The 72,089-nt window shown below is 40.4% G+C and overlaps 2 protein-coding genes across 2 annotated transcripts; one reads left to right on the top strand and one right to left on the bottom strand.

Moving 5' to 3' along the window:
• Window positions 1–14,721: 14,721 nt before the first annotated feature.
• On the bottom strand, window positions 14,722–15,951 carry LOC127961379 (uncharacterized). The gene is made up of 2 exons (XM_052560467.1): window positions 15,215–15,951; window positions 14,722–15,136 (listed from the first exon to the last, which is right to left on the bottom strand). Exons 1-2 carry the CDS (start codon window positions 15,635–15,637, stop codon window positions 14,750–14,752), a joined length of 810 nt encoding a protein of 269 aa, XP_052416427.1. The 5' UTR covers window positions 15,638–15,951; the 3' UTR covers window positions 14,722–14,749.
• Window positions 15,952–42,178: 26,227 nt separating this feature from the next.
• On the top strand, window positions 42,179–45,307 carry sox17 (SRY-box transcription factor 17). The gene is made up of 2 exons (XM_052560459.1): window positions 42,179–42,631; window positions 43,613–45,307. The coding sequence occupies exons 1-2, from the start codon at window positions 42,340–42,342 to the stop codon at window positions 44,617–44,619; spliced, it is 1,299 nt and encodes a 432-aa protein (XP_052416419.1). The 5' UTR covers window positions 42,179–42,339; the 3' UTR covers window positions 44,620–45,307.
• Window positions 45,308–72,089: the final 26,782 nt, after the last annotated feature.

Raw genomic sequence — 72,089 nt, 5'->3', positions numbered from 1 at the left:
GATACTGTCATTGGAGAAATGTCAGCATGGTTCAGTGAATGTAACAGCCAATTGGTTGAAGCCCTGTGTGCTCTCGACCCTGGAAGCAATGACTTTCTGGACAGTTCAACCGTTAAACCACTCTTGGACCTAACCAAAACAGAAATTGTGGATGCTGAATTCACTGTTGCTCGACAGTTTATATGGACTGAAACTTTCTAACAGGGAGAAATGGACCACCCTAGATGTACTGCAAAGGTTTTCTGGGGCTCTAGCTGCAATGCAAATCGCTTACATTGCGCTCAGACATGGAATCTACTGCCACCTGTGAACTCTTTTTCGACCCTCACTAATGTGTTCACTCAGCACAGACGGAGCATGTCACATCAGAGGAAAGCGCAACTTATCCAATTGCCATTTGAACGTGATCTAACTGCAAAATTCAAAGAGAAAGAATGGGATGAAAGGTTTACAAAGGAGATTCAGTGCCAAATCAAGGAGACTGCAGCTCTTCTAAAAAGGTATAGAACATGATCTATCATCATTACACTGTTTAAAATTTGCTAGTCTCTGGTTACCTGCAGTTGCATATGGTGTGTTTTAGGGAGCGCTGTATTTAAAAATCTGTCATTGCAAAGCGAGATCTCAGTGTGTATTAATCATTGATGGTGTAAGAAAGTTAAGCCCCCTTAACAATTTCACATGCCCCCTGTAACAGATATGCAGGTCAGCGATTCATGGGTTAAATTCTGTTTTATAAATTCAGACTGTTGGTACTAAATGCCAGCCTGGCTGGACTTAAATTACTTTACGATACCCATGCGAGCCTCAAAGGATACCTGAAACCCCCCCCAAATTCCTCCAACACACTGGAGACAAAGGAAACCTTTTTGTATAAGTTCCTTACTTTCATTTTATTATTAATATGTATTTTAATTATGTTTTTGGATTGCATAAAATGGTTAATCCTTGTTATGTGAAGAGTATAAGTTGCAAGCTCATACTTTAGGAAATGTCTCTCCTCACTTTAACTTTCTCAAAAGGAAATGTTCTGCAACCCCCACACTCCTTGGTAGCTCGTAAAATTTTACGACCACACAGGACAGGAGAGAAGCCAAGTCACTGGCTTCTTTTGAACAATGCATTCTATGGAATGTATTCATTAACTTTCTGTTTTCATGTTTTATAAATGTATTACGTATTCCCTTTTGGTACATTTAGATGTTTCCCAACATCTGCAGTGTTATCATGTGTTAAACAAATCTTTAAATGTGTAATTCGATCTAAAAATTAGATCTTTGGTCATATATATATTATGTCTAGTCTTGTTCTAATCGTCATGCTTTGACAGACCCATTTATCTAGAGCAAAGTAATGAAAAATGTATTTAATCTGGAATAATGAACTTGCTTTAATATTCCTGATGAAATCGGACAGGCCCTAAATCATCAGGGGGTTGTCTCAACCGAGACAAAGGAACTTTCCCTCCGCTTCAGATCGCGGACATTCATTGGATGCTCCCTCGAAAATGGGCGTGAACTATTTCAAGCTATAAGAATTGACCAAACAAGGTCCACCCTCTCTCTTCTCTCTTCTGCTCTTCTTCCCGTTCTCCGTTCTCGGACACGTCGGGCCGCGCTCAGTTCTCCTCCCCCCTCAGCACACGGACTGAGGAGAGGAAAGCCATTTTCATGGCTCATTTGGAAACTTTCATTTTCGTTGTTTTGTTTTCTGTTCTTTACTAAGTTTATTCAACTATTCGCCTCTCCACGCAAGGAAGACGAATTCTGGAACAATGTTTGTTGAACCTTTCAAATACCGCGCGAAGATGAACGAACACCTCTTTGCAACAAAGGAACACGTGACTCCACGCTCACGCCAAGATCCAGCGCAGCTTGCACGCGCGTCACACGGCCTCCGGCCCACGCGCGCAGTTTTCAAAGGACCACGTGACATCACACGTGCGTCGCCGGTACCACGCTCACCCACTGGGCCATGCAAGTATCGTTTTCTATGGAGATTTAAATGCTGCTTTAAAGTGTTGCTATTATTTGATTCGTTGTTGGTTCCACTAAGGTTTACTGACTGATTTTCATACCTGAGCTCATTCTGTGATCTATCTCGCTTTCTCCACTTCTCTCTCTCTCTCTCTCTCTCTCTCTCTCTCTCTCTCTCTCTCTCTCTCTCTTTATTTGGATTCCGTTATGTCTTGTAAATGTTTATTGTCTGTATTTTCGTACGCATATTTACTCTGTGTGATTTGTAGTTTGATGTATTAATAGTTGAATTATTAAAAACCCATATATAAAATGATTGGCCTGGACTCCACCCCACTCACATTACGAGTCACTGAAATGTTCTGATCTTTAGCTACAAGCTCTAAATTTAGAAACTAAATTTATCATAAGGATAGGATAATATTTTCATGGCCAGAGAATACTTTTCCTTGAATTATAAGGCGTGATAACTTTATTGAAAATTGATAGGTCTACAGTGGTGTGCTGGACATACCACGGTTTGATCTGCAGTAATTTACAGTAAGTCATATCACAATAATTGATATGAAGAATGTAATATTGACATATTAATGAGTAAATTACAGTGCCCTGTGATTAGTATTGGTATTGGCAATTGAGCTATTTTTCATAATCAATAAAATTAAATGTAACTGTCATCTGAGATATATATTAATCAAATTCTTGATTAATTATTCAAATTCCCTATATATCATTTGAGTTAATTACTATGTAAAACTCATTGTTGTTACACCCCTCAGTCATTTCATCCAGCAGCTGGGCCTGCAATCAAGTCAATGATATCGCTGTAGATGAAGTGACCCAAACTAAGCAAGCCAGAGGCGACGGCGGCAAGGACCCAAACTCCATCGGCGACTGAGAAACAGACTAATATTAGCGTAGATGGCATACTTCTAATGATGTAGCAAGTACATCGGGTGTTATGGGAAGTGTTCCCGGTTCCGGTTTACCTAATCAATGCAGCCTTAAAATCCTTTAACAGATTTGGATAATAAAAGCATATTAGTATGTTATGTGTAAGCCAGGTTAAAGAGATGGGTCTTTAATCTAGATTTAACCTGCGAGAGTGTGTCTGCCTCTCGAACAATATTAGGTAGGTTATTCCAGAGTTTAGGCGCCAAATAGGAAAAGGATCTGCCGCCCGCAGTTGATTTTGATATTCTAGGTATTATAAAATTGCCTGAGTTTTGAGAACGTAGCGGACGTATAGGATTATAATGTAAAAGGAGCTCATTCAAATACAGAGGTGCTAAACCATTCAGGGCTTTATAAGTAATAAGCAATATTTTATAATCTATACGATGTTTGATAGGGAGCCATTGCAGTGTTGACAGGACCGGGCTAATATGGTCATACTTCCTGGTTCTAGTAAGAAGTCTTGCTGCTGCATTTTGGACTAGCTGTAGTTTGTTTGCTAAGCATGCAGAACAACCACCCAATAAAGCATTACAATAATCTAACATTGAGGTCATAAATCATTGAATTAACATTTATGCATTAATCAAATACAACATGATATTGTCTGCGTATGGTGAAATTACATGCAGAGATTGAATGGCTGTAAAACCACTAATGATGTCATGCGAGCGAATTGCAATAGCTAAAGGCTCTATTGCTAGAGCGAATAAAAGGGAGACAGTGGGCAACACTGTCTCGTGCCCCCGCTCCAAGGAAAACAGAGTCAAGATTTTCACTATTGGTCTGAATGACTGCTGTTGGGTGGTTATAAAGCATCTTAACCATATTAATATATTTAGGACCAAAATTCATCTTTTGGAGGACTGAAAGCAGATATAACCACTCAACTTGGTCAAAGGCCTTTTTGGCATCTAAAGAAACTCAAATAACCGGATATTCCACCTGAGAGGCAGAAAAAAATTGCATTTAGAAGCCTGCAAACATTGTCAAAAAGGCATCAATTTTGAATAAGTCCTGTCTGATCCATATATACTAACTTGGATTGGACTACTTATTCCAATCTTAAGGCAATAATTTTGGCAAACACCTTGTAATCTTAGTTGAGTAATGAAATTGGTCTATATGAGCCACACAGACAGGGGTCTTTACCAGGCTGAAGCAGAAGAGTTATCATAGCCTGTTCGAGAGAATCTGGTAGATGTTGAGACTCTATAGCCTGCATATACATATCCTTCAGTGGCTTATTTAATTTGGGTATAAATGCTTTAATGATTTTTTGCCAGCAGCCAGGCATATGGCCTCTTGTATTTCGACCTCAGTGATGTCCCCCTCCAAACAGTCCCTGGAAACTTTAGTAAGAGATGGTATGTCCAATTTATCCAGGAAAGTATGTGTTTTCACCATATTGCATTAATAGACCTCACTGCATCTTCTTTTCATATTTGCCAGGCCAACAATTTGCCAATTTTATCCCCATGCTCATAATATCGTTGTTTGGATCTAAGGAGGACACATTATGCTTCTTTAGTGGACAGTATATCATTCTCAATCCGCAGTGAGCTTAGTTTCTGAAACATATTTTTATCTCCACAAACAGAACAGACCTGTTCCAATTTTTTGATGTCTTTAGAAAGTAAATTCAGTTGACTCTTTTTACCAGATGAGTATGCTATAATTATTCCCCTTAGATAGGCCTTTAGTGACTCCCAAACCACCCCTGGAGAAGCAGAGCCCACATTAAAGTAAAAAAAAAAACCTTTCTATATTATCATTTAAAAGAGCTATAAAAACAAGGTCATTGAGGAGATAGTTACTAAATCACCATCTTCTAAGATGTGTTCTGGTAGGGGGAGCATTAACCGTAAGGATTAATGGGGAGTGATCAGATAAGGTCTGTGGAAGATATTAACATTAGTCAACTTAGTATTCCCGTGCTTTGTGCAAAAGAAAAAAGTCAATTCTGGAAAAACTTTTATGTGTCCGGGAATAAAAAGAGAAATCTTGTTGGGTCTTATGTAAAGTCTTCCAAATATCTAGCTCTAATACAGCCATCATTTGTTTAACTGCTCTTGGTGATGGTGTCAAGGCAGAACATTTAACAGGTGATCTTTCTGTTGGATCTACTGTCTGTTGGATTTAGGACCAAGTTAAAGTCACATCCAATGATTGTACAAGGCAAAACAAGTTTGAAATGTAAATTATGGAAAAATTGTGGTTCATCTTGATTGGGGGCATAAATGTTTGCTATTGTGATACTTTCAGATGCAATCTATCCTTTAAGAACACTATATCTTCCATAGTTGTCTTTGACCACATGTTCCAAAACAAAAGGCACTCTGCAGTTTATCAGAATAGCAACTGCTCGTGAGTGAGAACTATATGAAGCAAAACAAAAAAACCTGTCCAGGCCACTGACGTGATAGCTTACAATGATCCTCCTCAGTCATATGGGTCTCTTGTAAGAGAGCAATGTCTATCTTATTTTTCTTTAAAAACATCATTTTTTTTCTTTCTATTTAAATTGTTATTAATCCCATTAACATTCCAGGACAAAAGTTATACTTATCTCTTTCAGCTATAAGTCAAAATAAAATAAACACAACACAAACAAATCGAGAAAAAAAGAAAGCAAGAAGGTGGCATGTTGCTTACTAAACATGCACAACTTCAAGCTTAAACTTCCCACATATATCAACAGAGTAATTAACGCTGACTAACTGCTGGGCAGGGAAATTTAGTAAGTACAAACTGGCCAGAATTATTACAGAGAACAACTTATAGATGGCATGGTAAGGTAGAAAATTAGACAAATTCATTATTGTCCATTCTTGCAGCTATTCGGAGCTCACATGTCCACAGTTTAAGTAACTATTTAAAATGTACCTACAGTCTCACTCCGAACTCGCTGACTATAGAAGTGTTGGATGATAAGTTTTCAAATAATTTAGGGAGCCATTCCTCCACAAACGACACTGCGTCTCTCCCTTCCACCCCTTTAGGAAAGCCAACGAGGTGTAAATTGTTATGTTGAGCGATTTTCAAGATCATCGATCTTATCTTTCAAAGTAAGGATTTCATACTCCACATGCTTTTTACCATCCTCTGTGTCTTCACGCAGATTCACAATGCCTTCTTCAAATCCGTCTTGGCGTGATTCGAGTTCACACAGTTTTTGTCTCATTTCCTGAAGGTCACCGTTTATTTTGTCTATTGAGTCCCATATTTCGCACTGCATGACACAGCATGACACTGTGACACAGCACAGTATTTCGTCTAGCATGACTTGAATTTTCATGAAACCTTTCTCCAGTTCTGACTGGAACCATTCAGGAGACGATGCCAAGTTAGCCGTTAAAAAGCTAGAGGTCTGTCTTCGGTAGTGTTAGTTGTTTCCTTCTTGTTCTCGATGGGTTTTTTAGGGGACATCCTCAGAAGTTTCCAAAATTGAATAAAATACAAGTTCAGCCGCGTTTTACTCAAGTTAATGAAATATAAACAGGATTTTCTGAGGGAGCGATGCTTTCCGCATCTTACTCTATGGCTCCACAACCGGAAGCCGATGCAAATTCTACTTCTTGTTAGAACCATCACTTCTACCACAAGAGATTGCTTTGTAAGTAATCTTCCCGATGTATCCAAATTCCTTAGCATATCCAAAACTTCAGAACAACTTGATGATGTAACAGAAACTATGGACTCTCTCTTTTCTAGCATTTTAAATACAGTTGCTCATTTATGCTTAAGGAAGGTTAAGAAAAACAGTCTGGCACCATGGTATAATGAGCACACTCACAAAACAAAAACAAAACTAAAGGTATTTCGTATTGCTTGGCGGGGAAGTAACCTATCCTACAGAAAGGATAGGTTACTGTCAGTAACTGCCGATAGGTTACTGATTGTGTTGGTGGGTCTCATTAGCAACAAAGATGAGACAAACTACAGGAGTGAGGTGAGCCGCCTGGCTGGGTGGTGCAGTGACAACAATCTCTCTCTGAATGTGGAGAAGACGAAGGAGATTGTTGTAGACTTCAGGAGAGCACACACTCAGCACATTCCTCTGACCATCAACGGTGCGACTGTGGAGAGAGTGAGCAGCACCAAGTTCCTGGGTGTGCACATCACAGAGGACCTCTCCTGGACTGAAAACACCGCAGCACTGGCCAAGAAATCACAACAGCGTCTCTACTTCCTCCGCAAACTGAGGAGAGCCAGAGCCCCACCCCCCATCATGTACACATTCTACAGAGGGACCATCGAGAGCATCCTGTCGAGCTGCATCACTGTGTGGTATGGCGCCTGCAACGCGTCCTGCCGAAAGACTCTACAACGCATAGTGAGAGCAGCTGAGAAGATCATTGGAGTCTCTCTACCCTCCCTCCAGGACATTTATGGAACATGTCTCACTCGCAAAGCCCTCTGCATCTCAGGTGATCCCACCCACCCATCACACAGCTTCTTCAGCCTGCTACCATCAGGGAGGAGACTGCGGAGTCTCCAGGCCAGGACCAGCAGACTAAAGGACAGCTTCATCCACCAGGCTGTCAGGAAGCTGAACTCCCTCCCAAACCTGCCCCCCCTCCCCTCTTCTTCCCCAAGCACCACTGAACTATGACACCCCATACCCCCCCCCCCCCCCACACACACACACTAATTATATAATGACATGCACGAGTCACTTGTGCAGCATTGGTCTGCTCACTTACCGCTCACTACCTCATTCGGCATGGAACTACCTCATCAGTCAGTTAAACAACTGCTCTTGGTCACTTGTCACTTGTCACTTTAATCAGACTTAAGATATTTTTAATAAGTGATTTTTTTTTCACTAAAAAATCTTTTAACTGCACTGTTGTTCACTTCATTGATTTGCACTATATCTGTCATTTACCTTGCGCTGCTTTATTTAACTTTATTTTTAACTTTTATTTTTATTATATGTCTTTTTTTATATAATTCCCTTATTGTATAATTGTATCTACATTTTATATTTGATCTAGTTATTTTTTTTGGCTTTAATGTTAATGTTATCTGTATGCACCGGGGTCTGAGAGTAACGCAATTTCGATTCTCTGTATGTATGTACTGTACATGTGGAAATTGACAATAAAGCAGACTTGAACTTGAACTTGAAAAGCATTAAAAACTGCTAGATCCGATTACTTTTCTTCTCTTTTAGAAGAAAACAAACATAACCCCAGGTATTTATTCAATACAGTGGCTAAATTAATGAAACATAAAGCATCAAGAAGTGTTGACATTTCCCAACATCACAGCAGTAATGACTTTATGAACTAATTTACTTCTAAAATTGATACTATTAGAGATAAAACTGTAACCATGCACCCATCAGCTACAGTATCGCATCAGACAGTGCACTATAGATCCCCTGAGGAACAGTTTGAAACGACATGAGGGTGAGTTATTAATTACATAATTTTGATTATTGGGTGAACTAACTCTTTGAAGAAGAGGTCAATGATGGTAAGGATGGTGGTATGGCCACTGGAACTAGGCAGATCAATAACAAAATCTATGCTATGTGACCAGTGAAGTTGTGGGATGAGTGAAGGAGTCCTGCTGGTAGTAAATGGGATGGTTTCTGAGTATTGCAAATCCTGCATTCATGAATCAGGCTCATAGTATACTTTCTTAGGGATGGCCACCAGAACCAGTTCTGAAGTAGTTGGATGGTAGCATTAATACCTGGATGCCTTGAGCTGTGTGTGGCATGAATGTGTGTGATCGTTCTCTTTCGAGGAGTTACAGGAACAAACAACATATATTGTAAGCATTCAGTTGGGACATTTTATTTGGTATTGGCCTGCTTAATCTCAGTTATAATGTCGCACTGGATAGGTAACACAATGAGAGCTTGGGAAATTACATTTTCTGTCTGACTCTCTCTCTCGCAGTGACATGGCATCTGGATGTGTGTTCTTAGAACCTGGTTGATAAGTGGGTGTGAAATCAAATCTGGAGAAAAAACTGAGACCATCTAGCCTGTCGTTGATTTGTCTCTTGGCCATTCTCAAGTACTCAAGGTTACGATGGTCAGTTAGAACAGTGAATGAATATATTGTTCCCTCCAGCCAATGTCGCCATTCCTCAAGTGCAACTCCCTGTCACCAACATTAAAATTTCTCTACACTGGGCTGAGTTTGCGTGAATAATAATAAGCACATGTAAACATCTTAGTGGGTGAGCACGATGTTATGATAGAACTGCCCCATTCCGATGTTGGAAGCATTAACCTCTACTATGAATGGTGAACTGGGATCAGGGTGGTGCAACCGGGGAGCGGTGGTGAATCATTGCTTCAGTTACCGAAAAGCATCTCGGGCAATGGATGACCAGTGAAGACGATTAGAACCTTTCCTCGTCATATTAGTGAGAGAAGTATCTATGGAGCTGAAATCTCTGATGAAGCGACAATATAAATTGGAGAATACTAGGAAATGTTGCAGCTCCTTTATAGTAGATAGTGGTAGCCATTTCAGGACTGCGTTGTTTTTGGTCTCATCCTTGGCTACACCCTCCTGACTAATCACATAGCTCAGGAAAGAGAGGGTGGTCAGATGAAACTCACACTTCTCTGCTTTGGCGTGAACTTGGTGCTGAATTAGCTGATTTAGAACAGCCCTGATATGATGGATATGCTCCTCAAGGGAATCGGAATAGACCAGAATATCGTCAATTTATACAATGATATTCCTGTTGAACATGTCCCTGAATATGTCACTAATTAATGACTTAAAGATAGAGGGACTGTTAACTAGGCTGAAAGGCATAACCCCATATTCCTAATTCCTGGTGGTTGTGGGGAAAGTTTTCCATTCATCACCTGCCTCAATCTGAATTAGATTATAAGCACTGTATAGGTCCATCTTGGTGAAGAATTTTGCAGTTCTCAATTGTTCCAGTGCAGAGGGTACAAAGGATGTCCACTGACATAATATTCCCAGCCACACCAGAGTCTAACATAACGCGCACGGACATAGCTCCTGTAGGAAGTGTGAGGGTGACAGGAACAGTGATGCAATTATCAGCACTGAGAGCTAGAACGGGTCACTCACCCGAGTTGCGGGATCTCAGCGAGAACGAGAGGGGCATGACACTCATGTGGCCTGGCTTGCCACAATATAGACATAAACGTAGGTTAATGCGATGATCTCTATCCTCAGGTGAGAGGAGATATGTGTCAACTTGAATAAGTTTGTGATTGTCGGAAACAGGCATTGTAGTTGTCCTTATCAAGGGGCGTCAAGATCTAGGAAGATTGTCAATCTGAATAGTGTGCTCAATAAACTTAAAGTTCTCCCCTTGTATTGTCATGTTAACTCTGTCTGTTTTTGACATCTTTCTGTTCGAACACATGCAGTATAGAGCAATTGTGCAATTGCATTATTTTTAGAAACACAGATGATTGAATGCCAAATAAAACACTCACAATTCCCATGATGTTTATATGTATTCTTCAACCTGATTTGTTATTTTCATTTGTTACTACTTATAAATGAAATTAATTTTGATGAAATGCAACATATTCACACCATTACATTCACCCCTCCAAATTTCAATAAAATTTATGGAAAAATACAAATATGAAAAGGGTTAAATTTTTCATTATTTGACATTAAAACTATGTCGTGGAGTCATCTTTGAAGACCACATTGTAATCTTCTAGGTAGATAAACGCTCATATTCATAGATCCAGAAGTTAGTAATTTGATTTCCCCAAAACTGTTTTACTTAACTACATGTTCTTTTGATGTTCTTTTGTAAGATCATTTTAAATTTCAACAAATGAGGACAGCATCTGCATCAATGCAGTAAGAGTCTCTTTATTTCCAGGTTCTGTCATACTTCAGTCATGACCTGGGCCTGTTTTTTAGAAGAGAAGTATATGGGGAACTTATGGAGATGAAGTTGGAGATGAACCGTTGATAAAGTTGGCAAATCCCAAGAAACGTTGTAGATCAACAAACTCTGCTTGTTGCTGCTGCGTGTTTTGAGTTTGCAAAGGTTAACAACACCAAGCTGCAGCAGACAGAGACACTGAAGAGGGACTTCAGAAACCTGATCGAGAAGGTACATACCACTGATGGTGTAAAGAACAGAAACTGCTCTTTGTCACTGATAATTGGAATCTTTTCTGGGTGCATCCTAGGCACCCAGAAAAGTCAGAGTCAGAGCGGAACTCCCATCAGACAACATCTCCAGGATGCTACTCTCCATATGATTAGTAAGCCAATACTCAATTCAATTCAATTCAATTCAAGTTTATTTGTATAGCGCTTTTTACAAAATAAATCGTTACAAAGCAACTTTACAGAAAATTATGTTTCTACAATATTTAGTAGTAGCTAGTAGTTTGTGCACATTTGACAGGATTTTAGAAAAAATAATAATAATAATACAAGACGTAGTCAGCTAGACGATGAACTATCAATATTATTAAGTTATTATATGATTCAGTCACACATTTAGCAATAATTGTTAGTTCTGTTTGTTGATTCAAGGTTAGCATCATCTGGGGTCCTCTGAGGGTCAGCATCATCTCTTCTCAGGTGTTCTGGATCCAGACTGGAGCTTGTTTAAATCCTAGTTACCACGGGATGTAAATCCCGTGGCGAAACATAGAAACAAAATACAGACATCATTAGCATAGCTGCTGATCCAACAAAGTAAAATTAGTTTAACCCAAGCTAATGAATAAAAATGCAACTTTGAACAGATGCAACTACACTCACAATTAAAAAGATACATTATTCGAATGCTTGGAGAAAGAGATGTGTTTTTAATCTAGATTTAAACAGAGAGAGTGTGTCTGAACCCCGAACATTATCAGGAAGGCTATTCCAGAGTTTGGGAGCCAAATGTGAGAAAGCTCTACCTCCTTTAGTGGACTTTGCTATCCTAGGAACGACCAAAAGTCCAGCGTTTTGTGACCTTAGGGTGCGTGATGGATTGTAACGTGGTAGAAGGCTAGTTAGGTACGCTGGAGCTAAACCATTTAGGGCCTTATAGGTAAGTAATGATAATTTGTAACTGATACGGAACTTAATAGGTAGCCAGTGCAGAGACTGTAAAATTGGGGTAATATGATCATATTTTCTTGACCTGGTAAGGACTCTAGCTGCTGCATTTTGGACGACCTGTAGCTTGTTTATTGAAGAAGCAGGACAACCACCTAGAAGTGCATTACAATAGTCCAGTCTAGAGGTCATGAATGCATGAACTAGCTTTTCTGCATCAGAAACAGATAACATGTTTCGTAGCTTGGCAATGTTTCTAAGATGGAAGAATGCAGTTTTTGTAACATTGGAAATATGATTTTCAAAAGACAAATTGCTGTCTAATATAACACCCAGATTTCTGACTGTAGAGGAAGTAACAGTACATCCGTCTAGTTGCAGATTGTAATCTACAAGATTCTGTGTAGTGTTTTTTGGTCCAATAATTAATATCTCTGTCTTATCCGAATTTAATTGGAGAAAATTGTGTGTCATCCAATCTTTTACATTTTTAACACACTCTGTTAGCTTAGATAATTGGGAAGTTTCATCTGGTCTCGTTGAGATATATAGCTGAGTATCATCAGCATAACAGTGGAAGCTAATTCCGTATTTTCTAATAATATTACCAAGGGGCAACATATATATTGAAAATAGAAGGGGACCTAGGACGGATCCTTGTGGCACTCCATATTTTACTGATGATAAATGAGATGACTCCCCATTTAAGTAAACAAAATGGTAGCGATCGGACAGGTAGGATCTAAACCATCTTAGAGCCTGCCCTTGAATACCTGTATAGTTTTGTAATCGATCTATGAGTATGTCATGATCTATGGTGTCGAACGCAGCACTAAGATCAAGTAAGACTAGAAATGAGATGCAGCCTTGGTCTGACGCAAGGAGCAGGTCATTTGTAATTTTAACAAGTGCAGTTTCTGTGCTATGGTGGGGCCTAAAACCTGACTGAAATTCTTCATACATATCATTTTTATGCAGGAAGGTGCTCAATTGAGCAGACACAACTTTCTCTAAAATTTTAGACATAAATGGAAGATTTGAAATAGGCCTATAATTTGCCAGTACACTAGGATCTAGTTTTGGTTTCTTAATAAGAGGCTTGATAACCGCCAGCTTGAATGGTTTTGGGACGTGTCCTAAAGTTAACGACGAGTTTATGATATTGAGAAGTGTTTCTTCTGCTACAGGTAACAGCTCTTTCAGTAATTTAGTGGGTACAGGATCTAATAAACATGTTGTTGGTTTAGATACAGTGATAAGTTTATTTAGCTCTTCCTGTCCTATGGTTGTAAAGCGCTGCAGTTTATCTTTGGGTGCGATGGATGAAACTGAAGTGTTAGACGCTGTAGAATCTACATTCGCTATTGTATTTCTAATGTTATCTATTTTATCAGTGAAGAAATTCATAAAGTCATTACTATTTAACGTTGGTGGAATATTTGAATCAGGTGGCATCTGGTAATTTGTTAACTTAGCCACTGTGCTAAATAAAAACCTAGGATTGTTTTGGTTATTTTCAATGAGTTTGTGTATATGCTCTGCCCTAGCAGTTTTTAGAGCCTGTCTATAGCTGGACATACTGTTTTTCCATGCAATTCTAAAAACTTCTAAGTTAGTTTTTCTCCATTTGCGTTCAAGACTACGAGTTAATTTCTTGAGAGAGTGAGTATTACTGTTATACCATGGTACAGTACGTTTTTCTCTAACTTTTTTCAATTTGATTGGGGCAACAGCTTCTAATGTATTAGAGAAAATAGTGCCCATGTTGTCAGTAATTTCGTCTAATTCGTGTGTATTTTTGGGTACAATTAGCAGTTGAGATAGATCAGGCAGGTTATTTGCGAATCTTTCTTTGGTGGCTGGAACAATAGTTCTGCCCAGACGGTAACGCTGAGACATATAGTTAATATCAGTTATACGCAGCATGCACGATACAAGGAAATGGTCTGTAATATCATCACTTTGAGGTACAATATCTATAGCAGTAAGATCGATTCCATGCGATATAATTAAATCTAGTGTATGATTAAAACGATGAGTGGGCCCGGTGACATTTTGCTTGACTCCAAAGGAGTTTATTAGGTCAGTAAACGCAAGTCCTAATGTATCATTTGCATTATCAATGTGAATATTAAAATCTCCCATGATTAGCGCCTTATCAACTGTAACTAAAAGGTCTGAGAGGAAATCTGCAAATTCTTTCAGGAATTCTGTATACGGCCCTGGTGGTCTATACACAGTAGCCAGAGCAAGAGATACATTAGATTTCTTTTGCATGTCTGACAGAGTAACATTTAGCAGAAGTATTTCAAAAGAGTTAAACCTGTATCCTGTTTTCTGGGTAACATTGAGAATATCACTATATATTGTTGCAACACCCCCGCCACGACCAGTCTGACGGGGCTCATGCTTATAACAGTAGTTTGGTGGAGTAGACTCATTTAGACCAAAATAATCATTTGGTTTTAGCCAGGTTTCAGTCAAGCAGAGTAAATCAAAACTATTATCTGTGATCATTTCATTTACAATAACTGCTTTTGGTGCGAGTGATCTAATATTTATGAGCCCAAATTTTAAAAATTGTTTTTGTTCATTTACTTTACATTTTTCTGGTTTAATTACGATAAGATTTTTTCTAGATCCTACATTATATTTATATTTTGACCTCACTATCCGGGGAACAGACACAGTCTTAATAGGTTTTACAGCGCAAGTACCTTTAGCATTTAAGCGGTTAGAACAAAACTCATCATAATGGTTATTTGAGAATTGTCTTATTAGTCACATGGAGCGAAGTGTCCTGGAGATGTTGTCAGAGAGCAGCTCCGCTCCGACTCTGCTGGGGTGTAATCCATCAGCGCGAAACAGTCTAGGACGCTCCCAGAAAAGATTCCAGTTATTAACAAATAGCAGTTTCTGTTCTTTACACCATGACAACAACCATTCATTTAAAGCAAAAAGTCTACTGAACCTTTCGTGTCCTCGTCGATACGTGGGCAGTGGTCCTGACACGACGATCGTCGCCGCGGGCGTCGTGCTGCGAACCGTCTCGATCAGGCTCCTGAAGTCCCTCTTCAGCGTCTCCGTCTGCCGCAGCGTGGTGTCGTTAACCCCGGCGTGAAGCACGACCGCTCTGGGGCTCTCGCCGTCCTTCAGGATCGCGGGTATCTGCGCAGAAACATCGAGAACACGAGCACCAGGCAAACAATGAGTGTGCACTTTACCTTCGGCTAACGTAGCACTTACGTGTCGGACGATGGAGTCTCCGATGATCACAGCGTCGCGTCCTGTCTCGCGGAGGGGAGCGAAGCGGTTCTGGATGGAGAGCTCGAAGGCAGGAGGGGGAGAAGTAGTCGCCCGGGACCCGGCTCGCGTCCTCCGCTGTGGATGCACCCAGGGTCCGTGGTGTCCCGGCGTCGCAGTGAAGGACATCTGGGAAGATCGCGTCCTGGGTGCACCGGGCCTGCGCAGAGAAACACACGGAGTAGACGTGGTGGGACTGTTAACAGCACGCTGTATACTTACCCCGGACTTGTGAGCGTCGGCCCGGGATGATTCCAGCGTGGCTCTCCGCTCTCTCAGCTTGGCCTGCCTCTGTTCCAGGTCGCGAATCTGCTTCCCCACGGCCTCGAGCTCGAGCTGCACAGAGTGGAGACATTCATCCGCCATTAAAGCAAGTAACAGTGAGTACAGCAGTGGTAATGTGTGAGAATAGAGTATTAGCAATGTAAGCGCAGTTAGCAGCAAACACGCTTGCTGATGCTAACTGGCTAAAAGCTAATAGCGGACCCGGGAGATCAAAATAAAACTAGTGATAGCGAGGCGCTCTGATTGTTTTTGTTGTAGAATACAATAGAGGATATATTCACGCGTTATATAAACGGAAACAATGATGTATAAAATTGATTTTTAAGTTAAAAATAGTCAATGAAAAGAATATAGTGACGGAGCTCAAACGCAGCACAGCCGTCAACAGCAAACTGCAAACAGGAAGTACTCAAATAACTGCTATGATGACATTCTACCCGCTTAGATAATATAAGTATTTGCACTGTCCAGTCTACAAAGACTGTGTCTGTTCCCGAATGGTGAGGTCAAAATTTAAATTTAATACAGGATCTAGGAAAATCTGATCAAGATTAATACTTTTTAATGTTTGGGCTCCTAAACATTAGATCACTTGCACCCAAAGCAATTATTGTAAATGAAATGATCACGGATAATAGATTTTATCTGCTTGACTGAAACCTGGCCTAAACCAAATTATTTTATTGGTATAAATGAGTCTACTCCACCAATCTACTGTTATAAGCATGGGTGTTGCAACACTATATAGTGATATGCTCAGTATTACTCAGAAAACAGGATTAAGGGTTTAACTCATTCAGAATACTTGGCAAGGGGGCATTGTTTAGTGGTGTTTGCAGCGCGAGGGAGCGGTCAGAGACGAGTGTAAGTAGGTCAAGTGCAAAATGACATTCACCTGCTTCTAATTACAGTGATTGGCGTGGGGAGACCATAAAAAATCCACTCAGAGGCAGAAGTTGCAGAGAGAACTTGTGGCTGTCTGATTCCTGGCATGTTGCTGGTGGAACCAAGTTAGAAACCAGCATACTCGGATCTTATTTGATGCATGTGACCACTCTTATGTTGTTTATTTTTGTTGTGCTGAATAAATTGCCAAGAGCCTCAGTCACGCAGACTTCGATTTCTTCCTTCTCCATTTACACGAATGTATCACATTCTCCTTAACCAGTTTAAGCCCACTGGTCACAATAGTGACCGTAAAAAAAGTTTTCATTTATAAAGCTCTAAAAACTTTACTGAATCATGTTTTACTGTACTTCCTACAAATATGGAAAAAATAAAGGGATACAATTAAATATGTGCACTTTCACATAATGAGTGCAAATTGTCAAATGACCAGAGCAGCTTATTTCCTCTTTGCACCTTGAGAAGATGATAGCTGCATCAAAGCTCCAAAACTAAAAGCTAGTAAAGTGTCTTAACATAAATGTATGACAAAGATTTTTGGTACACAAGATCTTTAGAGTACCTAGTATTATACAGTACAGACCAAAAGTTTGGACACACCTTCTCATTCAAAGAGTTTTCTTTATGTGCATGACTATGAAGATTTTAGAGTCACACTGAAGGCATCAAGGGCTATTTGACCAAGAAGGAGAGTGATGGGGTGCTGCGCCAGATGACCTGGCCTCCACAGTCACCGGACCTGAACCCAATCGAGATGGTTTAGGGGTGAGCTGGACTGCAGACTGAAGGCAAAAGGGCCAACAATTGCTAAGCATCTCTCGGGGGACTCCTTCAAGACTGTTGGAAGACCCTTTCAGGTGACTACCTCTTGAAGCTCATCAAGAGAATGCCAAGAGTGTGCAAAGCAGTAATCAAAGCAAAAGGTGGCTACTTTGAAGAACTTAGAATATGACATATTTTCAGTTGTTTCACACTTTTTTGTTATGTATATAATTCCATACATAATTCCACATGTGTTAATTCATAGTTTTGATGCCTTCAGTGTGAATCAAAATTTTCATAGTCATGAAAATAAAGAAAACTCTTTGAATTAGAAGGTGTGTCCAAACTTTTTGTCTGTACTGTATGTATTGTAGCCGCACTGGGTTGTACATAAAGATTAACTCAAATGATATATAGGGAATTTGATTAATTAATCAGGAATATGATTAATACATATCTCATATGACAGTTACACTAAATTTTATTGAAGATGAAAAATAGCTCAATTGCATATATCAATAACTCATTACAGGGCACTGTAATTTACTCATTAATATGTCAATATTCCATTCTTCATATCAATTATGGTGATATCTCTTACTGTAAATTACCGCAAATCAAACAGTGGTTTGTTCAGCAAACAGCCGTAAGATTAACTTATCAATTTTCAATAAAGTTATCACTTATTATAATTCAAGGAAAAATATTCTCTGGCCATGAAAACATTATCCTATCATTATGATGAATTTAGTTGCTCAAAGTAAACAGCGTGTAGCAAAAGATCAGACACTTCATTGACTCATAATGTGAGCGGTTCAGAGGCAATCATGAATATATATTGGTTTTTAATAATTGAACTAATAATACATCAAACTACAAATCACACAGAGTAAATACGCGTACGACAATACAGACAGTAAACTTTGTACAAGACATAACGGAATCCAAATGAGGGAGAGAGAGAGAGAGAGAGAGAGAATGAATGAGAGAGGAAGGACGAGAGAGAGGTGAGATCGTGATCAAAGACTAAGTTCAGTTATTCAAACTCACAGACAGTAACCCTTTGAAAGACAACAACGAATCAAATCATAGACAACTCTAAGCAGCATTTAAATCTCCATAAAAAATTATACTTGCAGGGTCCAGCGTGTGTGGCGTGTGTGGTCTTTTGAGACCAGCGTGCGTGTGTCTTCCGGGGGTTGCTGCGGAATCGCACAGTATTTGAAAGGTCCAACAAACAATGTTTCAGAATTCGTCTTCCTTGAAACAAAGAAACAAAACAACGGAAACGAAAGCTTCCGAAGGAGCCATGGGAACGGCTGTCCTCTCAGCCGATAGGATAGGATAGGAGAGCGGCCCATGGGTGCGCAGAACGCTGAGCCAGGTCCGAGGCGTGGAAGCAAAGAAGAACTAAGAGTAAGAGAGGGCAGGAACTTCCTGGGTCAGCTCTTATGGCTTGAAATGGTTCACGCCTCTGTTCGCATGAACAACCAATCAACGTCCGCGATCTGAAGCGGGAAAAAGTTCCTTTGTCTCTGTGGAAACACCCACCCTAATAAATTAGGGCTTGTCAGATTTCAGCAGTGATATACCAGCAAGTTATATACATTTAGACTACATTTGAGTACATTTTACCATTCTTTTTGTAAGAGTTAGCTTTCCTGTCCTGTTTGTTAGGTTAAAAAGTTTTACGACCTGGTCAGGAGTGGGGTTACAGAATCATGACTCTATTTGAGAACATTAAAATTAGGAGAAACATTTCCAATTTACAAGTCAGTAAAATTATAATCCTTGCATAACAAGGATTAACCATTGTACGAACAAACATATTCAAAATACATATTATTAATAAAATGACAAAAGTAAAGAACTTTAAGAAAGGTTTGTTTTGTGTGTGTGCTTATGTGTGTGTGTGTGTTGTGGAATGTGGGGGTTTTCGTGTCTCCTTTGAGGCTCGCCCACGTGACTCTGGAATTTCTTGTCGTAAATAATTTAAATCCAGTCAGGCTGGCGCCAGGCCAGGCATTTAGTGTAAAATGGTTTCATTTTATATGCCTGAATTCAACCCATGAATCGATGACCTGCATATGCGTTACAGTATTCAGACGTATTTAGTTTTGTTGAGTGTGGTCATAGTGGCGCAATTTCTAGTTCCCTACTTTTTTTTTTGCTCTTTGCCAGATTATTTCGTTTTGCTATTGATGCAAGAAGCTACACTTTCATCCTACTCCTGTCGTTTCGTGTTCATCTCTGATCTCAGATAAAACTGTGCTCTGGATTTACCTGTTGCTCTGCTCTCTGTCCAAACCCGCTGGTGCTGACAAGTCTTCTGAACAGTCTCCACTCCAGCCTTCTGACGTAGACACATCATAGACTGCAAAAAGAATAAAGTAAGTCCTTACACAAAGATTTTTGCAGAACTTTAAAGCAGATGTTATGAGTGAGCATACAGTGTCCAGGACATTAAATACACAGGGCACAAACTAAATGAACAGAACAGTAGTAATTTTTACCTCCAAGTCCAAACATTGACAACTTTTGGAAGGAAATCCAGAGACAAAGTCATCTATAGATAGGAAGTAAATAAAAACATCAGACTATAGAAGGCCTTGCGAAGTGCAAGCTCCAGGATAGAATACTTTAATGCTCACCACACAAAAAGAGCGCCAGCTAGTTATTTAATAGAGCAGACTAATGCCACATAGCTAAGCTAGAACTAATCACCTTAAATATGTCCTGAGAATAGTATAATAACAGTAAGAATAACAGATTAGACAAAAGTATGATGAACCACTTTGTTAGTCAATATATTGTGTACTGGGAAAACTTTAGTGTTTGAGCATAGCAAGAAAATGTGTCCGTTCATGCTCTTACTCAGAGAACGCTCATGCAAAAATAGACAGTGAAGACCTCTTTGCACAGAAAGGGTCTATGCAACCGGAGAGACTTAAGTCGTAATACTTACCCCATTCCAGTATGAAGCATTCAAGAATTGTTGTAGATAGACGAAAATGGACACTGGCTGGACACACACAGAGCACCTGGTCATTGGGAGGTGTGGGAAGTTTTGTGCAGATGGGTCATTCTGCATTTCAAACCATTAATAAATATGGTTGAGTGCATCTGGGAGGGATCATCACAGACCTGTGGCAGGGGCTTGTAGTCAGTGATGGTCTGAATAGCGTGCCACAGGCTCTGTGTGTCTCTGCTGTCTGTGTCTCTTTAAACATGTTCCAGTCTGTGAAAACAAACACACAACAATCCCTTGCCTTGTGCTGTGTAGATCGACTTTAATTAAATCCTATTTATTTATTTTTAAGAGAGACGAACATTTGACAGCATGAGTAATGGAATCGCTGGTCTAGTGGGGTTATTCCTTAGCCTAGTTTGTATACCTCCATGCTTGCCATGTTTGTCCCCTCTCACACTGCCCGCGTTGCTGCAGGTAGAATCAGTAGGCTAGACCACGTTCTCAGGGTTGGGCTTCAGCAGCTGACAAAGGCCTTGTAGTTTCTCAGTAGTCACAGGCGGATGCTAGTGTTTGTACAAAATACCGATTTCCAGAAGGCTCTGGCAATCATAGACGTGTTTCTGAGTGTTTATCTGATGTTTTGCAATAAAGTGATATTGTTTGAAGACAAGAAGACGAGATGAACAAATATAAAAACACCATCTTTAGGACTCGGAGTAGCCGTTGCCTCTGACCTGGCTGCCATCTTGGTTTCTAGGAGTCCCCTGTCATTTGCAAGTGAGAAACAGCGCTTGAGGCTCGTAGCAGCAGATTCACGTTGTTGTCATTATTTACTTCTGAAAAAGCATAAAATAAATAATAATAATAATTATAATAATAATAGTAATAATAATAATAATAATAATAATAATAATAATACTTTTTTTGCACATGCACTGAAGGATTCGAGAAGGTGTACTGTTGTGTTTGTAAAAACAATTATTTGAGAGAAAAAAAAAAGTTTTTTTTTTGTCTGTGACTTCAAATTTACTGACACACTTGTGCCTATTCTCTACAACTACAAATTCCTCTGTCACAGTTTCTCAGTGGTTTTGCCCAAAAATAAATTTAAAAAATAACTTTTAACCCATAACTGTCACCGTCCCACCTGTGGGACGCTAGGCACTCTTTTATGTTATTGTCTTTTTCTCTATAAAATCTTTTAGTAATCATCACAAATCATCATATATCATTTGAAAGCTTAGAAGCCCAAGATTCATACTGTGAAAACCATTTTGAAATCGGACATTGCTTTACCATGGAAATGGTACTTTAAAATCTAATGGCGCCCTTAGTGGGCAGGGCCAAGTGTCATAAAATATAATGCATTAGGGTCTTCTAGAACCAAAACTTTTTATAATCTTGGCAACAAACATATCATTGGAAAGTTCTGAGTCTCAGGATTTCATATTTGGTGGTATTTTGAGATAGAAGTAAAATTCACAGAGAAATCTAGAGAGAAATTCATTATGCAAAATTCAAAATAGTTTTGATGACTCCCAGTGGCTGTGTGTGGTATGACGCCCAAAATAAAATCTCACAGGAACCTCAATTTTTTTCATATCAACTTCAAATTTATAACATAGCTTATTTAGACACAAGGCTTTAATTTTGTACCAATTTTAGAATTAAAACTGTTATGTAAAATATGTATAATAAATAAAATAAAATAAAATTAATATAGTGCATATTATTTACAGTACATTTAAACTTCTATAACTTTTTGATACTTCAATTCCACTTTTGCCAAAATCTACTAATTTTCTTCTTTAAAAAGAGACCAACCTTATGTTTATATTCCAAAGTGTTCATAAATTACAGCAATTGTAGTTTGGATAGTGCACTTTAATGCCTATTTAAAAAATAGGGGGGTGACAGTTAAGGAGTTAATGCAACATAGCAGGGCAATTTAAGGCATCTGTACATGTACATGAGCTGTGTTGCATTAAAAGTTGTCATTATTAATGTTTAATGTCAAGTAAATTCACCTTTATTTATTTAGCGCTTTTAACAATACAGATTGTGTCAAAGCAGCTTTACAGTTGTACTTGGCCAGAAAAGGCCAACAGTTTAATTCCAGGCTGCAGCAAAGTCGCTGAAGATCTGTCTCTGGAGCTCATCTAGTTGCCCTGGTCTTGTCCTGGAACATTTTCAATGTTCAAGAAAGTCAAGATCTTGATCTGGGGCCTGTACCATGAAGCTGGATTAGCTGGCTGGCCAGGTAAATTTCAGGTTAGTTTGCAACAATCCTGGGATTTAGGTACCATGTTAGTGGCTTGACTTTTAGTGGCATTCATTGCCATAGTAACTTACACTACATGGGTAACCTGCTCCGGGGCAGGTTATGTTCTGGGTTAGAGATCTCAAACTGAAGTTGGATCTCAAGCCTGAGTTGACATAGAAAGTTGATGAAAACTAATCCTGTAACTCTGAATTTGTTCAGCTGCCATCATGGTACAGGCCCCAGGTTTCAGAAAGACCAAGATCTGATCATCTTCCTTGCCTAATAATTAAAAAATAATAATAATTATTTTTAGATTTTATTATTATTATTATTATTATTATTTTATCTTATCCGTTATTAAAAATAACAGGAAATAAAAAATAAAAAAAAACTTTTGCACTGCAAAAGCAATAGTCTGGAATACCAGATTGTAATGTAAGTTATGAAACAGTATAGGAAAATACATGATAGTTTCAAAAAGAACAGACTTCAATAAGGAAAGCAAGAAATAGTCAACCCCATAAGCATTTATTATCTAGTGGCTCACTCTAATGGAAAACATTATTATTGCATCCCTTATCCTTCGTTGAAATTGTGAAAACACTGAAACTGATTGGCTACTGACTAGCCATTTTTTGTTGAGATGTCTTACTTCATTTCTGAAAAAAAAAAAAAAAAAAAAAAAAAAACCTTGTCAACAGCATGTGTCACAAAGATGATGCATTCCAATTAAACTTCATGGATCATATGATTGCAGATATTAATTTAGTTTACAGTTTTGGCGGCCCCTATGGGCAGAACTGGACAATTTGGTGTGTGTCATCAATGTCCTGTTGTCTGTGTGTCACAAGTTTGGTCACTGCATTTAGCAGATATAGATCCATAAGTGCAAAGGATGTTGGCAGATCAATAATTAATAAACTCTCTCTCTCTCTCTCTCTCTCTCTCTCTCTCTCTCTCTCACACACACACACAAATAGAAATTGTAGAAATATTTAGACATTGATGGCCCTCTGTAGCTGAATTACTTGATACAGTGGGGTGATACATCTTTGACCTTATGTAATTCTACTCAAATACATGAAATAAAAGCTTTTAAATATGGTTACATTTAAAGTGTTGTTGTTCCAGTCTATTTGTTGTTGTTGGAATTAGGCTGGACTGAGGTTGGACGCATAACTGGGTCACTGTATGTATTGTTGTTATAGGGCAGGGATGCCAGATAAAGCCTGTGCTCGACTGATAGCGCCAGTGTTATTGTAAGGCCACAAGGCCATCTGATAAATGTTTTCTGTGGGGATATGGCCAATTTGGGATGGTGCTGTGCCACAATTTTTAATCCTTCCTATTAAGTCTAGGCAACAAGACATACTCACACATATATACATTTAAAGAGCACACATATGTGTGAGACATATATCTTACATACATCCTTTGACAGAGGGACTTCAGTCATTCAGTCATATGGAAACAGATAGACTTGGACACATGACACTCTTTGTGCAGGGCTGTATCTACCACAGACATTGAGGGGGACAAGTCCCCCCAATATTTAAAGGGGGGTTGAAATGCTCGTTTTCAATCAATATCCTGTTAATCTTGAGTACCTATAGAGTAGTACTGCATCCTTCATAACTCCAAAAAGTCTTTAGTTTTATTATATCTATAAGAGAAAGATAGTCTGTACCGGCTGGAGGCGTGATGTGTGGGCGGAGCTAAAGAATCACGAGCGCGAGTAGGCTTTTGCGTTGAGACCGTTTGGAAGCTGTGACATTACCCTGAGGAAAAAAAACATCCAAAACAAACCATGGCTAACAGTCAGATTCAGCGTATATTTATGATCCAGAATCAGATCCAGAGGCTGAAATTTAACAAGAGCAGCATCAGCAACGACGTCTCTATGTGATATGTACTGAAACTGTATATATTTGCTTAGCGGTTTTGGAAAATAACTAAGTTCCACTTTATGTTTTTTTTTTTTTTTTTTAAGCTGTACATGTGGAAAGTGCAGTTTGATGACAACATCGCATGTTGTTTACTTGATGTGCTTACGCGCTGATAGCTAAGTTAACAACACAGAGATATTTGAAGCAGTTTTACTCACCGCATGTGGTTCCAACACACAATCGTGACCCTTTTTCGTTGGGACTGCATTATCCTTAAAAAATAAACGATGTGCAAATCCGGCGTCAAACTGGGCCTTGTTTGTAAAACAAGCATCTTCGAAATGCAGGGAAAAAACAAAAACACTTGCACAACTGCGTTGATGCTCTGTAAAAATAAACTCCATCCACTGGTCCCTTAATGCTGTTCTTGCCCTGGCAAACAAAAAACACACTTCTTTTGAGACGCTCTCGCTCTGATCAGTGAATGTCTGACTGTGCTCTCAGTGCTCTGCTATACGGGAGCGCGCGCTCTTCCGGCAGAAGTGCCCTTAGGACCCATATAAGGAAATTCCGCTTCATCTAACGTCACACAGAGCCATACTCGAAAAAACTTTCCGAAACTTGTGACAAACCGCTTCAAACGTACAACTTAATTTTTGAGACTTTGTCCATGTTTAGCATGGCACTCTTTAACAGTGTAAAAAACTCAGTATGCATGAAATAGCATTCACCCCCCCCCCCCCTTAAAGTGATCTGCTGCACTCCACTGCTGCACTCTTATTAGGATGAAAAAAAATAAATAATAATAATTAAATTTATTTTCAGACTGGTCGGCCTCTGTGCTCGTCAATGTCAATATAACTGAGATGGCCAATCAAATCAAAATAGGCAAGGATTGCCATTCACAGAAACAAAGAACTTGAACTGTCACCTTATCGTGGTGGAGAGGGTTTGTTGTCTGGGGCTATATGCTCCTGGTAGGGTCTCCCAAGGCAAACAGGTCCTTGGTGACGGGCCAGACTAAGAACAGTTCATATAACCCCTTATGGCAAAATTAAAATCAAGGACCGTGACGTCGCCCGGCATGGCGCAGCCGGGGCCCCACCCTGGAGCCAGGCCCGGGGTTGGGGCTTGTATGCGAGTGCCTGGTGGCCGGGCCTTCCCCCATGGGGTCCGGCCGGGCTTAGCCCGAAGGAGTGACGTGGGGCCGCCCTCCTGTGGGCTCACCACCTGCAGGAGGGAGCGTAAGGGGCCGGTGCATAGAGGATCGGGCGACAGTCGAAGGCGACCCGATCTCTGGACACGGAATCTGGCTTTAGGGACGTGGAATGTCACCTCGTTGGCGGGGAAGGAGCCTGAGCTTGTGCGGGAGGTCGAGAGGTACCGACTAGAGATAGTCGGGCTCACCTCAACGCACAGCTTGGGCTCTGGAACCACACTTCTTGAGAGAGGCTGGACTCTCTACCACTCTGGAGTTGCCCATGGTGAGAGGCGGAGGGCTGGAGTGGGTTTGCTAATAGCCCCCCAGCTCAGCCGCCATGTGTTGGAGTTTACCCCGGTGAACGAGAGGGTCGCTTCCCTGCGCCTTCGAGTCGGGGATAGGTCTCTCACTGTCGTTTGTGCCTACGGGCCGAACGGCAGTGCGGACTACCCGGCCTTCTTGGAGTCTCTGGGAGGGGTGCTGGAAAGTGCTCCGACTGGAGACTCCGTCGTTCTACTGGGGGACTTCAACGCTCACGTGGGCAGTGACAGTGACACCTGGAGGGGCGTGATTGGAACCCGAGCGGTGTTCTGTTATTGGATTTCTGTGCTAACCACGGTTTGTCCATAACGAACACCATGTTCAAGCATAAGGGTGTCCACCAGTGCACGTGGCACCAGGACACCTTTGGCCGTAGGTCGATGATCGACTTTGTGGTCGTGTCATCAAACCTTCGGCCATATGTCTTGGACACTCGGGTGAAGAGAGGGGCGGAGCTGTCAACTGATCACCACCTGGTGGTGAGTTGGATCCGATGGCGGGGGAGGAAGCTGGACAGACTCGGCAGACGCAAACGTACTGTGAGGGTCTGTTGGGAACGTTTGGCCGAGCCCCCTGTCAGAGAGATCTTCAACTCCCACCTCCGGCAGAGCTTCGACCGGATCCCGAGAGAGTCTGGAGATATTGAGTCCGAGTGGACCATGTTCTCCACCTCCATTGTCGCTGCGGCTGCTCGGAGCTATGGCCGTAAGGTCTGCCTGTCGAGGCGGCAATCCCCGAACCCGGTGGTGGACACCGGAAGTATGGGATGCTGTCAAGCTGAAGAAGGAGTCCTATCGGGCCTGGATGGCTTGTGGGACTCCGGAGGCAGCTGACAGGTACCGGCAGGCCAAGCAGACTGCAGCCCGGGTAGTCGTGGAGGCAAAAACTCGGGCCTGGGAGGAGTTCGGTGAGGCCATGGAGAAGGACTATCGGTTGGCCTCGAAGAGATTCTGGCAAACTGTTCGACGCCTCAGGAGGGGGAAGCAGTGCCCTACCAACACTGTTTACAGTAGAGATGGGCACCTGTTGACCTCAACTGAGGATATCGTCGGGCGGTGGAAGGAATACTTCGAGGATCTTCTCAATCCCACCGACTTGTGTTCCGTTGAGGAAGCAGTGGCTGGGGACTCGGAGGGGCACTCGTCCATCACCCGGGCTGAAGTCATCGAGGTAGTTAAAAAGCTCCTCGGTGGCAAGGCACCGGGGGTGGACGAGATCCGCCCCGAGTACCTCAAGTCTCTGGATGTTGTGGGGCTGTCTTGGCTGGCACGCCTCTGCAACATCGCATGGCGGTTGGGGACAGTACCTCTGGACTGGCAGACAGGGGTGGTGGTCCCTCTTTTCAAGAAGGGGGACCGGAGAGTGTGTTCCAACTATAGGGGGATCACACTTCTCAGCCTCCCTGGGAAAGTCTATGCCAGGGTACTGGAGAGGAGAATTCGGCCGATAGTGGAACCTCGGATCCAGGAGGAACAGTGTGGTTTTCGTCCCGGTCGTGGAACACTGGACCAGCTCTATACCCTTTCCAGGGTGCTGGAGGGTTCATGGGAGTTTGCCCAACCAGTCCACATGTGTTTTGTGGACTTGGAGAAGGCATTCGACCGTGTTCCTCGTGACATCCTGTGGAGGGTGCTCCGGGAGTATGGGGTCGGCGGCTCCCTACTTAGGGCTGTTCGGTCCCTGTACGACCGGAGCAAGAGCTTGGTTCGCATTGCCGGCAGTAAGTCAGACCTGTTCCCGGTGCATGTTGGACTCGGGCAGGGCTGCCCTTTGTCACCGGTTCTGTTCATAATTTTTATGGACAGAATTTCTAGGCACAGCCAAGGGCCGGAGAGTGTCCGGTTTGGGGACCATACGATTTCGTCGCTGCTTTTTGCGGATGATGTTGTCGTGTTGGCATCCTCAGACCTGGACCTTCAGTGTGCATTGGGATGGTTTGCAGCCGAGTGTGAATCGGCTGGGATGAGAATCAGCACCTCCAAGTCCGAGGCCATGGTTCTCAGTCGGAAAAGGGTGGATTGCCCACTTAAGGTTGGTGGAGAGTTCCTGCCTCAAGTGGAGGAGTTCAGGTATCTTGGAGTCTTGTTCACGAGTGAGGGAAGGATGGAACGTGAGATTGACAGACGGATCGGTGCAGCTTCTGCAGTAATGCGGTCGCTGTACCGGTCTGTCGTGGTGAAGAAGGAGCTGAGCTGTAAGGCAAAGCTCTCGATTTACCGGTCAATCTACGTTCCTACTCTCACCTATGGTCATGAGCTGTGGGTCATGACCGAAAGGACAAGATCCCGGATGCAGGCGGCCGAAATGAGCTTTATCCGTCGGGTGGCTGGGCGCTCCCTTAGAGATAGGGTGAGAAGCTCGGTCACTCGGGAGGAGCTCAGAGTAGAGCCGTTGCTCCTCCACATCGAGAGGAGCCAGCTGAGGTGGCTCGGGCATCTATTTCGGATGCCTCCTGGACGCCTTCCCAGGGAGGTGTTCCAGGCACGTCTCACTGGGAGGAGGCCCCGGGGAAGACCTAGGACACGCTGGAGGGACTATGTCTCCCGGCTGGCCTGGGAACGCCTCGGGGTCCCCCCGGAAGAGCTGGAGGAAGTGGCTAGGGAGAGGGAAGTCTGGGCGTCTCTGCTTAGACTGTTGCCCCCGCGACCCGGCCCCGGATAAGCGGAAGATGATGGATGATGATGGAGAAACAAAGCAATGAACACATTAGTTTAAGCATAGGTTTCAGGTTGAAACTGGAGAGCTAGGTAAGATATGACATTTGCAAATAATTTAGTATTAGTCAACTTTTCTTTCTTTTTTTATGGTAGAAATATGTCAATTTTGAGAGAGAGAGATTGTTGAAAGCTGTGTTTGTGAATTACATGCAACTATGCATCTCTTTCTCTACAAAGATGTGAGTTTAGTTACTTCAAAACACCGATTTTACCTCCTCATTACTGGGTAATATAAGTGATCCAGTAGCCATTTTATAAATGAGAGCAGCGTGGCAGGGTGCAAGTTTCTGTGCTCTGATTTGTGTGCGGGTGATGTGCATGCATCAAGTGGCACATTAATATAGCTTTTTATATATACTGTCATTAAAAAGTTTGGGTATTAATTAGATTTTTTTTTTTTTACTAGAGTCTCTTATGCTCATCAAGGCCATATTTATATGATCAAATGTAAAAAAAAAACTATTTATTGTGAAATATTTAATATTGGTTTCCTATTTTAATATTCTTTAAAATACTCAGTCTTATGTGTCACATGATCCTTCAGAAATCATTTTATTATGATGATTTATTATTCAATTTTAAACTGTTGTGCTAACATCCTAATCATTTATTAAAAAAAAAAAAAAGAAGAAGAAATTTACTGACCCCATACTTTTGAATGTCTATATTGGAACACAATATTTATATTCTGTGCGTGTTGTGTGCATGTTTGTTGTTGTGTGTATACAGGTTTGACTATACTTGTGAGGTCCAAAATGTCCTCACTGTTGAAAAATTTTCTTAATAATATAGTGAACCCTGTTGAACACAGACTAGTGAGTCAGACCTCAAAGCTCACAAATCATGTTGACTGTAATGTTGCGTGTGTTTTCTTTTGCTTCAGAGACTCCATGGTTAACAATCATGTTTTCATGATTTCAGATTAATTTTACCTGTGTCTTGTTTAGTTTTTTAGTTTTTTATTGCTTACATTGTCCTCATTTGTAAGTCGCTTTGGCTAAATGTAAATTTAATGTTTATCCGATTGTATTCCCTTTTCTTAATTTGTTTAATTTGTTGATGTCTTGGTCTATGTTAAACTGTCATGTTGGATTGTGGTTGCCTCCCATATTTTTTAGATATTGTTTCATCATGCTCATGTAATAAAATCAGCAATTAGATGGACTTTCATATGGTTTACATTTAAATCTGGTGATTTGATCAGGTTTCTTTAAGGATTATGTTTAAGGGTATAGGTAAGGTAAGTTGATATAAAATCAGTCGATGTCATTGTTTGAACTTATGTGCTGTATGTTTGCATGTACAGTATATGTGTGTGCCTACTTAACATTTTTTTAGTTTTCTGTTAAAGTATTATTTATAACTATTACTTTATAACTATACATTTATGGAAAATCCCCATTTAGATAGCTAGGTACATGTGTATTTTGAGTGACAGATTCTCTATCTATGCAGAGATCAGAATAGGGAAGCTGCTCAGCTGACAAGCACATGGGAAGTCAATAGAGAGGCTAAAGTGTGAAATTACTTCTCGTTATCTCTCTCTCTCTCTCTCTCTCTCTCTCTCTGTGTGTGTGTGTGTGTGTGTGTGTGTATTTTATGGTACAAAAAAAAAGTCTAATTTCTTGGCTTACTTGGTTCAACTCAATGAGCGAAATCAGTTCGGCTTAATGACTGAAATCAATTTAGATGTTAAAAGGCATATTTTCAGACAATATGAAAAGACCCATTGTAAGAGAAGAATTATAAGTGGATAGATAATGAGAGAGAGAAACAGAGAGAGAGAGAGAGAGAGAGAGAGAGAGAGAGAGAGAGAGATATGTGAGTATGGAAACAATGAAGTTACATGATGGTAATGACGGCCGGCTATGCACATGAGTGGGAAATACATCTGAAATAATGAGGATTTCAAAGATAGTATCAACACATTTTGTTTCATTTATGGTAAATAGTTTCTTTAAAAACAGAATTAAGGTAAAGGTATAGGAATAGTTCACAGAAAATTTAATTTGTGTTATTATACCCTTATGTTGTTCCAAACTTGTATGACTTTTCACATTCACATAGACATTCATCTTTTGAATACAAAAGTTTTTAAAAAATCTACACCAGTGGATCTCAATTCCGGTTGTGGCGTCTCTCTTATGCTCGGTACACACCAAATTGTTTTTTTTACATCTTATAAGATTTTCAAAATGTGATAGACCACAAACATGAGGATAAAACATCCTAGATTTAATAATTTTGCTCCTATAGTGTGTCGTGTGCCATGATGTGACAAAGACAGCACACCACACACGAACAGATTATCAACCAGAGTCTCGACTGTGAACACAGGAAATCTTGCAAAATCTCGCGAGACTTCAGAATAAGCATGGCGGATGATATGCAGGAAGAAATTGCAGTGATAGAATTTGGAGTGATTTTATACACACCATGTTGTATAAACATTCGTGCTATTGCCACAAATCATCATGCTGATCCTCCATCTCTGCTGTCCACATCAATTTCACTTTGTGCTGCACCATGACACCATGCTTCCATCTTACATCATCTCGCTTTTTGATTGGATATTGTTTCGTTTTACGTGATAATCTCCAGAGCGTGTGCGCATTTGTCCTTGGGGTTCCCACCACACATCAGGATTTCTGATCATAAATATTAAACGTTGAATATTTACGATTCGTGATTGGGGCTGCTCCGACATTCTTCTGATCAGGTTCGGACACTCTTAACACACCTCACACCAAAGGAAAATCTGATAAAATAATCTGTAGAACCATCAAGATAATCGGGACATAGCTAGGGTAGTCGGAAGGGGGGAAATCGGACCAAAATCAGCCCGATTATCTTTTGGTGTGTACGCAGCATTATCTGACACACTTAGTTCAGTTTATAGAGCCCTCACCTAATAAGCTGCGGATCTGAGTCAGGTGTTTTATATAAGAGAGACTTACAAAGTGTGCAGATTTGGTCTCCAAGACCAGAAATGAGAACCACTTATCCACTCACAACTCTTCCTCTTAAACGAGGAAGACTTCCAGTTTATAGACTGCCAAACTCTTTGTGAAAAGTAGGCCATAATTGTGTGTGTGTATTTTTATCAGTACCCCAGCTGGTCATATATGACACATAGATTTGTGAGAGATTGATTCTACATGCACTAATGCACACCGATAGATGATTATTAACTTTTATTCAAACGTGTCTATCTTTGAATCAAAGCAGTTTACTCAAAGTCAGAATCAATATTCTGTGTTTGATATGTCTGTGTTTGAGCCTGTGTGCGCATGATGACCTAAAATATCTGATTCTGATATTTTCTCACCAAAGCTAAGCTCAGGTCATAGTTTCCAGGTCATCATACATCTATTTGGGAGAACAATGGGGCAGTTAAAACACAATATATCACTCTCACTCTATCATTATCTTTCTGGCTCCAACTTTCTTTTTTGATGCTCATTAAATGATAAATTATTACAGTAATCAGTGTCACCCAGCATAGAATGTGTTTTTTTATTTATTTATTTTTTTAATGTGCAATATATATGTGTGGTTGGCAATGCTTTGATATAGGGTCAAAATTGACGTCATTGATTTTCATGAGGAAATATTTAACTTTAAAATTTGAACAGGAACATATGCCAAAACGTGTCAATGGATTAGAAACAAAATATTAAACAAGTGACATTTGTTTTAATTAAAGATAGCATAAAACATAAGAACAACTTGGTCAATTTTCAACCTGCTTTGTATTGTTGTAATGTTATTCCAAGGTCACCGTAGCTACCACATCCATTCTGTATCAAGATCAGATGGTCACTGCAGTCACCTGGATCCAGTACGTATCAAGCCCAGATGGTGGATCAGTACCTAGAAAGAACCTCTACAGCCCTGAAAGACAGCAAAGACCGGGACGACTAGAGCCCTACAGATCCCCTGTAAAGACCTTGTCTCAGATGACCAAAGTGACAAGACCACAGGAAACAGATGATTCTTCTGTAAAACCTGACTTTGCTGCAGCCTGGAATTGAACTGCTGGTTTCGTCTGGTCAGAGGAGAAATGGCCCCCTGACTGAGCCTGGTTTCTTCCAAGGTTTTTTCTCCATTCTGTCACAGATGGAGTTTTGGTTCTTTGCCCCTGTCGCCTCTGGCTTGATTAGATGGGGACACTTCATTTTCAGCAATATCGTTGATTGCAAATGATTGCACAGATATATTTAAACTGAACTGAGCTGCATGATGACATCACTGAATTCAATGATGAACTGCCTTTAATAATCATTTTGCATTATTACACACTGTTTTCCTAATTAATGTTGTTCAGTTGCTTTTACACAATCTGTTATGTTTAAAGCGCTATATAAATAAAGGTGACTTGACTTGATTATTAAAAAATAAAAAATAAAAAGTGAGAAGATGCCCCCTTATGAAATATGTGCATTTTATTTTAAATTGTAACATATTTAAATAGAAGTTTAACATGAGCCGGATGATAGTGCATCTGCTAAAGTGTTATTAAAGCAAATATGTAGACAAATAAAAATACTTAAAGTAAATACCAACATTTTAAAATCAATAATTTAAAACTGTATTCTGACAATTTAGAGGTTGTTTGCACACAACAATTTTTAAAAAACAGATTTGTCATAGACTCTGGGTAAACTAGAAAAACATGAATTTGTGAAAACATTGATGTCATGCACATGTGTATTATGTCTAAAACTAAATAAATTAACTAACAAACAAATAAATAAATATTTATATAGGCAGGACATACATGTAGCACATAGAATTCTGGTAAGAACAGACAAAGAAATCAAGGGACAGACTACTAAGTACTAACATAAATGAGGATAATTAGCAAGACCCAACTGAACCAAATGACAATCAAACATGAGGGAAACCTCATGGGGAGAAAACACAACAAAGCAAATCTATGCGTCCAACATCACCTCCCCCTCCTGGAAGGTGCTTCCTTGCACCAATTAACATCCAGATGGGTCAAGGGTGTTCGCCTGGATGGGCAGCCTCCAGGGTGGTACCGGTTCCAGGAACCATAGGCAGTTCAGGGTGCCGTGGCGCAACAGGCGGAACAGGCAGGTCAGAGCAACATGGTGGAACGACATCAGTGGCCTTGGCCTCAGGCCACTACTGGAACAGGCTCAGGGCTGGTCTCAGAAATCATCCACAGGTTACACTTAGAAACAGAAGCCCTCCCTGGGCAGCATTCGGGGACGGGAGGCCACTCTGGGCCATTCTCAGGAATGGGAGCCCTCTCTGGGCCAAACTCAGGAATGGGAGCCTTCACTGGGCCCAACTTAGGAACAGGAGCCCTCTCTGGGCTAAACCCAGGATCTGAGGCCCTCCCTGGGCCAGATGTGGAAATAGCAGCCCTCACTGGCCTGCACACGCGAACAGAAGCCCTCTCCAGTCTGAACTTGGGAACAAAAGCCCTCTCTGGACTTTATTAAAGAGTTTGCTGATTTTACATCTGAGTTAGTTCTGGCTGCAGATAAAGTTTTAATAGCTGGTGATTATCAGGATATACACGAGACAGAGTGAATTCAGTACAGTGTCTATTTAAGTATGCAAGTGCTCGGTGAATACTTCATCTTCAAGTGCTCAATGAGTACTTTGTGTCTTCAAGTGCAGGCAGTATGATAAACACAGGGGATGGGATAATAGACAGGTGAGCATGTTTGATTCAGGAGTGTCAAAGCCACAGTCACAGATCGCTCCCGTATGTTCTCTTCCTTCACAGAGGCCGAAGACAATACCAGCTCGGGATATACACAGGAGACTACAGAGACTGTCGATTCACAGATAACGATATGGTGATCCTGGTCCTGAGGCCAGCAGAACAAGGACACAGGTTAGTGTTACATAAAGGTAAGTATACGTTACGTCTGGTAAGCAGTGAAGTGTCAGGAACTCAGGAGACAAGTGCGAAGAGACTGTTCCTGTTGGAGGCTTGACGGAGAACTGAAGTATTGGTGAGTGTTTTATAGTGCTTTGATTGGATCCTTGATGTGGCTGTTTAGTACTCAGGGGAACGTGAGTGTTGTGCATTGGTTTGAACCAGGCTTGCCAGATCCCTGACAAATAGCCATGTTGATAATGAAAAAAATGCAGCATTTATAGACATTCTGAACTCTATTGGGGTTAGTCAACACATCTCAGGACCTATTCATTGTTGAAATCATACTCTAGATTTAATACTGTAACATGGGATTGATGTTGATGGTGTTGAAATTATGCAGCCAAGTGATGATATCTCAGATCATTATTTAGTTTTCTGCAAACTTCATATAGCCAAAATTTTAAATTCTACTACTTGTTACAAGTGTGGTAGAAACATCACTTCTACCACAAAAGACTGCTTTGTAAGTAATCTTCCTGATGTATCCGAATTCCTTATCATATCCAAAACTTCAGAACAACTTGATGATGTAACAGAAACTATGGACTCTCTCTTTTCAAAAATGTTAAATACAGTTGCTCATTTACACTTAAGGAAGGTTAAGGAAAACAGTCTGACACCATGGTATACTGAGCACACTTGCACCCTAAAGAGAGCAGCCTGGAAAATGGAGCGCACCTGGAGGAAAACAAAACTAAAGGTATTTTGTATTGATTAGCTGGAAAGTAACCTATCCTACAGGAAAGCATTAAGAACTGCTAGATCCAATTATTTTCTTCTCTTTTAGAAGAAAACAAACAATCCCCAGGTATTTATTCAATACAGTGGCTAAATTAATGAAAAATAAAGCATCAACAAGTGTTGACATTTCCCAACATCACAGTAGTAATGACTTTATGAAATACTTTACTTCTAAAATTGATATTATTAGGGATAAAATTGTAACCATTCAGCCATCAGCTACAGTATCGCAGCAGACAGTGCACTATAGATCCCCTGAGGAGCAGTTCCACTCATTCTCTACAATAGGACAGGAAGAATTTTATAAACTTGTTAAATCATCTAAACTAACAACATGTACGTTAGACCCTATTCCATCTAAGCTCCTCAAAGAGGTGGTTCCAGTAGTCATAGATCATCTTCTGACTATTAATAATTCATCATTGTCATTAGGATATGTCCCCAAAACCTTCAAACTGGCTGCTATTAAGCGTCTCATTAAAAAAAAAAAAAAAAAAAAAAAAACACAACTTGAACCCAAAGAACTAGCTAATTATAGAGCGATCTCGAATCTCCCTTTTCTGTCCAAGACATGAGGAAAAGGTAGGATCTTCACAACTATATTCCTTCTTAGGGAAAAATGGTATTTGTGAGGATTTCCAGTCAGGATTTAGACCGTATCACAGTACTGAGACTGCTCTTCATAGAGTTACAAATGACCTGCTCTTATCATCTGATCATGGTTGTATCTCTTTATCAGTGCTATTGGATCTTAGTCCTGCGTACGACACTATTGACCACAACATTCTTTTGCATAGACTTGAACACTTTGTTGGCATTAATGGAAATGCATTAGCATGGTTTAAATCATACTTATATGACCATCATCAATTCGTAGCAGTGAATTAAGAGGCATCATATCGATCACAAGTGCAGTATGGAGTACCTCAAGGCTCAGTACTAGGGGTGTTACTCTTCACACTTTACATGTTACCCTTGGGAGATATCATCAGGAAACATGGTGTTAGCTTTACTGTTATGCTGATGATACTCAGCTTTATATTTCTTCGTGGCCCTGTGAAACACACCAATTTGAAAAACTAATGCAATTCATAGTCGATATAAAAAACTGGATGAGTAATTTCTTACTGCTAAATTCTGAAAAAACAGAGGTGTTAATTATAGGACCTAAAAACTCTGCATGTAATAACCTAGAACACTGTCCAAGTCTTGATGGCTGCTCTGTCAATTCTTCGTCATCAGTTAGGAACCTAGGTGTGCTATTTCATAGCAAACTTTCCTTAGAAAGCCACGTTTCTAGCATTTGTAAAACTAAATTTTTCCATCTCAAAAATATATCTAAATTACGGCCTATGCTCTCAATGTCTAATGCATAAATGTTAATCCATGCATTTATGACCTCATGATTAGATTATTGTAATGCTTTATTGGGTGATTGTTCTGCATGCTTAATAAACAAACTACATCTAGTCCAAAATGCAGCAGCAAGAGTTCTTACTAGAAACAGGAAGTATGACCATATTAGCCCGGTCAACACTGTACTGGCTCCCTATCAAACATCGTATAGATTTTAAAATATTGCTTATTACTTATAAATCCCTGAATGGTTTAGCACTTCAGTATTTGAATGAGCTCTTGATACTCTTGTTAGCTAATTTGATTATTTTTGATGCTTTGAAATGGAAACATTAATCAGTTTAATTGCAGATGATTAGCAATTTAACTATATCCTATAAACAACAAGGCTAGTATTTTTTTGCTGCCCTACTTGACTGGTGGACTAGCGTATAGTGGATGTTCCGATTATGGAGGCCCCTCCTCAAAGGCAGAGGTCCTTGTCAATTACCTGCTCTGCCTATAGGTAGTACCGGCCCTGAGGCACAGAATCCAAGTTAAAGTTTGCAGTCGGCTGTAGTCTGTGTTTTATATTTAAGCACAATTTTTGGGTCAAAATGCAGCAGGTGCATGTCAGGGTACAGAAGACAGGAAGCAATAATGCAAGTAATGATATTTATTGGTTAAAATGAGAAAGGCTTCAGTAGATGGCGAGTGGCGCAGGGACATCGATGGTAGCGGGTGAGGTGGTGAGTTGAGTGCGTTGGTGAGGAATGAAGAAAGATCCAAGTGATGACGATGTAATCCACAAAACATAAAACCGGAACAGAACCAGGAGAATGAATGCAGAGCAGGATGACACCAGACATGAATCACGAAGGACCTCAAAAAACGATCTGACAAACAAGACACGAAATACAGGGCATTAAGTAGGCAGTTGGTAAATAGGTGCAGCTGCCGCTGATTACTAATGATCAGCGGTAACGCCCACATCAAACAATCAGCGTGACATAACAAGACAAGCAGGAAACAATACATTCATGAACCGTGACAGTGCGGCGTGAAAAACTCTTGACTTTCATCACCGCTACTTCTTTGAAGTAGGCTTGGTGTATACAGGCCCAATCAAGGTGTTCAACTGATCAGTGTATAGTATACAATGGTGGTAGTACAACATCTGGATTTTCTCCACCAGGGGGACAGCTCAGTTTGTGAATGCACACCACTTAATGTGACTGAACAATAGGATTATTTCATGCGTGGGCTCACAGATGAAAGCCAGAACTTGGTATCTACATGAGCGTGTGACACAGTTTGATGACATGGTAGACCTGGCCTTTAGGGTGGTTAATTGTTTGGCAATGCACCATTTTAACTGTGCTGCCCATGTTCAAGTTTCATTGCTCAACACTCATCCTGAATCCTTGACAGAACATGAACCTATGCAGTTTAACTAGACTCATCTCATAATAACTAAATAGAGGCAGAGCTGTAACACCAAAGTCCAGTGCATCTACTTCTGGTCTATATTAGTCCCACCCCTCCTCCACTGTGATTGGATAGCTGCCTAAAAACGTAGCACTTTTAACACTCCTGCCATTTAAATAAAATGCTGTGCTCGCATTCAAAACAACAACAACAACAACAACAAATGCTTTGGTGGACACGTCTACTGTATTGAGTAAACTGCGAACTGAATTTAGTTCTTTCCTGGAGCCTTTTTTTTGTTGTAGAAAATAAGATTGTTAAAAGGATTTCTGAAGGATTGTGTGACTGGAGTAATGATGCAAAAATTAAGTTTGAAAGTCAGCTTTGATTGTTCTTATAAACTGTTTAACTGCTCCCCCAAGTGGATATTAAATTATGTTGTGGGATAATTCAATATATTCTAAATAAACTACAAACATAAAATTATATAGATTTATTTTGTCCTCACATTCTTTCTTGTAACTCTTCCCTCTCAGTGACACAGCTGACTGAAAGGCTCATTATGCTGCTCATTATTATTATGCAGGCCTTTGTCTTCTCAGGTGTAAATCACAATGATATTCATGATAGTTGACGCCTACTCGCATATTACTTTTACCAACAAAAAGTGTCTTAGAAAATTTAAATCAATATATTGTTTTCTGTGAGTGAGTAAACAAGATGATTTTCACATAATTTAGAAAGAAAAATTATAGGCTACAAGCTCCAGTTCTCAAAAATCCCGGGAACCATTGTTCTTTATGTGTTTTTTTTTGCCTTATTCACATGTTTTAACATTTTTAGTTTTTCACTAACCACGCATAACATTTTTTTTTTCTCAAAAATACAATCATGTACATACATGCATATCACATATTATTATAGCCCAGTTTGTGCTGATTACAGTGAGATTAGACTTTACCCATTTAGATATTTATAAGAAACTGAAAAAAGCACAAATGTCAGGGCATGACAAAACTTCTCCAGGCCCCAAAAATACCCTTAGACTCCAGAGGGTTAAATAAAGAACTGCTCTCTGAGATTTTTGACACTTTAATCAGATTACTGCTGCTTTACTTATCTTTCTTTTTACATTGCCTATTTGTATATTTTGATCTGTATTTAATGTTTTACTGTTAGTGTTACTGTATCTGTATGCACCAAGGGTCTTAGAGTAACACAATTTCTATTCTCTGTATGTATGTACTGTACATGTGGAAGAATTGACAATAAAGCAGACTTGACTTGACTTGACTAATAGAATCGGCCACATCCAGGCAAAATGTATATTCATCATTTTTTATTTCATGTGCCAGCAAATAAAATATATTGGACCCTATGTGGTCCTGGAGTCATTTATGTCATGAGTATTGTGTAGGTGTTGCTGTGTATCCTGGCTCTGTACTTTCTGTTCCACAAGAGGAGAAAGTGGTGGATATCTCCATGATCTTTGGAATGTCTTCAAGCAAGTCCTGGATGATGATGTCTTATGTTCTGCATTGTCTCCTTTACTGTGCTTTTAATCTTGTAATAGGCACTTCTCCTGGTCCTCAGTGACTTCATGTCAATTATCTGGCCATAACAGGTGGTGGCGACTGTCATTTGGGACATCAAGGTGCTGGTTATGGATGGCCCTTTGGATGGCTTGAGATGCCCAGAGGAGGATTGCCATCCAGGATTGAGGAGGATGATGGTATCCATCTGCCAGGGGGTTTTGTGGCCTTCTATTGTTGAGGAAGTCCATCAGTTTGTTGTAGCCTGCTCATTTTGTGCCCAGAATGAATGTCCCAACAAGCCTCCCTCCTAATCCCCTCCCATGCTTGGTCACACATTGCCCTGAACTTCGTCACAGTCCTTCCCCCATCACTTGTCAAATCGGTCATTCTTACTACGATCTAACAATTTTCCAAGGTTTTCCAAAGTAAAGATCTGCACATTTTCAATGGTTCTGCCTGCCCTACTGGCTCTGACCCTTGCCTTCCCAGACCTCAGTACATTTGTCTGTCCCTACTGATTCCGTCTACCTTTTTTTAGAGTGTTAACATGTATGTGAGGCACCAGTAAGGCACAAGGGAGTCTGGGGTGAAGTGAGGGGTGGGTGTATGGGTGTGTGCACCTTTTTAACCATATTTTGGGAACAAATGTGTACCCAGCATTGAGCTAAACACAAAACTGTCTGACAAACATATTGTCAAATTTACATAATTTAAGTTAATTTTTTTCATTGGAAAAAAAAATGTGTTAGTATTTATAACTGGCTGTATATTAAAACAGTTTAAGTGTATAAAAATGTCCCCATTTAGATACGTACATATGTGTGTGTGTGTGTGTGTGTGTGTGTATGGGAGAGGTCTCTCAGCCTTATCTAGACTAGTGCTTCAGCCTGCATTTCCTGTCCTCCACACACTGCTTCCTGTCCTTGGCGTAGGAGCACATACTGTCTGCCTTCAGACATACACATCCTCTCTCTCACAGACAGATCCACACATAGGCTTACACTCATGAATATACACACATACTGTCGCCAGGCAAGCCATTGTGGGGAATTACACAATAGCATTGGCTTCTGAGTGCCGGGGACTTTACATGAGTCAGACGGAAGGTGTATATGTGTTCGCACTCACCATTACACAAAGACACAAATGTGGTCCAATGGTTCTTCAGATGTGAAATAGATGATATATTACAGTGCCAGTATGGAGGGCATTGGCTCTATGCCAGAATGCAGTCAAAATACATCGTTGCTTTTATGTGTATGATAAGGTGGGGTAAGTTGATGTTTTATGTGTATGCTAGGCAGAACAGTGATTTTGTGTCTTGGTTAATCTAGAGTTTTGATTCTTTAGCAAATGTGCTGCTCTCACACACTAAAAAGCTTAAAATAAAATGTTCTCCTGTAAGCATACAAACATGTAGCCAAACTAACATTAAGAGTTAGAGAGTAAAAATTCAAATCAAGGTAAGCTAAAACAGGATGTGGTTTTAGTAAAGTTCCCAATTGCTCCTGTAACACTGCACATTAGCAGTAAGGGACTTTTTAGTTCTCAAAACATGAACATTTTCAATTTACATGCATATTTTTACAGTGTCTATTAAAGCAATAAGCTATGAGATCAAAGCCTTTACCACAGTGATCCCTTTGTATTGTCCCAATATTATATACATTTTATTAAATAGTGTAATTAATTTAATGAATTTATTATTACGATAAATTGCATTACAGATGTCAAAGTAAAACACTTTACAGTTTCTCTTGTTAATTTTAAACTAAAGATTTTTAAGAAGACTTTACATTAGCTACATTGTACTATATTAGAGCCAGTCCTCCAAAAAACACTAATGGTAAAAGCTCACTACAACTTAATTCAATGGTGTGAGAAACTGAAAGTACATTTAACATAATACACTGCATACAATACAGAGTAACACCTTTCTCTTCTTGCGCAGTTGGCATGCTATTATCAGCGCGTGACAATCCTTTATTACTACTACTGTTTGCAAATTTAGGTCGGCTACATCTGCTGGCAGGATATTAATCCTTAACCAAACTTTGCGTATACTGTATATCTGTATAACATTTAAACCTTAATACGTGCCAACCAACCAAAAAGAAGAAGAAGAGAAAAAACTGCCATTTCAAAGTATTTATTTCTAAAATATTAGAAGCCCTCTTTTTAAAGCCCTCTCTAATATCTTAGAGATGGATATTATTTCTTGTGCAAAAAAAAAACAAAAAAAAAAAAAAAAAAAACGCGTGCTTGTAGCTATTTATTTAAATGTCTTTCTTTATAAACATAGTAGTTTGTAGTATAAACCGCCTAAGAAAATACATTTCATCCCAAATGCTGCAGTAACTAAAAGATATATTAAATGCTACACAAGCAATGTAGTTTGGGGATAAACTGGGTCGGAACCATAACTTCATTATATTTTACATGAGGCAACAGATATGTCCTATCATCCTTATTTTCTTTTATTATTAAAGCTGACCTCCCGAAAAGCAAAATGTTTCCAGTCTTGTCTCCCGTGAGGCGAAACGCTCTGAAGAAGGATTCTTTCACACCTTACACGGCGCGGTCCGCCCACCCGTGTCGCGATTGGTGGCTGCTGAGTTTAAAGCTCCCCGAAACTCGCTATGCACGTCTGACCTTACTGTTGAATATACTGTATGCGTTTAGAGAAGGGAAACTGAGCAAATAACATTTAAGGATAAGCTGATTAGGCCAACCAGAGGCTACAGTCTACTTTCATCAGTGATTACCAAGGATACGCACCCGGTGCGTGCAGGAGATGAGCAGTCCCGATGCGGGTTACGCCAGTGACGACCCAAGCCAGACCCGAGGTACCAGCTCAGTCCTGATGTCTGAAATGAGGCAGTGCGCGTGGGTGGACCCGCTCAGTCCGCTTTCCGACACGAAGGCAAAACACGAGGCATGTACTTCAGCGGGTCCCGGGCGCGGAAAGAGCGAGCCGCGCATCCGCAGGCCGATGAACGCATTTATGGTGTGGGCGAAAGATGAACGCAAGAGGCTTGCGCAACAAAACCCAGATCTGCACAATGCGGAGCTGAGTAAAATGCTTGGTGAGTAGAGATAAAAAAATAATAATAATAATAGTAATAAAGTGTACCTTATCTTTTATTTTCGCTTTTTTAAATATGTTTTGCATATGTAAAATGTTTAAAAGATATAGATTAATTAAACAGCTTCTTATTAGAACATATTTATTCAAATCAAAAGAAACATTGTTAATAAATCATCAATTCTATAAATCAAGTTTATAAACACTGTTTGAATAAAATAATAATAATGATAATAATGTGTGAAATATCCATATTGGCGAACTCGACTTAAAGCAGACGCATTACATATGGAAGTCATTGTCCCAGTGTGATACAAAAGTAGAATCATTGCATCGCTAATGCCATATTTTCATTCAGCCTACAGCTTTGTCGAAGTGTAAAAAAAACGACGTTTGATATTACTTACAGGTTTAGTAAGTTTTAGTAATATTACTTACATCATTTTAGTACGTTTTAAAACTATGAATGTGTCTATGATAAAATGTCTAAAATCTATAAAGTTATAGAAGTTAAAGCAATTATAAGTGAATAAGCAATGCTGACAGTGAACCACACAGCAAAGTTGACATTTAGCTTTAGAATGTGATTCTTTAATGCAATTTATATTCATATTATGATTTAACAGAAACATTTGTATTGCTCTTAAATGTTTTATTTATATTTTGTCCATTGTTGCTTTATAATAATTGTATTTGCAGGTAGCATGAATGTATTTATCATTAAGTGTAATAAGGAACTATTATATACACAGATTCTGGATTAGAATAAATCAAATAAATTAGAATGAATCAGATATATTCATCCATAGATATTATGCTTAAATATCAAGCATATTGTCAGATATTACTATGTAAAATGTTCAGTGTGCAGTCCACAATGTTTTTCAGAATTGTTATTGATGTTTGTGAAAATGTTCAGCCTCTCGAATGTGGTAATTTCATTTAATAATTTATTATATATTCCCTTTCATATTATTTGTAGGTAAGTCATGGAAATCTTTACTACTAGTGGACAAACGTCCATTTGTTGAGGAGGCGGAACGTCTCAGAGTGAAACATATGCAAGACCACCCAAACTACAAATATCGGCCACGGCGTCGTAAAAAGGTGAAACGAAATAAACGACTGGACTCCAGCTTTGTGCTTCATGGGGAGGGTGATGCTCAGAACTCTCTGGGCATGGAGGGCATGAGTGTTGGATATTCAGAACTGCCCCAAGCTAGGCTGCCTCCATATTGTGAGACGCAGACTTTGTTTGAGCCCTACAGCTTGCCTACACCTGACCCCTCTCCTATGGACGCTGGGATGACTGATTTTTTTGCCCATCTTCAGGACAATCACCATCAGTCAGTATACAGCTACCATAACATCCAAGAGCACCACTTTCAGGAAAACACAAACACTCTCAGCAACATGCATGGTCATACTAACATGAAATCACTCACAAACACACATTTTCACAGCATTACTCACTGCAACATCAACACACACACCAATCCTAACTTACACAATTCCAGCAATACACAGTTTAATCTAATAAATAATCCTCACCCTCATCAAACTCTTAATGAGAGTACCAAACCACAAACTAGTCACAGTTCTGGTACTCATTTTAAGTCCCTCACCCACCCGATATCTCACACCATCATTAACAAAAGCTATTTTTCTCACCAAGTCAAGCCTCCTGATTACCTGAACTGTCCTTCAACTTTAGATGACCATTATAATTCTAACTCTCAGTTGAAGCATGGGGAATTGTCACTTCCTGTTGACTGTCACACATATAAGCACGACATTTCTGAGCCAAACTCACAGGCCCCTGCAGCAGCTCAGAATCAAGGATCTAGTGAAATGGTGGATGAAGGGGAGTTTGAGCAATGCCTTGCTTATGGGGTCCCCCATGTACCTTTGCAGGGGTCCAACCTAATCTCAAGTGTACTGTCTGATGCAAGTACTGCTGTGTACTACTATGGCTATAGTAATTCCTGAGGAGATTTCATGTTCTTTTTGATTAAACCTGGATCACATATATTTTCAATGTAACCCCAGACACTAATTATTTTCAATGTTCAATCAATGAAAATTTATTGTCACACCACTTTAACTAATTGAGCTGTCTAACTGAAATTTCAGGGGCCTTAAAAAAATTTTTTTTTTATTATTATTAATATTTTTAAATATGTTTAACTTTGTGTAGGTGCTTAATGTCTTTACAAATGGCAATATTAAATCATAATTTGAGTTTTGCAGATTTTAGTCCATGTTTGTTATAGCTTTGAGGCCATACATACTTAAGCAGGAGCACATAAATTGTAAATCTTTTTTTTTTTTTTTTTTTTTTTTTTTTTTTTTTTTTTTATGTGAATGTGAAACAGATCAAAAATACTTATCACATATCTCGCTCACAGGGCAAATAAAAATGTTGGTCCAATACTAGATAGACAAAGTCTCGAGAAAGTATCCTTCCTAATACCTTCCACCAATTCAAAGGGCACAAAAAATTACAACTTTGCTTATAAAGCTATTTCATTGAGTTTTTAAATAAGAAAACTGCAAATATTGTCAGCTTACAATATGTATAGAAATACCCTTACAAAGGCACTATTAGGGTTTATATTATTATTGCATTTTTGAGGATAAACAAAAAAGAAGGAAGGAAAGCAGTACAATTTCCCCTTGAATCAAAGTTTCAGTCAAGGAACCACTGCAAACTTTTCAGTCTTATCTCAATGTTAAACTGCTTATCTCATTATTATATACTGCTCAACCCTCTTTGGACTTAAATATGATCAGAATCATAATACTAAACAAAAAATAATAATATGAATGCTAGCAAGAATGTGAGCTAACAGTCTCAAAATATGCAAGCTCAAAAATAGAAACTGTGAAAGCAACATGCACTGCTTCACAACTACAGCATATACAGTTATCTGTGTTACTATAAAGTGATCTTGCTTAGTTAGAGGTATCAAAATATTTAAGTTCTCCGTAATGTTCCATGCAATCATCATCTTCCATGTTTCTACTAAAATTAATTTATATAAAAACATGACTTTTCATACTTTTTTGTAGTTGGCATACCTTATAACAGCTTTAGATATAGTTGAAGTCTATTATGAAACTTCAGTGGAAGCATATAAGCACAGGACTCCATTTCATCTACATTTACTCTTATATATGTCAGGGAAGAACATTTGATATAATGGGAGGATTTTTTTTATTTATTTATCTATTTATTTTTACAATTATTTTCATGGGGTTGGAGCAAAGCCCAAAGGCCCACACATTTGAGTATTTTTTTTTTTTTTTTTTTTTTTTATAAATGAAATTTTTAAAAGGAAGACAGTCTAACCCTGGCACTCTCAGAGCGCAGAGAGCCGCATTTCAAGGACAGCAACACCGAACCGAGCTCTAACTCAGGAAGTCCGCGTCCTCCAGCACCTGAATGAACAAATACAAATCGCAGTCTAAACAAACAGAAAAAGATGTGAAGAGCTCAATTTAGCACCCTCTGTGTTATGGTGTTTAGGACTCACGCAGAGACATGTCTCAAAGCACTTAAACACTGAATCTGCATCTCCTTGGTTTTGTACCGATAAAAAAAAAAAAATTCTTAAGTGAAAAAGTTGAGAAAGAAATCGGATGTGTATCATTATAATGGATGCATTGTCTTTTAAAGTGACCTCGCCCAATTTACTAGCTCTTCTGTCGGTATCCTTAATGTTAATCCAAAAAAATGAAAAAGAAAATCACTCACGGCTCTTGACTGAATTACTTTAATTTTAATTTTAATTTTAATTTTAATTTTTTAGTATTAATTAGTTTTAACAAGAATTAATCCACAGTCAAACCAAAAATTATTCAGTCACCAGATATAATTGTTTATATTGTTTTACTAGTGGGTGCAGGACACTATAGTTCATTTATGATTATAAATTAGTATAGCAAAATAAAGTGAACTGTGACATATAATACCCCAAAAATCTTCATACTGTAGACTATCAGTGAAATAAAAATAAATAAATAAATAAATAAAATAAAAAATTACATTTGGGACCAAATATTATTCAGACACTTTTTTTATTTAATTGCTGCAACCATTTTACACCATTGACTTAACATAATTAAGCATTGCTTAGTAATTTTTCATAAAGTATAGATAGAATATTATTATCCTAACATTTGTCTGAAGTTTTGGTTGATTGTAATCCATTACATATCTTTCTATCAAAGTTAGCTGACAAGTGGAATTTGTTCTTACACAGTTTAACTCTTGTCATAAGAGTTCTTCTTTTTTTTTATTACTGATTTCTAAACTATAGTAAATAAACTGTGATAATGTAAGAAATGTTGAAGGTGTCTGAATACATTTTGGTTTGGCTGTATATTTTGTTTTACATTGAAGAGCTATTTTACATTTGATTATTCGGTTTATGTACCTGGACACCTACAAACTTGAAAAAACATCCAAATTAAACAACTTCAAACAGGGCTTGCTGGTACAACCTGCACCGGGGCTGCACCCTGCAAACCCCATCTACGGCACTGCCTCTTCTCATGTGTCTGACAGCAACATGTATGAATCAGTGACATGCACACACACACACACACACACACGCACGCACACATACACACACATTTTTTAATGTTTTACTGGGACATTCCATAGGCGTAATGTTTATTTTTTTATGCTGTACAAAACTGTATTTTTTATTCCCTTACCCTAACTCTCACACAAAACTTGTTTTGCATTATTAGATTTTCAAAAAACTTCATTTTGTATGATTTATGAGTTTGTTATTTTCACTGGAATTCCTATTACTGCTTTTACTATACATGTGGGACATTTGGTCCCTATATAATAGGAAATACCAGGTTCACACACACACAACACACACACTGTATATCTATAATCAATCGACAAAATACCTAAAAACTAATAAAAGCCACACCTCACAGGTTTCAGTTGTGAGTTTGCATGCATTTAGTGCTTATATTCAAGCTTTAAGGCAGAGAGGCACAATGTCTATGAGAAGCAGCTGCAATCGATGTGATGTCTCCTGTCTGACAAGGAATGTGCCTTTATGTGTGTGTGTGTCCGTGTGACAGGAATTTATAATCCTTGAAATATGTGTCTCCTCCCTGGCCTTATCATTTTCATAGGCACGGCTTTCCCAAACCCACTCCAGTTGTGCTGCTTCTAAATATAGACTCAGACTGCATAGTAGCTCTATGCAATGACACAATAAGCTATTTTTCACTGATTTGACCCTTAGAAGTATAAATATATCTGACACACATGAATTACTTTGTTACTGGTTTTGTTAATTGAAGTAAATCTCTAAATGTGACTTATTTTAACAGGAATACAGACTAAAAATTAATTTATCAGAAGCCGTATTGTAAAATCAGTTTTTTCTGTCCATTTGTATATTAATTTAATATATTAATTGTCCCAAATAAAACAAGCATGTTTTTCCATATTCATGCCCTTCTAAGTATATTTTCCTCAATGTCAGCATAAAGTTATTTATTCAGCAACCTCTTTCAATATACTTAGTTAATTATTTTTACTGAATGTTGACTTTAAGCACCCACTGAGATCAAGAACAAAAGACGGGAAAAAAGTACAGGAGCAGAAGTCTACTTAATGGGTGTCTGGGCTTCAATCTTTGCTAGTTGTTTTGGGGTCTGTGATGTGGTCTTAGGGGCTGAAATGAGGCCATTAAGTATCTTTAGTATCTACTGGTGGGCTATATCAGGGGGAATTTGAGTCAAATGTCTAAAATCCTTCTCACAGGCAGTGGTACCTCCTGGCTTTTTTGACTGGGATAGCCAATGTGGGTCACAGACTTATTCAAGGGTAGAATGAACCTGTAAAGGTTATCCATGAAAGATATTTTGGATTGCTAAGCCGAATGCAGTTTTATTTATAAAAAAAAAAAAAAAAAAAAAAAAACATATACAGATACAGAAAAAGCTTGAAAAGACTTGAACTTGAACATAGACATAAACATAAACAAAACTAATCAACAATGGGTTACATGAACAGAACCTGTGACTAAGGAAACTTTTGCTGATATTACATATTTAATTGTTGGCCACTTTATTCAAAGTTTAAAACTTTACTTTAATCCATCTCTTCTGTCCACTTTCATCCAGATTACCCCCTGTGGTGCTGATTACCTCAAGAGGAGGGTAAATGGGCAGATCCCTCTGTCAGTGTCCAAACACAATCGGGAGGGATAAAGTTATCATGGACTAATATTATGTCTGCTCGTACTGTGGTTTCTTTTTTGTGTTATCAGAAAATTATACTACTGATTCTGCTGTGATTTACGTGCCCACATATATTAGGTAAGTAGGCAGAGATAAGTGATTTTTTTGGCAGCTTGAATGCATTCAACCACATCAGCATCTACTCCATGAAAGCAATCAGGTCGAATGAATTGTACCTCTGGAAGTGGTTGAAAGAGGACAAGCTCAAAACATTGATTTCACACCCTGTTTACACCTGTATTTAGCATTGTCCACTTGTGATCCGATCAACCAAAATGCAGGGCCACAAAAATATAGTAAGAACACCGATAAAATAGTCCATGTTGTTGTCACACATCAGAAGGCGTTAGATCCATTTGCAGCTTTAATGAGAATAGTCAATACAGGGTCAGATACTGGCAAGGCAGAACAATGGATACAAGGCTTAGACAGAACCTTAACCAGGCGAGAGATCAGGGCAAGCAGCAGACAAACAGAGTTCAAAGAAGGTGATCCAAGTGGGGGAAGGCAGAGAACAATCAGGGAATCGAGAAACAGTCCAAGGTTAAAACACCAGATAACAAACATGGGTAATAACGCTCAGAAAAGACAGCCAGGGCAAATCAACACTTTGGAGTGACTGAGCATTTGGTGACTGCTTATATGTGTGTAGGTTGGGGGGGGGGGCTGTAAATGAGGTGCAGAGTGATCTGTGAATGTAGTCAGGTGTGGTGTGAGTGATCAGTCACAGGTATGAGGGATGATATGAATTGGAGTTCAAATCAGAGTTTGTTAACATTCAGGGGACGGTTCCCTCTGGTGGTGAAGAGGCGGTACGGGAACCTCCTCTGTAACAGAACCCCTTTCCTGCGAGCGGCTCCAGATGTGAGAAAGCAGGTGATGCCGGGGTCTTCCAATAGGTTGGGGAGCCTACTTTTCCGGATGGGATATCCTTAGAGCTGACCCAGGATCATTCCTCTTGGCTGTACCCCTCCCAATCGATCAAATACTGAAGGGTGCCACCCCTGCGTCTGGAATCCAGCAACTTGTGCACTTGAAATGCCTCCTCGACATCAACCAGGATAGGCAGGGGGGTCTGTGGCCTGGTTCCCTCCTCAAGCTCTCCTCTCAGACCATCAGCGGGTTTCAGCAGTGAAACATGGAAAGTAGGAGAGATGCGATAATTAGAGGGCAGTTCGAAACGGAAGGACACTGGAGATATTTGTCTAGAAATCTGAAGGGACCCACATACCTGGGGCTAAGCTTTTTACATGGTATTCGGCCATACCCATTGGCCCAGGGTGAACTCTGGACAGGGATGTCGATTGGCTTGCTGCTTCTGTTGTATGACAGCATGAAGTAGGTGAGTATGAGTTCAATACCAGACCTCCTCTGTATGTTGCAACCAGTCCGTGACTGAGGGTAGGTCGGTGGGTTCGCCAAACCAGGGAAACTATGGTGGTTGAAAAATCCAGAATGCATTTGACACCCTGGACCAAGACCGGTTGCAGGACTATTCCTGTCTCAGATAGATTATTTAGATAGATAGATTAGATATATATTTTCTTGTCCATCTACTTTGTCAATACTAGATCCTCTTTATCATGCGGCTCTCAGGTTGATTACAAATGCTCGCTATCAGAAAAATCATTGCATCTTAAACAATAGGGTAAATTGGCCATCAGTTAAATCGCGCAGGATGCGACATTGGCACATTTTTATTTATAAAGCGATTTTAGGTATTTTTCCCTCTCATATTTGCTTAAAATTGTACCCAAAGTACATATCAATTAAGATCTAGTTATGTACTACTTTTTAAGGTACCAAGAATGAGGACAGATGTAGGAAAGAGGGGTCTGTCTTATTATGGTCCTTTGTCCTGGAATGAACTCTAGACTTAAGTCTAGTCTAGACTTAAGATTGGTGCTCTAAATTCCTTAGCTGCTTTTAAAAATAGAATATCTGATATGTGAATGGACATGTGTAATTGTTTTAATTAATGTTGGGTGGATATTGACTTTTAGCCCCTATTTCGTTTGTTTACATATTTTAAACTATATTCTGTATAGCTCTGTATTCTTTTAAATATTATGTACATTTTGTGTAAATCTACTTTGTATTTTATATTGTGATTTATTGCCTTGCAACTTATGATTGAACGTGTTATATAGGACTCCCTTGTAAAAGAGACTCTGTCTCAATGGGACTTTTCCTGTTTAAATAAAGGTTATATATATATTTGAATGGGGTCATGCCAGTGGCGGGTTTCACAAATGAGTTTTGTGTATATTCTGCCCAGAATAAATATCTGCTCCAGTTTGCTTGATGGTGCTGACAGTAAGACCTGAAGAATCAGATCACCCCCTGATTCAGATGTTCAGTTGACCTCAGGTAGACCATAAAGGTGGGAAAAGGCTGTGGGGAGCTTGGGTGAAGGGATTAGACGACATGCTTTGGAGAATCTATCCATGATTGTGATTATGGTGGTGTTACCTTGGGAATTGGGCAAGTCATTGAGGAATTGCTCATATGAGACCAAGGTCGTAGTGGCATAGGCAGAGGATTTAGCAGAATGGCTGGAAGCTCTCTGGGTGTCTTGGATGTGTGACAGGTGATACAGTCTTAGATGAACCTAGTGGTGTCGGCTAGCATAGTGTACCACCAGTATCAATTCTTTAGCAAGTGTATTGTGGCAGTGATTCCTGAGTGACCTGAACTGGGCATACCATGAACTTGTGAGAGTAGTCGTTGTCGTAGGAGCTTGGGATCATAAGTGAGACCCTCAGGGCAATCGACAATGGGTGGATCCTGGTGTTCTTTGTACCTGACCTGTATGTGACAGAGAATCGAAATCTCATGAAGAATAGTGCCCACCTGGCCTGTCTGGGATTGAGATGTTTAGCTGAATGTACGTAGATACTCCAGGTTCTTGTGATCGGTTAAGATACTGAGTTGTTCCTTCCAGCCAATGTCATCATTCCTCCAGTGCTAGTTTCATGGCCAGGAGTTCAGGATGTCATCTATGTATATGATTACCCATCTGTAGAGCATGTCCTTGAATATGTCATGAAAGATTGGAATACTGATGGACTCTTTGCTAGGCCAAAGGGCAAAACCAAGTACTTGTAGTGCCTACTAGAGGTGAAGAAAGTTACCCGCTGCTCCTGAGTCTAAGAGAGTGGTGGTGGTAATTGCAACATCATTGACAATGATTTTAACAGGTAAGTTTATGCTTGATATGGAGGTTGTAATGTGAGTCTTTGCACTCAACATTCTGGTACTAGATGATGGTCGAACTGGGCAGGAGATTTTCAGGTGACCCGCCTGCACAGTAGAGACACAGTTGATTCTACATATGGTGTTCCCATTCTTCAGATGTGAGGTGAGTGTATCCCAATTGCATGGGTTCAGCTACACTGGTGGCTTCATTGGTGGAGCGAGGCATGTTTGGTGGAGCTGAAATTCGAGAATGGATCAAATTATCAATTTGAATGGCCAGATTGATGAGCTCAAACTCAAACTCACTCACGTAAATCTCAACAGGCCAATTCCGACTTAAGCTCTGCATTCATTCCTCTCCGAAACAAGAGCCTTAATATGTCCTCAACCCACACAGTCTAGGCCGCAAGAGTGAAGAATGACAAAGCGTACTCAGCTGCCGGCCTCCTTCCTTGAGTCAGGTTTAATAACCGGTCACCCATGCCTCTCCCCTCAGCTGGGTGTTAGAAAACCTTGTGGAAAGTTTGGAGAAAGGTTTTGAAGGTAGAGAAGGACAAACCGTCAGTGGTGCATACAGCAGTAGCCCAATCCAATGCTTTCCCAGTCAGCAGTGAACAAATGAAAGCAATGTGGCTGGAATCTGTGGGACATAGCAATGGTTGCTGGAAGACTGAAGTGAAAGCCCTTGCATTTAGCGGGTTCTCCATTGAATCTCTCAGGGAAAGCAAATCGTGGGCTGACTAGGGGTGTCAGAACTATGAGTTGGTTGCTAGGAACAGGTGGTGATAGACTTGCAATGCTCTTACCAGATCCTCGGTTAGTGTGGGGAGTCGGTTTAACTGGTGTTGGTGCAGGGAGAGCTGAGACACCTGAGCAGAGAGTTTTGTAAATAGGTACATGATCTGCATTGGACCGCTATGTGGCAAAGTTGTCTGTTGTGTCACATCAGTAGGTGTTAGATCCATTTGCAGTTTTATTGAGAATAGTCAGATAATACAGGGTCAGACAGGCAGAACAATGGAGACAAGTCTTAGACAGAACCTTAACCAGGCGAGAGATCAGGGCAGGCAGCAGACAGATAGATTTCAGAAAAGGCAATCTGAGTCAGGGCAGGAAGAGAACATCAGGGAATCGAGAAACAGTCCTGTCAGGAGAAACAGGCTGGATTAAGTTGCGGGTTTACACTGTGCTTTATTAACCCAGATGAGACGATGATATGAGATGTTCCACAGTTTAGCTCGTAAGGTTGAGGAATGCTGGCACCCGAGTGAGGGGATGAGAAGTCGAAGCAGATGAATCAAAGCAGATGAGTAACTTTCCACAGTATAGCTCGTATGACAGCCGAGACCAGAGGACTGACAGCTGGAAGCTTCTAGGAGCTCTGTGTTTGCGAGAACAGGAGGCAGAGAAAACAGCTTAAGACATTGGAGCCTGAGGACAAGACACGACAAGGTGAGTACACACACCAGCTAGTAGATCGGAGCTATTGGTACGGGTAACAACAGTCTGACAACAGACAAAAAAACACAGGGAATTATAAAAGGGAACAATATAGAAGAACTTAGATAACAAGTGGCGATCAATTAAGGTAAACAATGGAGAAACAAGAAGGGCGGGGAAAACTCAAACAGGCAGATTCAGTGAGCTGTCAAACCATCCAAACACACACACACACACAATCCCAAAAGGCAGGTGATTATCCCCGAGACCCGACAAGTCCAAGGTCAATACACTAGAAAACAAACATGGGTAATAACGCTCAGAAAATACAGCCTGGGCAAATCAACAACTTGTGTATTAAATAAATTAATTGCACACAGACTAAAGAAGTCTTTCGTTCTTTTAATTGTGATGATTCTGGCTCACATTTAACAAAAACCCACCAAATTCACTATAAGAATACTTCATAAGACTAAGCCTTCTGGCCTTCTTGAATATAAGTTAATTTACTGTACAAGTAATTAATATTTGGTAGGAGATCCTTTTGCTTTAATTACTGCATCAATCATATATATATATATATATTATAAATACGGGCTTCATAGAAATGTTACCGATTTTTATTTTTTTATTCAAGTTTGTAGGTGTCCAGGTACAGAAACGGAATTATAAAATCTATAATAGCACTGCATTGACTTCACTGTAAAAATTAAATATTTCAAACCAAAGTTAATTCAGACAACTTCAACATTTCTCAGATTATAATTTTTAATTTGGTATTGTCATGGTCACCAGTTCTGTCAGCTAGTATGAACTTAATTTCCTATCATCCCTCCTGCTTCTCACTTGCTCATTGTCATCCATCATCTAATCACGATCACCAGCTGTCTCTGATTCCACCTGCTCCGGTTAAAAAGACTCACCACAAACACACAGTTTGTTTAGTCATGTCTAAGACTTCCAGATATTCGCCATGGATTTGTACTCACCTGAACTCAACTTACCTGCTGTTTGTTTGCAACCCCAAGTCTCCGATCTCCAATGTCCAGTTCCCCAGTCATTAGCTCTGTCTACATCCCCAACAGTCGTGTGCTCTTCCTACAAGAAAGGAAAGTGTTTACCTCTTCATCAAGTCCTGTAAACATGTGTGTGGCTCCTCACCTTTCTGAACTTCCTCCTGGTCTATCTAATATGCTAATCTGATCATCCATTGCCTTAATGATGATGTTGTTTAAATAACGCCTGTTTGGAAAGTTATCCTTCTCTCTCTTGTCTGTGTACCCCATGACTGATATAGTTTAGAAAATTGTAATAAAATAGGACACGAATTGTGAGTTAAAATGTGTGAGAACAAATTAATTTTGATAATGTCTGATAACTTTGATAGAAAGGTATATAATGGATTACAATCAACCAAAAATTCAGACAACCGTTAGTATGACTATTTACACAGCTATCTATACTTTGTTGACCAATTACCAATCACATAAGCAATAAAACATTTTTTTTATAGATTTTTACCGGTAATCCACTGTATGAAGAATTTGGGGGTATAATGTCACATTTTGTTATACTCACTTCTATCGTGAACAGCACCCAGTAGTAAAAAAAAAAATAGATCTGGTGTCTAAATAATTTTTGGTTTGGCTGTGGAATTATTACATTTAATCATTTAGCAGATGATTTTATCCAAAGTGACTTACAAATGAGGACAACTGAAGTAATCAAAAACAACAAAAGCGCTATAACAAGTCTCAGTTAGCTTAAAAGCAGTACACGTAGCAAGGGCTTATTTTTATTAAATCAAAATTAAATAAAATGTATGCATTTAGCAGACGCTTTTATCCAAAGCAACTTACAGTGCATTCAGGCTATCAATTTTTTGATATAATTTTTTTTATAATTGTATAATAAATTAAAAGAAAATAGAATACAAAAAAAGATTAGAAAGGTAGTTAGATTTTTATTTTAAGAATATAATTAGAATAGTAAAGTGCTAAAGTTAGAGGGTCAATAATAATAATCTTTGTTAAAACTACAAAGTAATTTAGTCAAGAGCATTGAGTGATTTTCTTTCTTTTTCTTGGATTAACATTTCACCAGCTAGTAAATTAGGTGTGATCACTTTAAAAGACAAAGCATCCATTATAATGATACATATCCAGTTTTCTTTCTCCACTGTTTACTTTCACTTAAGACATAACCAACATTTATAAAAAATTTTCAGGGTATTCTCCAAGACGGGTATTCTTACAATTTTGTCGGTACAAGAGCAAGAAGAGGCAAATTCTTCTCTTCTGCGTGCACCCAGAACATTGTGCACGAGTGCTGAATTCAGCTCTTTCACAACGTTTTCTGTTTGCATGTTTAAACTTTGATTTGTATTTGTTCGTTCAGGTGCAGAAGGACACAAGGAATAGTACGGTTCGGTGTTACTATCCATGAGACCGCCCTGTCGGTTCATGTATGAAACAGCCACAGTGTTGTCTGTGTGGACCAACATGTGCTTGTCCAGCAGCAGTGGCCGAAACTGCCACAGGGCAAGATGCACTGTCAGCAACTCCAGACAGTTGATGTGCCAAAGCAGTCGAGGAACCCCGAAACTGCCTGCCCATTGCACGTAGCGGCCAAACCCATATTGGAGGCATCTGTCATGACAACGATATGCCATGACACTTGTTCTAAGGGCACTTGGCCCATAGAAAAGCAAGGTCCGATCAGGGGGTGAATAGGCAGTGACACATCTGTGTGATGGTGACTTGATGGTCACCATAGCGCCATGCCCATCTTGGGACTCTGGAGTGTAGCAAGTGCTGAAGTGTTCTCATATCTAGCAATCTGAAGCCCCTTTCACACTGCACGTTGGACCCGGCGTATTGCCGGAACATTGCCGGGTTTCCTTCTGTGTGAATGCAAACACATCCCGGGAATGATTCCGGCATTGAACCCAGGTCGAGGACCTAGTAACATTGCTGGTTTCAACCCGGGACGAGCGCTGTGTGAACAAAAGCCAGATCTAATGCCGCGTCAAAGTGATGACGCACGTTATCGCGCAACTCTTTTACCGGCTGTTTTGAAGGAAGATCAATGTTCGCGACGAAAAGATATGTGCAAACTGTAATGAAGCAGCAATGCTATTAGAGCATTTATTAATGTGTTTTTACATTTTATGTTGATTTGAGGAGTTGTTATTTATTATTGCCATCAAACCAAATGATTATTTATTGCAATTATTTTAAATTCAGTTGAGGCATGTTTCTGATGTTTTATAAAGTCTGTATTGCAATAGGCTGCAAAAATTGCTCAGAGACCAACCAGTTGTACAGAGGTTGTGTACAAATCATACAGATACCCAATTCCTGGCCATTTATATTTAATTAACATTGCTAAATATTATTAAACTGGAAAAAATTTAAGATCCATATTTGTGTCACAGCCACACCATCTACACTCCCTGAATCGGACACTTACGCCACGCCCACTCGTTCCCAATCACCAGAATTCTGAACACCTGTGCATCATCACCAGTGCCACATATAAAGCCCTCCGTCACCATCACCCATTGTCTGGTCTTGCACCGATCTCCTCACACTTACCTGAACGCCATTCGTCTGACTTACCTGATCTGCTGAACCCTCTTCGTCATCATCTGTATTCCTGTTCCCATCGTCTTCGTCTGAGTCGCCATCTGTATCACCATCACCTAAAGGAAAGTTGTGTTATCACTGTGTCATCTACGTGTCAAGAGATTATCATTCTGTGTTTACTTCGTGTCAAGATTCACCTGTGTCTGAAACCTCTGATTCACATTAAACACTATTGCACTGAATCCTCTCTGTCCTCGTCTGTGTCTGACAGAAGACCAGACCAAATGCAGAGCTCTTCAGATACAGGCGAGGACCGCACCGCGGATTCCTTCACTGAAATTGCCTTAATTACAGCATATCACCACGGTTTATGTGAGAAGTTTCAAAGTTTGATTGTTGTATATGAAGATTCATTGGGACTTGAGTCTCTTATTCAGAAATCCATCAGAGTCGCCCAGAGACTCACTGCATGTCATCAACTCACTCCCGCTGTACTTCCTCTGCCCGCTATACCATCTGTTGCTCCTCCAGCACCTGAACCCATGCAAGTAGAATCACACCAGAGATGTATAAAGGACTAGAGACCCATACTTGAGTAACAGTACAAGTGCTCTATCAAAAAAGTGACTTGAGTAGAAGTTGAAGTGCTCTTTAAGCACCACACTTAAGTAGAAGTACTAAAGTATTCAACATTTTTTGTACTTAAGTATTGCAAGTAGTCTATTTCAAAATTTACTACTCAAGTACTGAAAGTAAAAGTAGAAGTATTGTTTTATGTAGCTATTAAAGAAAGTAGTCAAAAGTTTGAACATATTGTTTTTACTATTTCAAATGATTAACCTAAAGGACAATCACAATTCATTTGACTGTAACTTCTTGTAAACAAAAAACGGTTACTAGGGTTAGTTAGCCCAATTTGCAAAATTATGTCATTAATAACTTACCCTTCATGTTGTTTCAAACCCGTAAGACATCAGAGGGTCATTTAGAATTTTTTGAAGCATCGAAAATACATTTTGGTCCAAAAATAGCAAAAACTATGACTTTATTCAGCATTGTCTCCTCTTCCGTGTCTGTTGTAAGACAGTTAAAAACAAAGCAGTTTGTGATATCCGGTTCGCGAACGAATCGTTTGATGTAACCGGATCTTTTTGAAACAGTTCACCAAATCGAACTGAATCATTTTAAATGGTTCGCGTCTCCAATACGCATTAATCCACAGATGAATTAAGCTGTTAACTTGTTTAATGTGTCTGACACTCCCTCTGAGTTAAAACAAACCAATATACCGGAGTAAATCATTGACTCAAACAGTACACTGACTGAACTGCTGTGAAGAGAGAACTGAAGATGAACACCGAGCCGAGCCAGATAATGACTCGTTCACGAGTCAAGAAGCGTTTCTGACAGACGCGTCCGATTCGTGAACCGAGGAGCTGATGATACTAAGCATGTGTGATTTAGCGTGAAGCAAACCGACACACAGAGCGTCTGAAACGAACTGATTCTTTTGGTGATTGATTCTGAACTAATTCTGTGTTAATGTTATGAGCCCAGGTGCAGTCAACGCCAATGACGCCATTGCGTCGAGCGCAAAAGAATCGGTGAACTGTTTTCTTCAATTGGTTTATTGAACTGAACTGTCAGAAAGAACTAACGTTACTGGTCATCCGAGAACCAATGCAACCGGTTCTTGACTCGTGAACGAGTCATTATCTGGCTCGGCTCGGTGTTCATCTCTCTCTTCACAGCAGTTCAGTCAGCATGCGCAGTCTTCTTAATCGCTTGATTAGCTCAATGATGTGCCAGATCCATCAAACCTGCCATCTACAGTTCTGGCAGTGGTTTGTAATGGAATAATTTGTAAAATTTTTATAATCGTAACGAGTAACGATGCAGCACATAAAAAAATATCGGAGTAAAAGTATTAAACTCAGCGAAAATATTTACTGAAGTAAAAGTGGAAGTAGGAGAAAAAAATAATACTCTAGTAAAGTACAGATACCGCCTTTTAGTACTTAAGTACAGTAGTGAAGTAGTTCTACTTCGTTACTATACATCTCTGAATCACACCACCTATCTACATCGGAACGTCAGCGGAGGCTGTGTCTCTATTGTGGGGGAGATGGACACCTATTACCATCATGTCCAGTACGACCTCCACGCCCAGCGGTGAGTACCATCCATATACCACCTCAAACTGCTCATTTGACTAAAACCTGGGTTACTCTAAGACATCTCCACTCTTCTGTTTCAGTACAAGCCCTCATCGACTCCGGTTCGGTGGGGAACTTCATCAACCAGCAAACATTAACTCAAGTGTCAAGTGTCATCGAAGCCCCGTCGAACTCAAAATAACAACTATACAAGGAAAGCCGCTGGGCAGAGGTCATGTCCGCTATTTCTCCCCCACAATCATCCTCTGCGTGGGTCTCCTGCATGAGGAAGACATCACGTTCATGGTTCTGGAGGAATCCACCGCAGACATCATCCTGGGACGCCCATGGCTTAACCAACATCAACCACACATCCATTGGCCCACAGGTGAGATCCTGAAATGGGGAAAATCCTGTCATTCTACCTGCATCACTCCACCAGTTAAAGTTCCCAAGGTCATTCCTTCCATCGAGAAGTCATCCCTACCGGTCCAGTCCACATCAGTGGAAAGCCCCGAAACTAAGGTTGAACATACCATCCCTCCAGAATATCGGGCGTTCCAGGATGTGTTCAGCAAGCGGTTGGCAACGAAACTTCCACCTCATCGGCCATGGGTCTGCGCTATCGACCTCCTGCCTGGAGCAACCCTTCCAAAGGGACGAGTCTATCCTCTGTCCATTCCGGAGCAGAAGGCCATGGAGGAGTACGTACAGGAAGCTCTCGCTCAAGAATTCATCCGACCATCTACTTCCCCTGCCGCTTCCAGCTTTTTCTTCGTGGCCAAGAAGGACGGAGGCTTGAGGCCGTGTATAGAATATCGCCATCTCAACTCTCAAACAGTCAAATTCAGCTATCCTCTTCCCCTGGTCCCAGCTGCATTAGAACAACTACGCGGAGCCAAGATCTTCCCGAAACTAGATTTGAGGAGTGCCTATAACTTAATCCGCATCCGGAAAGGGGACGAGTGGAAGACGGCTTTTATCACTCCTTCCGGGCACTATGAATACAGGGTAATGCCGTATGGGTTATCCAACAAGTCCATCCGTCTTTCACAACTACATGAACGAAGTCTTCAGGGAATACCTTAACCAGTTCGTAATTGTCTATATCGAACAATATCCTCATTTACTCCACATCCAAGGAGGAACACATCCAACACATCATACTCATACTCTGAAAACTCCGGGAACACCATCTGTACCTCAAGTGGGAAAACTGTGAGTTCCACACGCTAAGAGACTGAATCATCGCCAAGCTAGATGGGCCCTATTCTTCACAAGATTCGACTTTAAAGTCACTTATCGCCCTGGCTCCCAGAATAATAGAGCTGATGCTCTCTCCCGCCTTCATCAGGCAGATCCAGAACCAGAATCTCCTGAACCAATACTTCCTCCAGCCATGATTGTAAGTCCCATTCAATGGGATATTAATCGTCTGATTGAACAAGAAAACCTTCAACACCCTGCTCCACCGGGAGGTCCAGAAGGGAAACTCTTCGTCCCTCCTCAACATCGGATTACCCTTCTGGACTTAGCTCATACCTCTCCGGGATCTGGACATCCAGGCAGGAGGCAGACCCTCTCGCTCCTGCAACAACGTTACTGGTGGCCCTCGATGGATCAGGATACCTCCCGTTACCTCAAAGGATGCTCAGTCTGCGCCATAGCGGACACCCCTAGGAGACTCCCTGAAGGTAAACTGGTGCCTCTGCCCATTCCAGGACGTCCATGGACCCATATAGGTGTGGATTTCATGACTGACCTCCCCCCTTCTCAAGGCAATACCTGTGTGCTGGTAGTAGTCGACAGGTTTTCGAAATCATGCAAACTCATCCCTCTCAAAGGACTTCCCACTGCGTTTGAGGCGGCAGAGGCACTATTCCACAATGTGTTCCGTCACTTTGGCATTCCAGAAGACATCATCTCCGACAGGGGTCCCCAATTCATCTCCAGGGTCTGGTCAGCTTTCTTCCGTCTCCTAGGAGTATCCGTCAGCCTCTCTTCAGGATACCATCCACAGACCAACGGCCAGACTGAACATAAGATACAAGAGATTGGGAGGTGACTTTTGTAATACTGCCACCGTAACCAGGACTGTTGGAGCAAGTACCTACCCTGGGCAGAATGGGCACAGAACTCCCTCCAGCAATCGACCACCGGGCTCACCCCCTTCCAATGTGTCCTCGGATACCAGCCTCCACTCTTCCCATGGTTGGGTGAGCCTTCGGAGGTCCCAGCGGTAGATCACTTGTTCCGACAGAGCGAGAGTGTCTGGGACTCGGCTCACGTGCATCTCCAGTGGGCAGTTCGGAGGCATAAGGAGCAAGCGGACGCTCGAAGACCTACGCCTCAATACCAACCTGTACAGCAAGTCTGGCTCTCAACGAGGGACATCCGCCTCCGGCTGCCCTGCCGTAAGCTGAGTCCCCGATACATCGGACGACTGAACGGCAACTGAACAAAGTGACCTATAGACTCCAGCTACCTGCACAGTACCGTATCTCACCTTCATTCCATGTTTCACTCCTCAAACCATTCACTGAACCTTTGTCTCCTCCATCCACAGAGCCTGGTGATGATGCCGTACCTCCTCCTCCTGCCATCGAAGAAGACAACAACATCTTCCGGGTGAGAGCTATCCTCGACTCTGGACGACGGGGTCCTCAACTTGAATACCTTGTGGACTGGGAGAACTACGGCCCGGAGGAGCATTGCTGGGTTAATCGTAACGACATCCTGGACCCCAGTCTTCTCACCGACTTTCACCAAGACCATCCAGACCGCCCCGCTCCCCGTGGCCGTGGTAGACCCCGTCGTCGCACAAGATCCCAGCCGTCAGGAGCCGCCCGTGGAGGGGGGGGGGGGGGGGGGGGTACTGTCACAGCCACACCATCTACACTCCCTGAATCGGACACTTACGCCACGCCCACTCGTTCCCAATCACCAGAATTCTGAACACCTGTGCATCATCACCAGTGCCACATATAAAGCCCTCCGTCACCATCACCCATTGTCTGGTCTTGCACCGATCTCCTCACACTTACCTGAACGCCATTCGTCTGACCTACCTGATCTGCTGAACCCTCTTCGTCATCATCTGTATTCCTGTTCCCATCATCTTCGTCTGAGTCGCCATCTGTATCACCATCACCTAAAGGAAAGTTGTGTTATCACTGTGTCATCTACGTGTCAAGAGATTATCATTCTGTGTTTACTTCGTGTCAAGATTCACCTGTGTCTGAAACCTCTGATTCACATTAAACACTATTGCACTGAATCCTCTGTGTCCTCGTCTGTGTCTGACAATTTGATTGTCCAAAGAATTCCAGCAAATTTATTTCACATAGTATTTTCATCGGCCAGTTGTGGAGGTCTGATTGTTTAAAGTTTTATTTATATAGTACCTGGAATTCTTTGGACAATCAAATATGGATCTTAAATTTTTTTCAGTTTAATAATATTTAGCAATTTTAATTTTTAAATAGTACCTTTTAAAACAGTGTTAACAAAGTAGCCTATTCTACAGAGAGATGCATATGTGTGTGACAGTTTTGGAATAAACCAAATGTAAGAGCCAATCTTATCAAATGTAAGAGCTAATCAGGAGAAAGGTGTGAAGGATTATGAGTGGAAATAGAGGAATAAAAGAGGATGTAGAAGGAGAACGGGAAGTGGTGAAGTGTTGAGTTGCAGTGAGAGGGCAGGCAGGCTGCTGAGTTGCGGGCTGTTTCATAAAACTGCTGTTGATTCATAAAACTGCCGAGACTCAACTCAACTCAGGTATTCATTAACAACGACGCACTTTAAAACTTCCAAAATCTCCTGCATCATTATTCACATAATTCAAACACACACACACACACACACACATTCTCCTTTGCCTTCAAAGCTTTATGTATTTTGTTTTCTTTTTGGGGAACCATTTAAATCTTTGATTCTGAACTGTGTTTGAATATTTTGATTATTTTGTCTGTTTGATTATTGAAATTATTGAAGAGTTTAGCCAATTTTTTATTTTTGGGAAACAAACTCTTTTCCCCATGGACTAATAATGTCTGGTACCTGATGCACCACACCACAGGAGTTGATTTGTGTATATGCATTTGATTCTCTGTAAAAGTGTTTTTTCATCTTGATATTGCACATTACAATTTGATGAAATAGATTTTTGTGTGTGTGTGTGTTTCATTACATTGATATCTATGTGTGTGTAAACGGTGGATTTAAGTCTGTCTGGCGCCCAAATTAGTGAAAATTATTTTTAAGAAATTAATTTTTAAATTAATTTCCAATAGTTAGTGTAACCACTGTTACATAAGTGGCGCCCAACGTGGGGCCCCCTCAGAGTGTTAATAATTTTAAATGTTAATGTAAATTTGACTTTTTTAATTTTGTACTTGAATAATGGTTGTTGTTTTTTGAAAAGTAATTCAAAAGGAGAGTTTGGAATTGGAAATCTTGTTAATTTAATTTTATTTAATTTTTTTGTGGTTGCCCCACATTCTTTTTGGAACCGCATTGAATATCAAATGTTGTAATTTGTGATTTGTAACTAATTGTCTTATAATTTGCTGTTAACATTTGTTTTGATTAGGTTTATGGGACACTTGAGTTTCATGCGACGAACAACCGTATAAGTCAAAAAAATAAAAAATAAAAATTGAGATAACCATGTGACTTCAATGTATGTGTGCCACTTTGTATACAGAATCACTTTGGGGGGTGTTCGCGCGACCAAAACTCTGAATTAAAAAATTTAAAATAGTCTCACGCGGAAAAACTGTTTATGTCCACTAACGAAAAATGGAGAAGCCGGTTGCTTTCATGTCCGCTGCAGTGAGAACAAAATAAAAATGCAGTCAAAAACATTCACGAGTGAAGAACCGGTTGCATCGGTTTTCGGATCACCAGTAGTTCTTTCGGACAGTTCAATTCAATAAACCGGTTGAAGAAAACGGTTCACCGGTTCTTTTGCGTTCGACGTAATGCCGTCATTTGCGATGATTGCCCTTGATTCAAGCCTTCGGTTTACCCGTGCTCATAACACTAGCACAGAATCAGTTCAGAATCAAGCACCAAAAGAATCAGTTCAGTTCAGACGCTCTGTGTCGGTCTGCTTCACGCTGAATCACCAATGTGCAGTATCATCAGCTCCTCGGTTCACGAATCGGACGCATCTGACAGAAATGGTTCTTCACTCGTGAATGAGTCAGTCTATTGTTCGTTATCTGGCTCAGCTCGGTGTTCATCTTCAGTTCTCTCTTCACAGCAGTTCAGTCAGTTTACTGTTTAAGTGCATGCATTACTCCGGGATATTGGTTTGTTTGAACTCAGAGGGAGTGTCAGCCACATTAAAAAAGAGAATAGCTTAAAGGTGCCATCTGTAAAGTTTGGCAAAAAAAATCAAGTCATACTCCACATTCTATAACAGATGACAGTAACAGTGAATTGGTCTACTCTAGAGTAACAAACGAGAAACGGCATAGTCTCTGTGCTCCGCCCCTACTTTCACAACAACACTACAGCCATAGCCGAAGCCTAACTGTGCGTTCACACCGCCGGCGTCTAGAGCGTCAAAAATCGCTCTTGCCCCTCTGCTCACGACGCTGCAGAAAGATTTGTGAGCGCTCAGACGCTCTGACGTAGATCGAATGCTTATTTTGTTTTTAAAGCGGCCGCAAAGCAAACAAGCTTGTTCATCTCGTGCAGACTAACCACAAGGAGTTATAACCTCATTAAATATTGTTGTGGACGAAATATTAGGATCCTTTACTTAAAATGAACAATCTCAGACACCTTGGTCCACGTATCACTTTTAATTTATTTTTTATGTCCCTGTAGGCAAACAGGGACACATCATAGATTAATACAAACGCTAAACAGCAATAATCAACCTGTCCTTTATTCTGCTTGAGAACTAATGTGCCAACTCTCAAGCATTCACCGTGAGACACACGCAATTGACTCTTTTCACACGCTTTCACGCCACACATCAATTTTTTCACGCAAAGAAAAACCACAAAGCAAAGAGGACATGGAGACCAACAGACTAGACAGAGCAGGTTAGTTATGATACATAGGGCTGTGCAAAAAATCGAATGCGATTTTCATGCACCTCTCATCAGTAAAGACGCTCCTGTAATTAGAAGTATATCTCCAGCATGTGCATTCAGATCAGGGTTGCCAGGTTTTCACAACAAATCCTGCCCAGTTGCTTCTTAAAACTAGTCCAAAACTAGCCCAATCGCGTTTCCGGGAGGTTCCCCGATAAAAATTGCTTCCCGGGGTTAAAAAATAAATTTTGGGGAAGGGTTTCCCTGGTAAAATTAGCATTTTAGGGGGTAAATATCACATTATTGGTATTGGGATTGCTTCAAACCGCGGACATGAAAAACAACCGCAGACTTGGCAACACTGGTTCAGGTGGAGCGGCAGTAACTGCACAGAGCCTTAGTCTACCGACAACTAACACAAAATCGCTTTCAAAATCGACAAAGAATCGCCTGCAATTTTAACATCGATGTTGTGTAGATTGTCAGTGAATTACGGCTCTGTGTAGTAAATGCCAACCAGTGTTGCCAAGTCTGTGGTGGTTGTTTTTCATGTCCGCTGGTCACAGCGACCCCAATACAAATAACGTGATATTTAGCCCCTAAAATGCGAATTATACCAAGGCAACCCTGCTAAAAAAAACAATATTTTAACCCCGGGAAGCAATGTTTTATCGGGGAATCTTCTGGAAGCGAGATTGGGCTAGTTTTGAGAAGCAACTGGGCAGGATTTGTTGTGAAAACCTGGCAATCCTGATCTGAACACACGTGGTGGAGATATACTCCTAATTACAGGAGCATCTTTACTGATGAGATGTACATGAGTAAAGACATGCACAGCCCTATATAATAAAATGGGTAACGTTAAGTTATAGCTAGCTAATTATCAAAGGCAGCAACGGTTAGCCATCGCTAACATTAGCACGTTTATCGAACAGCCTTCGATACATTTCTATGTTATAACTTCCCGAAAACACATACACAAACATATAAAACAAACTTCTAGCGAAATACTAACAGCATCTAACTTGCAAGTTCTGAGTCGAACCTCATTTCTTTCAGGTCCATCAGTTGTCTCCAGCGATTAAAAGCAGTGCCGATGTTTACTCTGGTATTCTTATCAGATGCCAAGGGCTTCAGCTATCCTTCCGTTCTCTGAACTGAACTGAAAGTAGTGGGCTGTACTTTCCACACGATTGACATCAGGTTCAGGTACGCCCTGCGAGTTATTCGTGTATTGCAGGTTGGCCGGTGGTTATGTCGCCCGCATACCGCCTCCCACGGCCGAAACTGGTATTACAACACCTGCCGGGCCGGGGCTAGTAATGCTAATGCTAATTAAGGTTGATATCTCTGCAGCACTATAACTTGGCATTTTTTTAATGACATCATCGCCCTTATTTCTTCTCATTCTTTTGATGCGTGTAGGTCATGTTATGGATATTTTTACCTCAATTTCTGCATATGGCACCTTTAAGTCATCTGTGGATTAATGCGTATTAGAGATGCGAACAGTTTAAAATGATTCAGTTCGATCTGGTGAACTGAATGATTCGTTCGCGAACCGGATATCCAGACTGCTTTGATTTGAACTATATCTCACAACAGACATGGAAGAGAAGACGAATGCTGAATAAAGTCGTTGTTTTTGCCATTTTTAGACCAAAATGTATTTTCGATGCTTCCAAAAATTCCAACGGACCCTTTGATGTCACATGGACTACTTTAATGATATTTTTCTTACCTTTCTGGACATGGACAGTATACCGTACACACAGTTTCAATGGAGGGACTGAGAGCTCTCGGACTAAATCTAAAATATCTTAAACTGTGTTCCGAAGATAAAAGGAGGTCTTACATGTTTGGAACAGCATAAGGGTGAGTTATTAATGACATAATTTTCATTTTTGGGTGAACTAACCCTTTAAGTAGATCAGCTTGTTGTTAAGAATAAATTAGTCTACGCCATCTAGTGTTTCATGAAAGAACTAGACATTTAGAGCTTTATGTTTATGAGTAAAAATATTTTCACCATTCAACATTCACTCACAGAACTCATTTGCCTGAACACATCCATTTTGATTTAATTCGGACAGAAGTCACCTGTGAATGACACCATGTCTCCTGAACCTGGTAAATGGTCAAAGTATAGAATACTACTACTAAAAATAATAACAATAATAATTAATAACAAAAATAAAATAGTGGAAATATGAAGAAGGACTGGTACAGTTTGTTACTGGGGATAATGCAGCAGTGATTAAAGCACATCACCATAATATATCAAATCATAGCAAGTTCAAAATGTGGCCCTGTTTTAATAGTCAAATTTGTACTTTGTTTGACAGTAGCATAACCGTTAAGGCATCTGAGCTAAAACTGGCAGTGCACATTGCTTGTCATTCAAGTATTTTGAAAGTGCTTCATTAAGGAGAAGGATATCCGACTACACTAACTACATCCAACTGAAACTTTAGCCTTGATTAAGCATGCAATTGTGCCAGATATTCAACAGAAACTATTGAAGGATATAAGAGAGGAATTCTTTAATTATTGATGAGAAGCACTAACGTGGGCATACATAAACTGTTAGCTGTTGTTGTTTGGTATTTTAATCAAAATCTACAGTGCATAGTTTCATTTTGCTGGGAATGTTAATCTGAACAGTAGAGATCCAATGTCAATAACAGAAGCATTACTAATAAACAATAATTAGCAAAACTACCAGCAATGTTATGCAGCAATCTATGTCACAGAAACATTACAAAAAATGATTCAGCTTTCAGATAATTGACGCTTAACTGTCATTGTATGTCTGAACAAGGTGCTGGATCAGTATAATGTATTTAAATTACACTTCCAGCTTTGCTAAGGATAAGGAGAGAAACTACAATGTGGACATTCTATTTCAAATGTACTCTGATCTGGTAAAAAAATAATAATAATAATAATAAAAAATATTAAATAAAAACACTGTGCTTAGTGCGACTTAAGAGGGGAACAGAGAGAAAAAAATATTTAAGCTGAAAAATGCAAATCCATGCATGCTATTTAAGGAACTGACACCATTGTACCTGAACCTACTATGAAGAGTTGAAAAAATTAACAATAGAGTCTGGCTTCAGACACTTTGTACTCTCAGCTGACATGCACACTTGACACATGCACGCTCAGGCTCATGCATGCGCTCTTTGCATTGGGTCGAAGACAGAAATACATCAAAATGCAAACTAAATACACGAGATAAAAGAAATTATGTTAACTCCGCCTGAAAATATATATGAAAATGAAAAAGTATTTCATGAGGTTTCAGAGTGTAGAGATTACTACTTTTTAGGAGTACCAAAAAGACTGTTGGTTCAGGTTACGACTGTCACAAAACTTTTTTTTTTTTCCCTTGCTCAGTACCTACTAGGGCTGCTACACTTCACGCTTTATATTTTACCCTTGGGAGATATCATCAGGAAACATGGTGTTAGCTTTCACTGTTATGCTGATGATACTCAGCTCTATATTTCTTTGCGGTGCGGTGAAACACATCAATTTGAAAAACTAATGGAATGCATAGTCGATATAAAAAACTGAATGACGAGTAATTTCTTACTGCTAAATTCTGTAAAAACAGAGGTGTTAATTGTAGGACCTAAAACTCATGTAATATCCTAGAACACGGTCTAAGACTTGATGGCTGTTCTGTCAATTCTTCATCATCATTTAGGAACCTAGGTGTTCTATTTGATCGCAATCTTTCCTTAGAAAGCCACGTTTCTAGCATTTGTAAAACTGCATTTTTCCATCTCAATATATCTAAATTACAGCCTATGCTCTCAATGTCTAATGCAGGAATGTTAATCCATGCATTTAAGACCTCAAGGTTAGATTATTGTAATGCTTTATTGGGTGGTTGTTCTGCAAGCTTAGTAAACAAACTACAGCTAGTCCAAAATACAGCAGCAAGAGTTCTTACTAGAACCAGGAAGTATGACCATATTAGCCCGGTCCTGTCAACACTGCACTGGCTCCCTATCAAACATCGTATCGATTTTAAAATATTGCTTATTACTTATAAAGCCCTCAATGGTTTAGCACTTCAGTATTTGAATGAGCTCCTTTTACATTATAATCCTCTACATCCGCTACGTTCTCAAAACTCAGGCAATTTGATAATACCTAGAATATCAAAATCAACTGCGGGCGGCAGATCCTTTTCCTATTTGGCGCCTAAACTCTGGGATAACCTACCTAACCTAATTTTTCGGGAGGCAGACACACTCTTGCAGTTTAAATCTATATTAAAGACCCATCTCTTTAACCTGGCTTACACATAATATACTAATATGCTTTTAATATCCAAATCCGTTAAAGGATTTTTAGGCTGCATTAATTGGGTTTAACGGAACCGGGAACACTTCCCATACCACCCGATGTACTTGCTACATCATTAAAAGAATGGCATCTACGCTAATATTAGTCTGTTTCTCTCTTATTTTGAGGTCCCCATAGCCACCAGATCCAATCTGTATCTAAGATCAGAGGGTCACTGCAGTCACCCGGATCCAGTACTTATTCCAGACCAGATGGTGGATCAGCACCTAGAATGGACCTCTACCTCCCTGAAAGACAGCGGAGACCAGGACAACTGGAGCCCCAGATACAGATCCCCTGTAAAGACCTTGTCTTAGATGACCACTGGGACAAGACCACAGGAAACAGATGATTCTTCTGCACAATCTGACTTTGCTGCAGTCTGGTTACATCTGGTCAGAGGAGAACTGGCCCCCCAACTGAGCCTGGTTTATCCCAAGGTTTTTTTCTCCATTCTTTCACCGATGGAGTCCAGTTCGGTTCCTTGCCGCTGTCGCCTCTGGCTTGCTTAGTTGGGGTCACTTCATCTACAGCGATATCGTTGACTTGATTGCAAATAAATCAACAGACACTATTTAAACTGAACAGAGATGACATCACTGAATTCAATGATGAACTGCCCTTACCTGTCATTTTGCATTAGTGACACATTGTTTTCGTAATGAATGTTGTTCAGTTGCTTTGACGCAATGTATTTTGTTTAAAGCACTATATAAATAAAGATGACTTGACTTGACCTTCCAAAACGCGCACTTGGGCCCAGCAATGCTTTAGGCGATCGACCTCTCGTTGTTCTTGGGCAAACGAGCCGCCTCCATTCACCTGTTGGAAGATATCATGGTAGAGGTTAGCATTAGACTGAGGGGACCCAACATCTCTCCTGCTGTCCGAGGCCAACAGGGCCGGGCGTGGCTGGGCTCCTATCGCTGGCCTTTTCCTGTGGCGGCTCCCTTTAATGGCATGGGCTTTACGGCATTGGTCTGCAGGCAGTCAAACCCTTTTTTTCATCTCTGCCTTCCAACGCCCCCTGGGGCAGGTCACGATACACAATACAGCCTGCCGGGAGATGCAGGGTCCGCTGTGGGCATTAGTTTCTTCCTTTGGGGATGGAGCCGCCAGCCTAGCTACTGGTCGCAGGGTGCCCTCTGGCCCTGCCGCTCCTAGACCACCCTCTGGGGAAATGGCCTCACTTGCTCCCCAGCATCCTGATGTTGGGCAGCATCCACCATTTTCACCGCCGGTGGAGCTCGGTCACTGTGGCAGGGTTCTGCATTCCAACTGCTTGGTGGTGAGTCCGTGGGAGGGCTCGGAGAAACCGGTCGATGGCGTCACACTCCACTACTTGGGCAGCCAAGGGACCTCCAGTTCAGCAACTTGGTTTCAAGCTGGGAGGCGGAATTTATATTCCCATTCATGAAAGTACTGGGCGGCGCAGACTGAGGAAAGCCCCAACCGGGACAGAATTTCTCTTTTCAGCCCGCCGTGGTTATTTGCCACTTCAGTCGGTAGCCCGCAGCTCGCTGAGCTCCTGCTCAGTCTGGTCCGTCGAGTGGCAAGATGTTCAGTGATTTGTTGTTGGCAGATGCTGACTTCCGCTAGACGTTGGAGGATTTCGTCCATGCCAAAGAAACGGAGCAGCGGCCACCTGGCAAAGAGAACAAACAGAAAAAAAGAAAGAAAGACAGAGTTGTTGGGAGATCGCAGGTCGGTGTTCCTCCCACTATTATGCCCGCATTCTCCACCAGTGTCGCGGGGTGGAAGGAATCCGTAGGGTGCTCATGGCAGTGCTGTACAGTCACACGCTGCTGTCTGGAGGAGAAAAGAGAGCACAGAGTCAGTTTGTGATCTCATGGAGAAGTTTTTCACCCTTCGTCTGTGCGCACACTGTTTAAATAGAGTCCAGCTGATGAGGGACAGGTGAAGGCGATCAGCCCATGATGAGCTTTGAGCCAGCGCTCCACAGATCACAACGTGTAAATAGGAAAATGTTTGCATTATTTCGTCACTTATTGGGATTACTATGCTACCATAATCCATTTACATCCAGTCTTTGTGCTAAGCTAGGCTAACGGTGGGTGCGTCAAATAACACTTACAGAATGCACAGAAATGAAAAAGGTATGTATGGAATTATCTAACTCTGGGGGATACTGTGAATAAGCTAAATTCCTAAAAAGTCAGAGTGTTCCTTTAAAGACAAAACTGTGTAGTAGAATAAAGGACACCCTTCTGGAGAAAATCATTTTTATGCGAGCCATGAAAAATAACATTGAATCTGATGTCATCAGTTTGAACCAACAAAATAGATCAAATCAAATCAAACTTTATTTATAAAGCACTTTAAATCGACCAAAGTGCTGTACAAAATAATATAAACAAAATCAG

The sequence above is a fragment of the Carassius gibelio genome, chromosome B7 (genome assembly GCF_023724105.1).
Source record: "Carassius gibelio isolate Cgi1373 ecotype wild population from Czech Republic chromosome B7, carGib1.2-hapl.c, whole genome shotgun sequence".
Classification (NCBI taxonomy): domain Eukaryota; kingdom Metazoa; phylum Chordata; class Actinopteri; order Cypriniformes; family Cyprinidae; genus Carassius; species Carassius gibelio.
Note: the sequence above shows the minus strand (reverse complement) of the source record. Positions and strands in the feature narration are given on the sequence as shown.

What these genes read in the sequence shown, in the direction of transcription:
- sox17 (XM_052560459.1), top strand. Translation starts at nt 42,340, where the DNA reads ATGAGCAGTCCCGATGCGGGTTACGCCAGTGACGACCCAAGCCAGACC. An exon ending in GGAGCTGAGTAAAATGCTTG is followed by an intron (nt 42,632 to 43,612) that starts GTGAGTAGAGAT and finishes TATTATTTGTAG; the next exon opens with GTAAGTCATGGAAATCTTTA.
- LOC127961379 (XM_052560467.1), bottom strand. Translation starts at nt 15,637, where the DNA reads ATGGCGGATGAATGTCTCCACTCTGTGCAGCTCGAGCTCGAGGCCGTG. An exon ending in GAGACTCCATCGTCCGACAC is followed by an intron (nt 15,137 to 15,214) that starts GTAAGTGCTACG and finishes GTTTCTGCGCAG; the next exon opens with ATACCCGCGATCCTGAAGGA.